This window comes from Bombina bombina, chromosome 6 (assembly GCF_027579735.1).
Source record: "Bombina bombina isolate aBomBom1 chromosome 6, aBomBom1.pri, whole genome shotgun sequence".
Taxonomy (NCBI): Eukaryota; Metazoa; Chordata; class Amphibia; order Anura; family Bombinatoridae; genus Bombina; species Bombina bombina.
In genome coordinates, this window is record NC_069504.1 from 596439236 (window position 1) to 596511324 (window position 72089).

The 72089-nt window shown below is 38.4% G+C and overlaps 1 protein-coding gene across 1 annotated transcript; it reads right to left on the reverse strand.

Moving 5' to 3' along the window:
• Window positions 1-4120: 4120 nt before the first annotated feature.
• Window positions 4121-52927, reverse strand: UBAP1L (ubiquitin associated protein 1 like). Its single transcript, XM_053719350.1, has 5 exons — window positions 52874-52927; window positions 35070-35819; window positions 34364-34546; window positions 17432-17533; window positions 4121-4314 (listed from the first exon to the last, which is right to left on the reverse strand). The coding sequence occupies exons 1-5, from the start codon at window positions 52925-52927 to the stop codon at window positions 4180-4182; spliced, it is 1224 nt and encodes a 407-aa protein (XP_053575325.1). The 3' UTR covers window positions 4121-4179.
• Between the last annotated feature and the right edge of the window lie 19162 nt (window positions 52928-72089).

Consider the following 72089-nt stretch of genomic DNA (forward strand, 5'->3'; position numbering starts at 1 on the left):
TTCATGTGTTTGACACAGGACATGTTTATTTCAGCTTATGATCGTATGTGTTCTGCAATATTCCTTTTCAGCCAGGCAATGTGTGCTGATGGGGCGAAAATGAGAAGAAGAGCATTTAAAGGGACCCTGAACCCAAATGTTTTATTTCGTGATTCAGATAGAGCATAAAATTTTAAGCAACTTTCTAATTTACTCCTATTATCAAATTTTCTTTATTGTCTTGGTATCTTTATTTGAAATGCAAGAATGTAAGTTTAGATGCCGGCCCATTTTTTGGTGAACAACGAGGGTTGTCCTTGCCGATTGGTGGATAAATTCATCCACCAATAAAAACATCCTGTTCAGAGTTCTGAACCAAAAAAAAAAAGCTTAGAAGCCTTCTTTTTCAAATAAAGATAACAAGAGAACAAAGAAAATTTGATAATATGAGTAAATTAGAATGCTGCTATAAAAATTGCATGCTCCATCTGAATCACGAAAGAAAAAATTTGGGTTCAGTGTCCCTTTAAGTTAGTCTTTCTGGTTCTGTACAATAACAGAAACACTGATATGTGCAAAACACAGAAATAACATACGTTACTAAAAATATCAAATGATCAAAGTACAAAGTTTTGATTAGTAGTTTGTCTAAAATTTGCTTAGCAACTCTTTTCAGTTGAGAAGTCAGGGAATTCCTCTTAAAGTATATGTGTGATCTAAGAAGCATTGTAGAAAGTAACAATGTATTACAGGATACTTTCAATTTCTGCTATGTGTTGCAAAATTACTCAGGGCTTACTGGCATTGAAATAGTTACATTTTACACAAGAGTATCCGTCTAGAAACAGCTATAATTCAACCTCTGCTTTTATCTTGTTTAAGGTTCACATGTCGAAGCTATAAAGAGGTGACCTAATCTTGGCAAGAAGGATGCTGAGACTGGACTGGCCATATAAGGACCCAAGTAATCCTGACGTCAAAGCTAGAAAAACATTCTTATTCAAGTGATGCAAAGGCAAGTGCCAGGGAAAGGTAGGGGGATAAGACAATTACAAAGAACTGTGCTTCTGCTCACAAACACAGAGCTTAGAAAGTCTAAATTAATAACTGTGATAAAGTTACACTTAAAGAATAGTCTAGTCAAAATTAAACGTTCATGATTCAGAAAAAGCAAGGAATTTTAAGCAACATTCTAATTTACTCCTATTATCAATTTTTATTTGTTCTCTTGCTATCTTTATTTGAAAAAGCTAGAATGTAAGCATAGGAGCTGGCCCATTTTTGGTTCATCACCTGGGTAGCACTTTCTGATTGGTGTCTAAATGTAGCCACCAATCAGCAAGCGCTACCCAGGTCTGAACCAAAAATGGGCCGGCTCTTAAGCTTACATTCATATAAAGATACCAAGAGAACAAAGAAAAATTGATAATAGGAGTAAATTAGAAAGTTGCTTATAATGACATGCTCTATCTGAATCATGAAAGTTACATTTTAACTAGACTATTCCTTTAAAGGGACACTAAAGTCAATGTTTCTTTCATGATTCAGATAAGGCATACGCTTTTAAACAACTATCCAATTTACTTCTATTATCAAAATTTGCAGTCTTTTTATAAGCATACTGAGCATGTGCAAGAGTTCACAGGGCATACTTATGAGTCTTTGATCTGTCACATGATACAGGAGCCAGCAAATGGATTACTATGCATTTATTGATTATGCAATTCCACTTTATTTAATGGTCCTTTAAAGTGCCTTTGTACAGCATGATGATTGATTAATAGATAGTTACTACTCCACATGGTTTAATGATAGAGTATGTAAGTAAGAGTCTTATTTCAGCGAAATGGTGGAATAATTACTAAAGAGTAAGAATGGTCTATAGAATAGGCTCCATGCTAGTTAATTTTTTGGGTGGGAATTTCAAAATGTATTGCAAAGCATTAGTCAAATTGAATATATAAGGCAGGCAATAATCCTATATCCTCAAAGGTTTTACAGCAAGTAGAAAACAGACACTAATTCACCACAGTCTATATGTTTAAATAAAATTATAAGTTAGGGGACATTGTACTCAAGAGTTTTCTATTTAAAAATATGAAGTAATACAACAGTATCATTTTGTGAATTCTCATTTGCCAATAAATATTTCCTACTAATACTTATAAAAGTAATAATATTTGTAACTATCAACCAATGAATATTAGTCGGTTCCTAATTATACAAATTCTCAGTAGGGAATACACCACTGATACTACAGTATTTGTTTCATTTAATCAACTTTTTTTTTCAGATTGATTTATTTTTTTATTTATTTCAGATTGATATTTAGAGCAAAAAAATCAATATGGTTACACGTTTTTTCTTATTAATGACAGAAAGCATCTAAATATATATAATATATGGTACAATGAGAAGTAATACATTATGTGTCAGTATTTCATATTCATTTATCACACAAATTATAACAAAATCATTTTCCATATTAATCAAAAAAGATGGATGCATTTTATTTTTGATGCATTAGGAGATAGTCCTAGATTGCTTAAATGGAAATTCTAGTTATATATATATATATATATATATATATATATATATATATATATATATAAAACATTTTTAAACGCTGCTTTTATATATGGTTTTAATTTTGATATTGCCACTTTTTACACGTTCACTCTGTGCATAAGCAGCAACCACTTGGTGTGTTTAGACAATCCTCAAGATTGAGTGAGACACAGGCATGCAGCCATCTTCCATTTAGCTTATCCACCAATTAGTATAACACTGAGCCAAGATCTGCTTTTAAATAAGACGGAAAATATTTTATGATGGAATAGTAGCTGATGAATATTATTAACAATCACCTAGATTACAAGTTTTGCGCTATAGAGAGTGCGAAATGAACGCAACAAAAGTTGCGTTATTTCACCCTTCATAGCGCTGCCATTACAAGTTTCATAAAAGCCGCCTTGTGCGTGCGATATGGTGGCGAGGAGTTCCATACCGCACAAAATCCAAGCGCTGCTTTGACGTGCTCGTGCACGCTTTCCCCATAGACATCAATTTTTTGTAATTTAGTATTTTTTTTATTTTTTGTAATTGTAGATTTAATTTATATTTAGTAGAGTTAGATTTTTTTAATGTGTAATTTAATTTATTTAATTGATAGTTATTTTAATTTTAGTATAATAGTAATGTTAGTTTAATTTATAGTTTAAACTTATTTTTTTTTTAATTTCCCAGGTAAATTTTTATTTATTTTAAGATAGGGATCTTGTAATTTTTATTTAAAGTTAGGGGGTTGTTAGGTTTAGGGGTTAATAGCTTAATTTAGTTTTTTGCGATGTGGGGGGCTGTCGGTTTAGGGTTTATAGGTTTATTTAGTGGCAGTGATGTGGGAGGCCTGAGGTTTAGGGGTTAATAACGTTATTTAGTGGCAGTGATGTCAGGGGTTAATATATTTATTATAGTGTGGGCGATGTTGGGGTGTGGGGGAATAGGGGTTAATAACTTTATTATAGTGGCAACAATGTTGGGAGCGGCAGATTAGGGGTTAATAACTGTAATTTAGCGTTTGCGATGCGGGAGGGCCTCGGTTTTGGAGTTAATAGGTAGTTAATGGGTGTTAGTGTACTTTGTAACAATTTAGTTATGAGTTTTGTGTAACAGTTTTGTTGCGCAAAACTCTTAACTACGTGTCTCAGATTGCGGAATGGATCGGGTCGGTATAGGCTGTAACGCAAGCTTTTTAGCCTTACCGCAAAACTTGTAATGGCAGCACTATGGAAATCCCACGCATTTTTTTTATGTGCGGGACTGACATTGTGTTACAGGCTAAAATTCTTGCGGTATAGCTATACCTACAAGACTCTTAATGGCGGCGGTCCGGTTTTAACGCTGAAATGGCCATTGTTTCAGCGTTAAAACCCAAATGCAAAACTTGTAATCTAGGTGATAATCAATGGCGTGTGTTTCTTTTTAAAGAAATGGATCAAATAAACTACACATTTTAGCAAAACTGATAAATAATTTAGCTTATGACAGATACAATTAATATATAAATATATATACACAGAAAAACACTACAGTGTAGCAATATATTTATATACAAAGGCTTGAAACAAAAGTCCACCATAAGTATGTTCAGCCATCTTAGAACACAATTTCCTGCCTCTGAGGAGCTTGAAGTTCTTGTCCTCATTGAGCTCTCATCATCAGTTCCTCTAGAGAGCGATCTCTGTGGTTATTATAGATAAGGAGAACTTCTTTAATGTCTTCTTGTTGGAAGCCCATGTCATTAAACTGTGACAAAAGACGAAGAAACTCTGCTGCCTATGGGAAGAAACCGGTTTTCTGTATTTAGCATTGACATATTTATAAGTATTTACCTTTAGTTTAAACAAACACTAATAGGCCAACTTTAAAAAAAAGAATAAAGCAGAATTGATACCTTTTTATAAATTGTAATCGTGTTGGAATGAAAATATAGCTGATGACCTAAAAACTAAGATGTCTTTGCATGACCCAAAGTCAGAACTACTAGCAGTGATTACAAATAGGTAAGGATTTAAGTAAAGATAAGTAACTGAAAAATATTTATATGTCTGCTCTGTTATAATAAAGTAGCCTCAGCATACAATACAAAAGGTTTCTTAAAGGGACATGAAACCCAACATTTTTATGTAATTATTGAGATACGTACTATTGTAAACAAATTCCAATTTACTTATATTATCTAATTTGGTTCATTCTCTTGGTATCCTTTTTTGTAGGAGCAGCAATGCCCTACAGGGAGCTACTTGAAAGCCAATAGCATGAGACATGTATGTGCAGCCACCAATCAGCAGCTTCTAGATATATCCTATATAATAAAAGGCCAGGTATGTTTGTCAGATGCAGTCATGCGCAGTAGAGACTGCGCGAGGACAAACATACCTGGCCTTTAGGATCAACTTCAGATCAGTTTGGCCGTTGCATGGGCATGGGCCTGGCCTGGTGGAGTTGGTGTGATGAGGGGGCGTGGTCGGTGGGAGTGCTGCAATGGGGGCGTGGTCGGACCGGGAGTGGGCGTGGCCAGCCAGGAGTGGGCGTGGCCAGCCAGGAGTGGGCGTGGCCTGAGAGCGACAAAGAGTGAGAAGAGATAGAGGGTGAAAAGAGAGGGGGAAGAGGGGGCAAAATAGATGGGGGAGAGAGAGCTAAAGAGAGGGGGGAGAGAGAAAGAGAGCAAAAGAGAGGGGGGAGAGAGAGTTAAAGAGAGGGGAGAGAGAGAGTTAAAGAGAGGGGAGAGAATGCAAAAGAAAGGGGAGAGAGAGCAAAAGAGAGGGGAGAGAGATGTAAATAGAGGGGGGAGAGAGAGTTAAAGAGAGGGGGAGAGAGAGTTAAAGAGAGGGGGGAGAAAGCAAAAGAAAGGGGAGAGAGAGCAAAAGAAAGGGGAGAGAGAGCAAAAGAGAGGGGAAGAGAGAGCAAAAGAGAGAGGGGAGAGAGAGCAAAGGAGAGGGACGAGAGAGAGCAAAGGAGAGAGGGGAGAGCAAAGGAGAGGGGGAGAGAGAGCAAAGGAGAGGGGGGGAGAGAGCAAAGCAGAAGGGGGAGAGAGAGCAAAGGAGAAGGGGGAGAGAGAGCAAAGGAGAGGGGGGAGGGAGAGCAAAAGAGAGGGGGGAGAGAGAGCAAAAGAGAGGGGGGAGAGAGAGCAAAGGAGAGGGGGGAGAGAGAGCAAAGGAGAGGGGGGAGAGAGAGTTAAAGAGAGGGGAGAGAGAGAGTTAAAGAGAGGGGAGAGAATGCAAAAGAAAGGGGAGAGAGAGCAAAAGAGAGGGGAGAGAGATGTAAATAGAGGGGGGAGAGAGAGTTAAAGAGAGGGGGAGAGAGAGTTAAAGAGAGGGGGGAGAAAGCAAAAGAAAGGGGAGAGAGAGCAAAAGAAAGGGGAGAGAGAGCAAAGGAGAGGGGGGGGGGAGAGAGCAAAGCAGAAGGGGGAGAGAGAGCAAAGGAGAAGGGGGAGAGAGAGCAAAGGAGAGGGGGGAGGGAGAGCAAAAGAGAGGGGGGAGAGAGAGCAAAAGAGAGGGGGGAGAGAGAGCAAAGGAGAGGGGGGAGAGAGAGCAAAGGAGAGGGGGGAGAGAGAGCAAAGGAGAGGGGGGAGAGAGAGAGCAAAATAAAGGGGGAGAGAGAAAGAGAGCAAAAGAGAGGGGGAGAGAGAGCAAAAGAGAGGGTGAGAGAGCAAAGGAGAGGGGGAGGGGGGAAAAGAGAGAGGGAGAGAGAGCAAAGCAGAGGGGAGAGAGAGCAAAGCAGAAGGGGGAGAGAGAGCAAAGCAGAAGGGGGAGAGAGAGCAAAGGAGAGGGGGAGAGAGAGCAAAGGAGAGGGGGAGAGAGAGTAAAGGAGAGGGGGAATAGAGAACTAAAGAGAGGGGGGAGAGAGAGCAAAAGAGAGGGGGGAGGAAGAGAAAAAGAGATGGGGGAGAGAGAGCAAAGGAGAGGGGGAGAGAGAGCAAAGGAGAGGGGGAGAGAGAGCAAAGGAGAGGGGGAGAGAGAGCAAAGGAGAGGGGGGAGAGAGAACAAAGGAGAGGGGGAGAGAGCAAAGGAGAGAGGGGAGAGCAAAAGAGAGGGGGGAGAAAGAGCAAAAGAGTGGGGGAGAGAGAACAAAAAGGAGAGGAGAGAGAGAGCAAAATATGTGGGGGAGAGAGAGCAAAAGAGGGGGGAAAGAGCAAAAGAGAGGGGAAGAGAGAGAGCAAAAGGAAGGGGGAGAGAGAAAGAGAGCAAAAGAGAGGGGAAGAGAGAGCAAATGAGAGGGGGGAGAGAGCAAATGAGAGGGGGGAGAGAGCAAAGGAGAGGGCGGAGAGAGAGCAAAGGAGAGGGGGAGAGAGAGCAAAGGAGAGGGGGAAAAAGAGCAAAATAGAGAGGAGAGAGAGCAAAGTAGAGGGGGGAGAGAGAGCAAAGTAGAGGGAGAGAGGGGGGAAGAGAGAGCAAAGGAGAGGGGGGAGAGAGAGCAAAGGAGAGGGGGGAGAGAGAGCAAAGGAGAGGGGGAGAGTAAAGGAGATGGGAGAGAGAGAGAGCAAAGGAGAGAGGGGGGAACAAAAGAGGGAGAGAGAGAGCAACAAAGAGAGGGGAGAGAGAGGAAAAGAGGTGGGAGAGAGAAAGCAAAAGAGGGGGAGAGAGAGCAAAAGAGAGGGGAGAGAGAAAAAGAGAGGGGGGAGAGAAAGAGCGAAAGAAAGGGGGATAGAGAAAGAGAGCAAAAGAGAGGGGGAGAGAGAGCAAAAGAGAGGGGAGAGAGAGAGAGCACAAAAGAGAGGGGGAAGAGAGAGAGCAAGGGATGGGACTGCTGTACTACAAAAAATGGGCCGTGTGCATGGGCTTTAGGACTAGTTTTTCAATAAAGGATACAAAAGGAACAACACAAATTAGATAATAGAAGTAAAATGGAAAGTTGTTTAAAATTGCATGCTTTACCTGAAAATAATTTTCTTTTTGGGTTTCATGTCCTTTTAAGGCGACTATGGGTATTTCGGGGCATTCTAGAAGCATGGTCTAGACTCTCTGTCCCGTGCAGTATCTCGTCTCACAATATTGTCTCTCTATTTTAAAGCTGGCAAGGTTTTCTCGGTTTTATGTTTCTTTAATTTATTTTTAAAAGGACACAAAGTCCTTTTTTTTCTCTTCGTTCATGATTCAGATAGAGCACATCATTTTAAACAACTTTCCAATTTACTTCTATTATCAAATTTGCTTCATTCTCTTGGTATCCTTTGTTGCAGGAACAGCAATACACTACTGAGAGCTAGCTGAACACATCAGGAGAGCCAATAGCAAGAGCCATATATGTGCAACCACCCGTCACTAGCTAGCTCCCAGTAGTGCATTGTTGCTTCTAAGCCTACCTAGATATGCTTTTTTAACAAAGGATACCAAGTAAATGCGATAATAGAGGTTGAATCGCAAAGTGTTTAAAATTGCATGCTCTGTCTGAATCATGAAGGTGTAATTTTGACTGACCTTTAAACTTTTTTTCAGTTAATGTGGACTGTTTTATAGAGGAATTTTTTTTTGCAAATGCATAACACTGTTAAAAGCATTATTGTAAAGCTGCTGCCATATAGTGTTTCAGATATGTGCACACTCCTGAGGCTATCTACCTTCTCAACAAAGGATACTGGAAGAACAAAGTAGATTTGATGATTGAACTCAACTGCTATTTATTTTTAGTTTTTTAAACGTTACACTCTCTGAATCATAAAGGAGAGACTGTTGGCTCTTATTGCCTTTTAATACAGTTCAAAACAAATACAAAGGTTTAATTAGTAGAAAAACTATTTAGGTTTTAAATGTCCTTGGATCATCCTATTCTTATAAATATTGAGCTATAGTTTAGAGGGGCACTAAATCCAAATGAAACTTGATTCAGATAGAGCATACATTTTTAAGAGACTTTCTAACTGACTCCATTATCAAATTGTGCACAGTCATTTTATATACACACATTCTGAGGCATCAGCAACTACTGAGCATGTGCAAAAGTTCACATTGTATATGCATATGAGTCTGTGATTGGTTGATGGATGTCACATGACACAGAGGGCTGGTAAATTGAAGTAAATTTTAAAGTTTGTCAGAAAAAAATTGATTGCTCATTTGAACGTGCTTTTGCATTATTTATTGTGTATTATACATTTGTTGATTAGGCAATTTTACTGTATTTAATGTATTTTTTTTTAATATAAGTAAAAAGCATGAGGGCTCAATCTGTATATTGTATTATAGTAAATGTCTTTTTGTGACATCACAACACGTGCCATGTATATTCGCATGTCTGGCCACACTCACAGGACCCATGTAGAAGTATAAACATTTATGATGTTTGGCACTAAAAATGACATGCGCTAATTTGTTAGTGGATGGATTATTAGCATTACAGACCAACAAAGGGGTTAATCACATAGGGACATAAAATCCCACATTTTTATTTCATGATTCAGAGAGAGCATGCAGTGTTAACAACATTCCAGTTTACTCTGTTATCATTTTGCTTCATTTTCTTGGTATCCTTTGTTGAAGGTGCAGCAATGCACTACTGGAAGCTAGCTGAAAACATTGGGTGAGCCAATGACAACAGGCATTTAAGTGCAGCCAAAAATCAGCATCTAGCTCTAAGTAGTGCATTGCTGCTCCTGAGCCTGCATTTGTATGATTTTATAAAAAGGATGGCAAGAGAACAAAGCAAATTAGATAACAGAAGTTCATTGGAAAGTTGTTTAAAGTTGCATTCTCTGTCTGAATCATGAAATACATTTTTTTGGTTTTAAAGTACTGATTGGGAAGTGCTGAGAAAGACTGGGCCAGAATGTACCCAGCTGGCGAGCCAATCAGCAGTGGCCATTATGCAGCTGGTTTGTGCAACTACCACTGCTGATTGGCTGGAATAGTAGTGCTAAAATTACATGCTCCAACGAATTAGAGCATTCCATTTTGCACTATAATGGCCCTTTAAAGGGATAGATTAAAAGTGGAGCGCAAAATATCACTTTCACAAAAGCGATATTTGCACTCCACTGAGTAATAGCAAATGTGCTCTGGTTTTACAAGTTAGCTGCAATGCGAACTCAACCTCGCGTTCATATTGCTGGGAAGCATTGCGCTCATGAGAGCGAGCTTCCATAGACTCCAATGGGAGAAACGGCATGAGAACTAGCGCAGTGAAGGGGGTAAGTCAAGCAGCGATGGCAGCAATTTTAAATATATATATGTACATGCTTATATACATATATATTTATGTGTTAATATGTGTATATAGACATACAAACACATAAATAAATATATATGTACATGCTTATATAGCAATAAGAAACAAATTGCAGAGACTTTTTGCAGATCCAAAACTTGATTTATTTCAGTTTAAAAATAATAATCCATGAATACATGATCAAAAAACGGCATGTCTCACAACTCCAACAAAACTTGTGAAAGGACTGCTGCTTATATACATATATATTTATGTGTTAATATGTGTATATAGCCATACAAACACATAAATAAATATACATGTACATGCTTATATACATATATATGTATGTGTTAATATGTGTATATAGACATACAAACACATAAATACATATATATGTACATGCTTATATACATATATATTTATGTGTTAATATGTGTATATAGACATACAAACACATAAATAAATATACATGTACATGCTTATATACATATATATTTATGTGTTAATATGTGTATATAGACATACAAACACATAAATAAATATACATGTACATGCTTATATACATATATATTTATGTGTTAATATGTGTATATAGACATACAACACATAAATAAATATACATGTACATGCTTATATACATATATATTTATGTGTTAATATGTGTATATAGACATACAACACATAAATAAATATACATGTACATGCTTATATACATATATATTTATGTGTTAATATGTGTATATAGACATACAAACACATAAATAAATATATATGTACATGCTTATATACATATATATTTATGTGTTAATATGTGTATATAGACATACAAACACATAAATAAATATATATGTACATGCTTATATACATATATATTTATGTGTTAATATGTGTATATAGACATACAAACACATAAATAAATATATATGTACATGCTTATATACATATATATTTATGTGTTAATATGTGTATATAGACATACAAACACATAAATAAATATATATGTACATGATTATATACATATATATTTATGTGTTAATATGTGTATATAGACATACAAACACATAAGTAAATATATATGTACATGCTTATATACATATATATTTATGTGTTAATATGTGTATATAGACATACAAACACATAAATAAATATATATGTACATGCTTATATACATATATATTTATGTGTTAATATGTGTATATAGACATACAAACACATAAATAAATATATATGTACAGGCTTATATACATATATATTTATGTGTTAATATGTGTATATAGACATACAAACACATACATAAATATACATGCACATGCTTATGTACATATATATTTATGTGTTAATATGTGTATATAGACATACAAACACATAAATAAATATACATGTACAGGCTTATATACATATATATTTATGTGTTAATATGTGTATATAGACATACAAACACATAAATAAATATATATGTACAGGCTTATATACATATATATTTATGTGTTAATATGTGTATATGGACATACAAACACATAAATAAATATATATGTACATGCTTATATACATATATATTTATGTGTTAATATGTGTATATAGACATACAAACACATAAATAAATATATATGTACATGCTTATATACATATATATTTATGTGTTAATATGTGTATATAGACATACAAACACATAAATAAATATATATGTACAGGCTTATATACATATATATTTATGTGTTAATATGTGTATATAGACATACAAACACATACATAAATATACATGCACATGCTTATGTACATATATATTTATGTGTTAATATGTGTATATAGACATACAAACACATAAATAAATATACATGTACAGGCTTATATACATATATATTTATGTGTTAATATGTGTATATAGACATACAAACACATAAATAAATATACATGTACATGCTTATATACATATATATTTATGTGTTAATATGTGTATATAGATATACAAACACATAAATAAATATATATGTACATGCTTATATACATATATATATATATATATATATATGTGTGTTAATATGTGTAAATAGACATACAAACACATACATACATATATATGTACAGGTTTATATACATATATATTTATGTGTTAATATGTGTATATAGACATACAAACACATAAATAAATATATATGTATATATATGTACATGCTTATATACATATATATTTATGTGTTAATATGTGTATATAGACATACAAACACATAAATAAATATATATGTACATGCTTATATACATATATATTTATGTGTTAATATGTGTATATAGACATACAAACACATAAATAAATATACATGTACATGCTTATATACATATATATGTATGTGTTAATATGTGTATATAGACATACAAACACATAAATAAATATATATGTACATGCTTATATACATATATATGTATGTGTTAATATGTGTATATAGCCATACAAACACATAAATATATATGTACAGGCTTATATACATATATATGTATGTGTTAATATGTGTATATAGACATACAAACACATAAATAAATATACATGTACATGCTTATATACATATATATGTATGTGTTAATATGTGTATATAGACATACAAACACATAAATAAATATATATGTACATGCTTTATATACATATATATTTATGTGTTAATATGTGTATATAGACATACAAACACATAAATAAATATACATGTACATGCTTATATACATATATATTTATGTGTTAATATGTGTATATAGACATACAAACACATAAATACATACAGGCTTATATACATATATATTTATGTGTTAATATGTGTATATAGACATACAAACACATAAATAAATATATATGTACATGCTTATATACATATATATTTATGTGTTAATATGTGTATATAGACATACAAACACATAAATAAATATATATGTACATGCTTATATACATATATATTTATGTGTTAATATGTGTATATAGACATACAAACACATAAATAAATATATATGTACATGCTTATATACATATATATTTATGTGTTAATATGTGTATATAGACATACAAACACATAAATAAATATATATGTACATGCTTATATACATATATATTTATGTGTTAATATGTGTATATAGACATACAAACACATAAATAAATATATATGTACATGATTATATACATATATATTTATGTGTTAATATGTGTATATAGACATACAAACACATAAATACATATATATGTACATGCTTATATACATATATATTTATGTGTTAATATGTGTATATAGACATACAAACACATTAATACATATATATGTACATGCTTATATACATATATATTTATGTGTTAATATGTGTATATAGACATACAAACACATAAATAAATATATATGTACATGCTTATATACATATATATTTATGTGTTAATATGTGTATATAGACATACAAACACATATATATGTACATGCTTATATACATATATATTTATGTGTTAATATGTGTATATAGACATACAAACACATAAATACATATATATGTACATGTTTATATACATATATATTTATGTGTTAATATGTGTATATAGACATACAAACACATAAATAAATATATATGTATATATATGTACATGCTTATATACATATATATTTATGTGTTAATATGTGTATATAGACATACAAACACATAAATACATATATATGTACATGCTTATATACATATATATTTATGTGTTAATATGTGTATATAGACATACAAACACATAAATACATATATATGTACATGCTTATATACATATATATTTATGTGTTAATATGTGTATATAGACATACAAACACATAAATACATATATATGTACATGCTTATATACATATATATTTATGTGTTAATATGTGTATATACACATACTAACAAATAAATATATATAAGCATAGACATATATATTTACAGGGAACACACAGTTCCCATAGACCGCAATGTAAAGGCACTTTTCAGTGCTGTGTTTTTTTCTTTTTATACCCCACAGACACCAACTTTAGTCTCCAAAAACTGCCTGGTGTAGTTATTTTATTAAAAAATAAAATGCTACAACTTTTATTTTTTAATAAAATACACAGCTCTGTATTTTGGGGGTATTTGGGGCCCATTTAAAAAAATAACCAGAGATCTGAACTCTGGTTAATTTTAATAAGCGCTAATTGCTACCGCAAGCTCATGGTAGCAATAACCAGCCACTTATGGCTGATTATTTATCGTGTGCACGCAAATGGGCAAATTAGTGCTCCACTTGTTTCTTAGGACTGCATTATTGGAATTATTTTAAATATGCGTTTTAATTATATATATATCTTACATAAAACTTACCCTATTCACGCACTTTATATTCTTTTTTGTAAAGGCTGCAGAAGTAGGATAAGTTGCATTTATAATATGCATGAACTAAACACACCAAAGTCCCTAGAACACAGGATCTGGAAGAAGTTTGGCAGAGCAAGGTAAAGTATTCTACAACCCAGTAAGTTACAGAAGTGGCTGATGCAGTGTAATATTTGCAGAGCATCTCTCTAGTGTTGTTGCACCCTGCTGGTCACATTGTATGGCTTTCTGCTTCTGTCTCCCTTTAGGGGCCTGCCCATCTATATAAAGTGCTATTGTTACTGAGTTATTATTAGCTGCTTTTTTCACTGGCTTTACATTACAATTATATTAAATTGCTATTATTGTATTGTATACTCTATTAGACAAATAGCAAAGATTTTTATAGCATCTTTTTTGTCTTTTAAGGCTTTTTGTAGTGTGTGAGAAAAAGCAAGCAACTATATTTTAATGGACTTGGCTTTGTTATGCTCTAGGTTTCTTGTTTTTTTTTTTCTTTTCTATTTTCTCTGAAAAGCTTAAGTTGTCCTCCGAGTTATTTATATCCTAGGAAAATTAAACGCTTTCTCAGAAAGATTCTTCTCATATTATTTGAAACAAAACCAACTCATCTCCCCCACCATTTTAAGGAACCCAAATAATAACCTAGTCTGGATGGATTTCACTTCAGAGAGATTATCCTGCTTATTGCGTCAGTTATTAAATCAAGATGATGGTACAGGGCTAAATATGTTAACCATTTCAGGATCGAAGGTAATACATATATATCTGTTATATGGGAGGCAAGTAACATCCCTGGCAGCTCAAGGGTTAACCATATATTGAGATTTAACACGTTATAGAGTTATGACGTGCATAAAGCTATAATAATAAGAAATCCCAGCTTTCCATCTGGATAGCCCCTGGCCCCATCTGCAAGATCTGCTCTTCCCACAGTGCCGTTGGTGAGATGAGAGTTGGTTTAGAACTGGCTGAAGTCCCTAGATTTTGGCTGTAATGATTTTCTTGATGGATGGACCCTTTTAAATAAACAAAGTTACCCTTTTAATAACAGCAGTGAGTAAAGAATACTTACTGTGTGAGTCATTAAGCTTCTCTATAATAATTAACCTTTTTACTGCTGGTGTAGGCAACATGCACTTCTTTGTTGTGAGCTATTAAGGTTCTATTCTGCCCTAGGTACATATAATTCTGCTGCTCCCTTTGCCAGTAACCTCTGCTAACTTTATATCATACTTCTCTAATGTATATTTCTCATAAAGACTTGCCACCCCAGGCACTGGCCTTCTGGGCCTTTTCAAAAATGCTCCTCTGCTGGAGCCTCAGTAAAAACGTATGTGCAGAGAGGGATTTCAGGGACAGCAACCAAACAAGATGGCACAAAAAGGTGGAGAATATGGTATGAATTAGACTAGAGCGTAGATGTCACAGAGGGGAAAAACATAGGAACTAAAGGAATGGAGGAAGACATAGGCCTACAGAGAATGACAGTGTAAAGAGAATAGCATAATGGAGAGAGAGGTGCTGGAGCAAATAGGGGGCGTAAAGGCACAATAAGAGGATGACTTAGGTTAAAGAAGAAAAGGGATGAGGGTGGCACAAAGGAAGGAATTAATGACATAAAGGGGGCAAGATGGCACAAGCACAAATGGGAGTGACTATGGCAAAATATGAAAGGGCATCATTTATGAGGAGGAGAACATGACAGAGAAGACTGCACAAAGGGGGATAAGATGGCATTAACTGTAGAGGAGGCGGAACATATAGTGTAGTGATTTCAGTAATGCAGGGTATTTGCTCTGGGGTATAACAGATTGTAAATCCAGCCTTCCCAACCAGATTATCACTTCCAGACCCCGTCATAAAGAGCATCTCACACAGTATCTGGTATTATTTTATTTACATCATGTTCTTTTGTATTAAAATGACTCCTTTGCATTCTCAAATTTAGGTGCCCAATGGTCAGTTTATGTTTTTAACAGGTATAATGCAGAGAAGAGAATGGTGAAGATGTAATATGTACTGGGATTACATTTAACAAGGATAAAAACATAGATGACAAATTGCTAGAGGGCAAAACTGTAATATATTCTGTGAACAAACTGATCCACATTTGCAGAGAATACTTGGCACAGTCTTTCAGTGGAAGTGGTAGAGAAGAAATCAACAATTCATAAGACTTTAAGCTTAAAATGTTCAGTTAGAATATGGTCATATTATAGGGACCTATATTCTCCTTACAATATTTGCTATTTAAAATTATTCTCCTATAAGAAATGCCATTGATGGATATAGAAACATCTTTTGTTCATCGGCGTATGCATCTGAAAAACAGCTTTCCAAGCAGCTATATGGAATTATGATGTATTTACAGAGAGAAGATATAATATCTGTTTGCTGAACAGTTGCTATTAATCACACGGGGGCGGCGTGCAGATTCTTGGCTTGTTTATATTCTCTGCATTTGCTGATCGAGAGACTCATGCGATGCAGTGACCCTGTGACTAGCAGGGTCCTGGAGAGCTGTGGTCCCAGGACCTCCTTGGGGCTTTTCTCACAGCCTTTGCACTTTCACTTTTCCGCATGATCTCTAGTTTGAGTTTCATGCAAACAGGAAAGAAGCATTTTTCCCATACTAGACAATGCAGAATAGTGATGAAGAACTGCTAGGTTATTCTGCTCCCACTAGGGACATACTAGAAAGGGATAAGAGTTTTATATAGTTAAAGGGAAACTCAATCAAAATTAAACTTTCATTATTCAGATAGAGCATGTAATTTTAAACAACTTTCCAATTTACTTCCATTAACAAAATGTGCACAGTCTTTTTATATTTAAACTTTTTGAGTCACCAGCTCCTACTATGCATGCGCAAGAATAAGCGTGTATGCATTTATAAATGGCTAATTGCTGTCACATGGTACTTGTATGCATTTGTGATTGGCTGATGGCTGTCAGAAAAAAAAATCTACTACTCATTTGAAGTTCAGACAAAGTGCTATTGCATTGTCTTGATATCTTGCATTTGTTGATTATGCAAATGTACTGTGTTGACTGGTCCTTTAACAAAAATCTCATTTGCCTACCATTTCATGCCAATTTTGACAAATGTTTTTTGTAGAGACAAACTTATTTCGCAATTGTCCTCAAATGCTTTTGAGTTATAAAAATTGTCTCTGCCCCACATCCCAGTATAAACACACTTATTATATTTTCTTTTTGATCTATCAATTATAGTTACAAAAAAAAAAAAAAAAGAGATTGATACTGTAAGAAAAGAACATTATGTTCATGAGAGTTTCTGGGTGTAGTGTGCCTATTATAGTGATTCTTCCAGACTTGGGTATCTAGAATTGGTTTAATGGGTTGTATTTCCCAGAAAGAGTTCCTTTCTTACCTTTATCTCAGAATTCTGGAACATTTCCATGGCTTCTTCCACAAGAGACTCTTCATATCCGACTTTACAGAGTCGATCTGTGGCTCCTAAGTATCCTAAGACCTACAAGGAAAATAATAAAATTGTAAGTGGGTATTTAGGCAGAAATGCAATAAAATGATGATGAAATCTAATATTTGTTTCATCTTTTTCTTTTTGTGAAGCTACTAATAGGCATAACAGGAAATTGTAATTTAGGTATTTATGCAAGTTACTAATTGCATGAATATGAGGCTGTGCATTTTGTGGACACACACTATATATCATTATGCAAGTAACACAGCTAGTAATGTAACTTATCAGGCAACAGTATGGCAGTGTCTCCCATAGGATATACTAGGGAGCGCTACGTCAGCTAAACATCTCCACTTGTGAGCACTTTCAGCGGGCGTGGGGGGGGGGGCATATTTGAAGTGTTCCTACACAGCACAGACAGTACATTTACTGAAACCAAACTCGATTTCTGTGTTGGAACACTTCAAATGATGCCTGTATGCAGGGGTCAAGTCCAACAAATAAAAGTGTGGGAACTTACCAAGACTTCAACCCTCCTCACAATAAATATTGTTTTATACACACACACACACACTGTATGTATATGTATATAATCTATACACTTTGGTTAATGAAAGCAAATTAAATCCAATGAAGGGTTGAATGGTTGCCTTTGGGCCTGAGACTCCTACTCTGTCACAGAGTCTCACCCACTTAAGGTGCAATAGTTCTATTTATGCTGAAGGGAACTAAATAACCCTAAGCAAGGCACACAGAAATCTAAACACCATATGTTCCACACAGTGTGGTGTGATCCCACAGTAGGACTGCTGACAGGCTTGCATTTAGTGTAGTGAAGGAAGTGTTACTGCCCATTACTAGAGGATCTCACTATCCCTCTAACCAGACTATGCTACAGCTCCTCCAACCAACAGCAGCAGTGTTTACTGAAGCTTTTTTGTTCTCTTTCCAGAGGGAACTTAGTTCCACCTGCAAAAATAGTGTAGGAACTCCGTTCCCATGCATTCCCGCCTGACTTGACCCCTGCCTGTATGACCTAACTCTAAATACACCTACACTACCTGCCTCACACTGTAAAGTCTCACCAATGAAAAGGTGGTGAAACAAACATGAGTGACACCCTACTTGCATTCTGTACTTCAGAGACTGGAATATATCGCACTGCTGGCAATGTATCCCAATCAAAGTACAGGCTACTCCCCGTCATTGGAACGCCTAGCTAACTCCCTCAAAACGCATACACCTACATCATACTCTAGCTATACTTCCCCTGGAACATCCAGCTAACTCCCTAATTCCTAATAATGACTCACCTGATGAAACGGTAAACCGAGAAACACGTTGTGAGCTAGGTGCTTTTATGCTAATTAAAGCATTTTTTATTATATCTTTTGCCGACCTGAGTTCTTTCTGAGAGAAGGAGGATATTGCACTTTGAGCAGTGTCTGTTTTGGGCTACCTTTTCCTTTCTGGATATCTGCTCTGGGCCCTGGGGATTGGTACCTGTATTCCTAAATTGGATCCAAGGTTTCTCAAGTCAACAGTATGGTTTTGGTCCTCTTTCCTAATACTGGCTGTGGGTCATTGTTCCTGTGGGTCATCATTCCTGCATGAGATCTGAGACCGCACACAAGTCAGCTGGGTGGCTTCCAACGGTCCAGTCTGCTTCAATTGCACTATTTGAGTGCATACTAATCTGCAAATACGTTTCTTTTGTCACTTATCACATCTTTGAAGACTGAAGATATCACACCATTGGGGTGCCTGTTTTTGTTTTTTGTTTTCTAACTCCCTAATTCTGCATACACCTACGTAATGTGTTAGATGCCCTCCCCTGAAACACCCAACTCACTCCCACACCTACGTCATGTCTTAGCTTCCCTCCCCTGGAACGCCCGCCTAACTTCCACAGAATGCCTACACCTATGTAATGTCTGCAATCTACCCGACTAATAAAGTATACAAAAAAAACTCCCTATGATAACTATAGGAGCTATGTCGCTATATTTATATACAATGTTTAAATGATGCATATTGTCATGTATAATGGATATTATTTTAAGTATTGTATATAATTTTATATGTAGTTATTCTGACTTGTTCATTTTATTATTGTAAACTTAAATATATCTTTGAAAATATATATTTATGTTTGACATAATAAAATGAACAAGACAAAATAACTACATATAAAATGTTAAAATAAACTATTAACCCCTTACCTGCCCTCACCCCAGGAGCAAACTACACTATTAACCCCTAATCTGACATAACCTAAAAACCTAACCACCCCCAACCTATTAACCCCTTCACTGCCACAACTCACCAATGCAATAAGACCCCTAAATTATTAACCCCTACCCCACCACAACCCACCAATGCAAACTACCCCTACAATACTTAAAGGTACAGTCTACACCTTAGTCATCTTAAACTCTTACTTTAGAGTAAGCTGCAAATATCCATCTCTATGTCATGCAGCAGTAACAGTAAAAAAAGTTATTTTAAAATTACTTTTGTTTCTGGTCACTTTGAAATGGCTGTCAAGCTCTGCCTACTGATGACAACACAATCTGGGCTGCATTAAAGGCATCACTAGATATAAAAGACTCACTAATTGGATTCAACAGACTGTCAGTGCTATTCAGCAGAGTGCATAGATGTAGCCCAGACCGTGTTGTCATCAGTAGGCGGAGCTTGAAAGCCATTTCAAAGTGACCAGAAACAATAGTCATTTTAAAATAACTTTTTTACTGTTACTACTGCATGATATAGAAAGGGGTGCAGGAGGATATTTGCAGCGTAACTGAACAGTCTAGTCCAAAGTAAAGTTTCATGATTCAGTTAGGGCATGTCCTTTTAAACAACGTTCCAATTTACTTTTCTCACCAATTTTGCTTTGATCTCTTGGTATTCTTAGTTGAAAGCTAAACCATAAGATGGTCATATGCTAATTTCTTAGACCTTGAAGGTCGCCTCTCATCTGAATGCATTTTGACAGTTTTTCACCACTAGAGGGTGTTAGTTCATGTGTGTCATATAGATAACACTGTGCTCACGCACATGGAGTTACCTAGGAGTGAGCACTGATTGGCTAAAATGTAAGTCTGTCAAAAGCACTGAAATAAGGGGGCAGTCTGCAGAGGCTTAGATACAAGATAATCACAGAGGTAAAAAGTGTATTAATATAACTGTGTTGGTTATGCAAAACTAGGGAATGGGTAATAAAGGCATTATCTATCTTTTAAAAGAATAAAAATTCTGGTGTAGACTGTCCCTTTAATCTAAAGTTAGACTTTAAGATGACTAATGTGTAGGCCGCCCCTTTACCTAACACCTATGCTAAGCATTTTCCCACCTGGGTGCTAAGATGTTTTTAATTTTTTAAACAATTTTTTTTTTAACTTTTTTTTAATTATTTTCAGACTTACACTGTTGGAAAGGTTAGGCGATTACCTTTCCAATGGTGGGTCTTCAGGGTCTGTAGCTGCTTAGATGCCTGAGATACAGGATTCTAAGCAGCATGCCCCCTGCTCCTATACTTAACATTGTTAAGTATAAATAAAGTTGTGCAGTGAATACATCACGTTATTGCGCGTGACGTCACCACGCAAAAAGGCAAAGCACTGGCGATACCTGCAACTCTACACGCACGATCGCCAGGGTAGGAGCGGGTGGGAGCCTCCAGATCTCCCTCAAGGTGGGAGAGTGCTAGTGACGGCTCTGAGCCGTCATTAGCACCAGAGTTGGAAACTCTGTGACGGCTCAGAGCCGTCATTAGCACTCAAAGGGTTTTTTAAAGGGACACTGAACCCACATTTTTTCTTTCATGATTCAGATAGAGCATGAAATTTTAAGCAACTTTCTAATTTACTCCTATTATCAAATGTTCTTCATTCTCTTGGTATCTTTATTTGAAATGCAAGAATGTAAGTTTAGATGCCGGCCCATTTTTGGTGAACAACCTGGGTTGTTCTTGCTGATTGGTGGATAAATGAATCCACCAATAAAAAAGCGTTTTCCAGAGTACTGAACCAAAAAGAAGCTTAGATGCCTTCTTTTTCAAATAAAGATAGCAAGTGAACGAAGAAAAATTTATAATAGGAGTAAATTAGAAAGTTGCTTAAAATTGCATGCTCTATCTGAATCACAAAAGAAAAAAATTGGGTTCAGTGTCCCTTTAAGTTACAAAAAATAACAAACACTAAATGTACTAAAAATAAAAATAAATGTAACATTACAGAAAATAAAAACACTACTAAAAATAACAAACGCACAGTTATGCCTATTCTAAAACTAAAGCCCCCCTTAAAAAAAAAACACCTCAAAATAAAAAAAAAACTTTACTAACACTAAACTAACATATAGCAATAGCCCTTAGAAGGGCTTTTTGTAGGGCATCGCCCTAAAGTGAATCAGCTTCTTTATCCTTTAAAAAAAAAAAAAAAACAACCTACAATCCATGTACCCCCCCCCCCCAAAAAAAAAAGGTTAGGTTAGGGGGCTTATTGCATTGGTGGGATGTGGCAGTGTAGGGGTTACTAGATTATGATGTTCATTGCGGTGGGCTATTGGTGGTATAGGGGTTAATAGATTAGAAAGTTTATTGTGGTGGGCTATTGGCGGTAGAGGGGTTAATACAGGGTTCTTTAAACCACTGTCGGGACTTTCCTCAGAAATTTGTGGTATCATTGCACTGGGTCATGGGGAAAAATGTTTGAAGAATCCTGGGTTAATAGGTTAAGAGGTTTATTGTGGTGGGCTATTGGGGGTTTAGGGGTTAATTAGTGCAGGGTTAGCTTGTGGTAGTGGGTTATGGCGTTTAGGGGTACATAGGTATAGTTATTAAGTTGTGTGCTATATATTGAAAATGGATCCTTTAATTTACATCGCCAATGTAGGCGGGCAATGCTGCTTTGAATATTTCACCAGCATCCCCACCCATTGCGATGTCTAGTAACACGCCCCTCAGTAATGCTGCCTTTAAAGAGTAAAGTCTGCACTTTTGAATATTTCACTTGCATTCTTGACATCACATCGGATCCCTTTTGAATATATAACCGCCTTGCAGCACTTTCGATCATTGGGGCCCTAGTGAGAAGGTTTTGTGATACTATTTGGCAGACAAAGGGTTAATGCAATAATCATTATCAAGAACAATGCTGTAATGAAGCCCATGCAAGTGGTACTGTAAAGCAGGCTGGCATTTTGATGAACAATAAAACCTGTGAGCATGTTGGTAACCCCATTTGTCAGAGCAATGCCTTGTGTCCCTATTAGACGGCCAAGTGTTTGTGCTACATTTAAGGATATGGTTTACCTCTTGGCTGCCATTGTGTTAGAAATTATTATGAAGAACTGAGCTGCAACCCACTAGCATCCTAAGGCCAAAAGTGTAATTTTAACGCCTTAACGACCATAACATACTCTGTACGTCATTGGTTGTTAAGGGTTTTCTTGGGTATAATAGCACGGATCCCACCGGCGTGACCATGCTATTATACCCTTACTCCAGACGCAGTGGATGCAGCAATAAGAGTTGTAGGAGCATATAGTGCAACATCATCTATTCTGATTTAGGCCGGGCCACCATCAGGGGGTGAATGGTGTGACTGTGGTCAGAGACCCGCACCCCTGGATGTGCTAACACGGTTTCTGTTTCAGCCCCCATTTTCTTTTCTTTGCTTGGAGTATGGGATGTATTTTTAATTTTTTTTATTTTTATTTTTCAGAGAGAGAAAAGAGTGCCATTAATTACAGGAGAGCGCGCTACAGCAAGGGGGGAGGGCGACCCAGTGGCTTCCCTGTGCCCTATAAGCAAGTACTTTGTTTTTCCCCCAGTGAGAGCGCGCATTAAACAGGGATTTATTTACAATTAAAACAAAAAGCTGGACAGGATACATACAACAGCACTCATCCCTTCAAGTGTGGAGAAGTATTGAGATGAATTGTTAAGAAATAAAAATAATCTTTATTGGTACATAAATTAAAATGGGTGAAAACACACAATTAAAAACTCAGTTACTACTATGTCACAGAGATCAATAATAAATGACCATTAGGCTCAGGGTGCTGACAGTCTCAATAAATGAGATTATATTTGCGGTGTAGTGTATACAGGTGTGCTGAGGATTACCAACAGACGGCTGTACCTATTGCACAGATAATATGCCACTATTAATACTAGTGTTAGGTTCTGTGACAATTGTCATTCATAAGTCCCTTATTTAGTGAGGACAGATATCTAAGCCACAGGTTATCTACATGGAAGCCTGTGATGTCTCGTTCACAAAATTGAATATAAACCTCTAATAGTTTATGTAGTGTAACCAGGAGTCAATGAATATAAGCGATAATAATCAGTTAGTGGAGTACCAACAATGTATCTAGATATAACGCAATTGGAATATCACATATAATTCTATATATTGGCCTATATGATTCTGAGTATATAAATAATTACTCTTAAATAGGTGAAGTATAGAATCCTCCAAAAAAATTGGTTTAGATATATCTCTATGTTAGGCTGATTTACATTGTGTGGTTCTCAAAAATGCACTGTATAAATAAATAACGGCACAAATGGGATGCAGCAATTCACAAGACTACCTATCTGTAGGTTAACTACTCAGTTCATTAATATGAGAGGTTATACGTATTGACTAGTTTCTAAAACCAACAGATTAACAGGTAAATACTTGTATATAATACAATTCTGTAGTGGCAATAGCGCACTTAATAAGAAGAAATCGCTGTAGAAATTAGCATCGTCTTTATGTACTGCCACAACAAACTAGTTTTTATAGATGTGCACTGTATGTCTGGGTGAGAGTGTGTGAGATTGTGTCTGTGTGAGTCTATGTGTGTGTATCTGTGTGAGTGTGTGGGTCTGTGAGAGTGTGTCTTTGTGTGTGTCTGTGTGAGATATTGTCTGTGTGGCTCTGGCTGTGTGTGGGTGTGTCTATGTGTGGGTGTCTGTGTGAGAGATTGTGTCTATGTGTGTGTGTGTGTGAGAGATTGTGTCTGTGTGAGAGTGTCTATGTGTGTGTGTCTGTGTGAGAGATTGTGTCTGTGTGAGAGTGCCTATGTGTGTGTGTCTGTGTGATAGTGTCTATGTGTGTGTGTCTGTAACAGAGTGTGTCTGTGTATCTATGTGTGAGAGTGTCTGTGTGAGAGTGTGTCTGTGTGAGATTGTGTGTGTGAGAAAGTGTATCTATGTGGGTGTGTCTGTGTGAGAGTGAGTCTATGTGGGTGTGTCTCTGTGAGAAAGTGTGAGTGTGTCTGTGTGTGTCTGTGTGTGTGAGTGAGTCTATGTGGGTGTGTCTCTGTGAGAAAGTGTGAGTGTGTCTATGTGTGTGAGAGTGTGTCTGTGTGAGTTTCTGTGTGTATTTCTGTGTTTGTGGAGGGGTGTTCTCAATCAATGGTTTAGTAAGTGGCCCGAAAATTTATAGTGGCAGCTCTGGATCTAGGTATTTTAACCACCCCTAGACTAGAGAACATATTATTTTCCAATACAAAGATTATGAGGTGGTAGATTATTCTAAGCATGCCTGGCTTGCGATATACAAAGATGGCATATTGGCCTTCTTAGATAAAGCATGCATGTAATATACCATAAAGATGAATGCGCATTCGATTTCTAGAGAGAGAGGACACATCATTAATATTATAATTAGATTATGCCTATTGCAGCGCAATTGGAGGAAGCCGTATTATGAACTGGTGGAAATGTCAGCCTTCCTTTCTGGGCAGTCGTTGGTGTGGTTTCTTGAAGAAATAAATATAAGAAATATATATATATTTAAAAGCATTGTTTTTACATCAAAGAAAGAGGATTTGTAAATTCATATATTGATGTTTCTAATACTTTTTACTCATGTCAGTTTAAAAAGATTTATAACTCTTTAAGCTTCCGTAGATAGGGTGGCATAGCAATCTGAGATATTAATCCCACTGGGGGGTTCCTTGATGTGTTAATGAATTTATATGAAGAAACTAGTATATTACAATAATTTATTTATAAAGTGGTAACATTTTCATCAGGGCTATAGTTACTGAGCAACATAAGCAACCTGGCAAGAACCATTAGAGGTAGCGGACGGAACCCTAACCCTGAGTTATGTAATAACTTACACACGCTGGACAGGTGTATTTGAAGAATGTATATGCTGAAAAGAACACAGGGAACCAATGAGAGCAAGAACCATTAGAGGTAGCGGACGGAACCCTAACCCTGAGTTATGTAATAACTTACACACGCTGGACAGGTGTATTTGAAGAATGTATATGCTGAAAAGAACACAGGGAACCAATGAGAGCAAGAACCATTAGAGGTAGCGGACGGAACCCTAACCCTGAGTTATGTAATAACTTACACACGCTGGACAGGTGTATTTGAAGAATGTATATGCTGAAAAGAACACAGGGAACCAATGAGAGCAAGAACCATTAGAGGTAGCGGACGGAACCCTAACCCTGAGTTATGTAATAACTTACACACGCTGGACAGGTGTATTTGAAGAATGTATATGCTGAAAAGAACACAGGGAACCAATGAGAGCAAACGTGAGGGATTTGTGGCAAGAAAAAGCAAATAATTTGGTTAATGTAACCTGAATGGGTGAGTATTTATTAAATGCTATGATAAAGATTAAATACACAATAATGAATGATTGTTTGAGCTCTTTGCAAATCATAAACACAGAGAAACTAAACATTTGCTGTGCTCTATCATCCCTCTTTCTCCTAATTCGGTATTAGTTCTATAACATACACAGACCATAACTGTCAAATTAACATTTTAAACAATTACAGTTTGGCAGACTCTGTACTTTTAAAATGTACTCTGCCTGCTCTAGGAACTCTGTAAAACATTAGCCTCTCTATATTTAGATTTCATGAAGAAAAAACAATTCTCAAAAGCCGAGCTACTTGTAACAGCATTAAACAAACTGAGCAGATGGGTATAGTAGGAAAAGCATTTGTGTCCCCAAATTTGGGATGATTGCGATCAGCAATGCTTCCCTCACACCATCATTGTGGTAGCATCCCCCTCTTAGGGGGGCATCAAAGGCAGAGAGGGGGAGAGTTATATTTAGAGGCAGCTGGTGTTCTTGGTGTGCTGACAGCTGAACTCCTGAGGTCATTTTTTTATTGACTGATAAGTATTAATTGCTTTAACCCCTTTGTTGTGAAATGCACATTGGAAAACAAGGCTATGGAAAACCTCTTGCAGCCAAAGAGTTAATAAGTAAGTTTCACATCTTGCAGCCTGTTAGAGCTGTTCACATGACCAGACATGGAGGGGGCAGCCAGGGAGAAGGAATTGGCGCCACAGAGAGAATTGAATTCAAAACACAAGTAACATAGCATAAAGCTCAAAATAAGCTTTTCATTGTATCACACTATATATATATATATATATATATATATATATATATATATATATACAAAACACGGAAGGGGACTGCACTCTCAGACTGGACTGAGTACACATCCTGTGACCCTGCAACATACACAGCCTTGGGTGCTCAATAGCACTCGCAGGTAGCTGTACCGTCGCCAGAGTCCCAAGGCAGTTAACCCCAGACAAGTCTTGGTGCAAGGCCCATGGGGAAAATTACAAAACAAATTAACACAACACACAGAGGAAGTCCAGCCCTCACTTAAAATAAGTAAGCTAATATTAAAAGCAAAACTGGAAGAGTTAGTTACCGCATCTGGCCAAATGGGACAAGTTCAGGTACCACATCAAGGTCCCAAACAATGCAAGCTCTCAATCAAACAAACTGGGAACAAGTCAAGGGTGCACAGGTTTATGTAATAACCCTACACTTCCTCTGTGTGTGTTGTGTTGTGTGTGTGTGTGTGTGTATATATATATATATATATATATATATATATACACACACACACATATATATATATATATATATATATATATATACACACATACACAGAGAGAGAAGTGCACTCACAGGAACGAGCAACTGGCTCAATACCATTGTTAGCCTGTTCTATGGCGATTTACAACCTGGGTGCAGCTTTTTAGCCGAGTAATGCTTTTCACAGAGTAGAACTTTCCTGTAAAATATCAGTCTGATCCCGCCTATTACGGTCAGTCCAGCGCCGAAATACCAGGCAATTCCTCTCTAAACAAGGAACACAGCAACCCCAGATGATCGTTTTGGCCTTTATTGGGCCTCGTCAGTGAGGTGTAGCAGTATTCCTCTAAGCACACTAAGCAAGGAGTCCACGTCTGGTTGCCCCTTTTTCTCATAGGGAGACTAAATACATACATAGAGAAGTGCACTCACAGGAACGAACAACTGGCTCAATACCATTGTTAGCCTGTTCTATGGCGATTTACCACCTGGGTGCAGCTTTAACTTTCCTGTAGTATATCAGTCTGATCCTGCCTATTATGGTCAGTCCAGTGCCAAAATACCAGGCAATTCCTCTCTGAACACTAACACAGCAACCCCAGACGATTGTTTCGGCCTTCATTGGGCCTCGTCAGTGAGGTGTAGCAGTATTCCTCTAAGCACACTGAGCAAGGAGTCCACGTCTGGTTGCCCCTTTTTCCCATAGGGACACTAAATACATACAGAGAGAAGTGCACACACAGGAACGAACAACTGGCTCAATACCATTTGCCTAGTTTACGAGTTTTGCGGTAAGGTGAAAAAGCAGCCTTAACAGGTCCTAACGCTGTTTTTTACGCCCGCTTGCAGGTATAGGTGTACCGCACACTTTTTTGGCCTTACCGCAAACTAACTTACCTAAATTTCGTAAAGGCTTTTTTGTATGGGACTTCCATAGCGCCGGGATTACGAGTTTTCCTGGGAGGCCAAAAAGTGAGCGGTACACCCTCTACCGCCAAGATTCCTAACGCATTTTAAACTCAGTAGTTTTGAGTTTTACGCTACAAAGCTGTAGCATAAAACTCATAACTAAAGTGCTAAAAAGTACACTAACACCCATAAACTACCTATTAACCCCTAAACCGATGCCCTCTTGCATCGCAAACACTAAAATAAAATTATTAACCTCTAATCTGCCGCTCCGGACATCGCAGCCACTAGAATAAACATATTAAACCCTAAACCGCCACACTCACACCTCGCAAACACTAGTTAAATATTATTAACCCCTAATCTGCTGTCCCTAACATCGCCACCACCTACATTATACTTATTAACCCCTAATCTGCCGTCCCCAACGTCGGCGCCACTATTCTAAATTTATTAAACCTTTAAACCTAAGTTTAACCCTAACCCTAACACCCCCTAACTTAAATATAATTAAAATTAATCTAAATAAAATTCCTATCATTACCTAAATTATTGCTATTTAAAACTAAATACTTACCTATAAAATAAACCCTAAGCTAGCTACAATATAACTAATAATTACATTGTAGCTAGCTTAGGGTTTATTTTTATTTTACAGGCAAGTTTGTATTTATTTTAACTAGGTAGAATAGTTACTAAATAGTTATTAACTATTTAATAACTACCTAGCAAAAATAAATACAAATTGACCTGTAAAATAAAACCTAACCTAAGTTACACTAACATGAAAACACTACACTACAATTAAATAACTTACATAAATTAAATACAATTGAATAAATTAAATACAACTAGCTAAATTACGGAAAAAGCACACTACATTACAGAAAATAAAAAACAAATTACAAGATATTTAAACTAATTACACCTAATCTTAGAGCCCTATCAAAATAAAAAAGCCCCCCCCCCCCCCAAAAAAAAAAAAAAAACCTAGCCTAAACTAAACTACCAATAGCCCTTAAAAGGGCCTTTTGTGGGGCATTGCCCCAAAGAAATTGTCTCTTTTACCTGAAAAAGAAATAAACAACCCCCCAAAAGTAAACCCCACCATCCACACAACCAACCCCCAAATAAAACCCTAACTAAAAAAACCTAAGCTCCCCATTGCCCTGAAAAGGGCATTTGGATGGGCATTGCCCTTAAAAGGGCATTTAGCTCTATTGCTGCCCAAAGCCCTAACCTAAAAATAAAACCCACCCAATACACCCTTAAAAAATCCTAACACTAACCCCCGAAGATTCACTTACCGGGAGAAGTCTTCATCCAAGCGGCAAGATGTCCTCAATGAAGCCGGCAGAAGTGGTCCTCCAGACGGGCAGACGTGGTCCTCCAGACGGGAAGAAGTCTTCACCCAGACGGCATCTTCTATCTTCCTCCTTCCGCCGCGGGAGAGGCTCCATCTTCAAGACATCTGGCGCGGAGCATCCTCTTCTTCCGACAGCTTCTTGCTGAATGAATATCTCTTTAAGGTTGAAAAAATCCTATTGGCTGATCCAATCAGCCAATAGGATTGAGCTTGCATTCTATTGGCTGATTGGAACAGCCAATAGAATGCAAGCTGAATCCTATTGGCTGATTGCATCAGCCAACAGGATTTTTTCAACCTTAATTCCGATTGGCTGATAGAATTCTATCAGCCAATCGGAATCTAAGGGATGCCATCTTCGATGACATCGCTTAAAGGTACCTTTATTCAGCAAGTAGCCGTCGGAAGAAGAGGATGCTCCACGCCGTGTGTCTTGAAGATAGAGCCACTCCGCGTTGGAAGGATAAAGATAGAAGATGCTGTCTGGGTGAAGACTTCTGCCCGTCTGAAGGACCACTTCTGCCGGCTTCATTGAGGACATCTTGCCGCTTGAATGAAGACTTCTCCCGGGAAGTGAATCTTCGGGGGTTAGAGTTAGGATTTTTTAAGGGTGTATTGGGTGGGTTTTATTTTTAGGTTATGGCTTTGGGCAGCAATAGAGCTAAATGCCCTTTTAAGGGCAATGCCCATCCAAATGCCCTTTTCAGGGCAATGGAGAGCTTAGGTTTTTTTAGTTAGAGTTTTATTTGTGGAGTTGGTTGTTTGGGTGGTGGGTTTTACTGTTGGGGGGTTGTTTGTATTTCTTTTTCAGGTAAAAGAGATGATATCTTTGTGGCATTGCCCCACAAAAGGCCCTTTTAAGGGCTATTGGTAGTTTAGTTTAGGCTAGGGTTTTTTTTATTTTGGGGGGGCTTTTTCTATTTTGATAGGGCTCTTAGATTAGGTGTAATTAGTTTAAATATCTTGTAATTTGCTTTTTATTTTCTGTAATTTAGTGGGGGTTTTTTGTAATTTAGCTAATTGTATTTAATTTATTTAATTGTATTTAATTTATTTAATTGTATTTAATTTCTGTAAGTTATTTAATTGTAGTGTAGTGTTAGGTGTTAGTGTAACTTAGGTTAGGTTTTATTTTACAGGTAAATTTGTGTTTATTTTAGCTAGGTAGTTAGTAAATAGTTAATGACTATTTAGTAACTATTCTACCTAGTTAAAATAAATACAAACTTGCCTGTAAAATAAAAATAAACCCTAGCCTAAACTAAACTACCAATAGCCCTTAAAAGGGCCTTTTGTGGGACATTGCCCCAAAGAAATCATCTCTTTTACCTGAAAAAGAAATACAAACAACCCCCCAACAGTGAAACCAACCATCCACACAACCAACCCCCCAAATAAAACCCTAACTAAAAAAACCTAAACTTGCCTGTAAAATAAAAATAAACCCTTACCTAAACTAAACTACCAATAGCCCTTAAAAGGGCCTTTTGTGGGGCATTGCCCCAAAGAAATCATCTCTTTTACCTGAAAAAGAAATACAAACAACCCCCCAACAGTGAAACCAACCATCCACACAACCAACCCCCCAAATAAAACCCTAACTAAAAAAACCTAAGCTCCCCATTGCCCTGAAAAGGGCATTTGGATGGGCATTGCCCTTAAAAGGGCATTTAGCTCTATTGCTGCCCAAAGCCCTAACCTAAAAATAAAACCCACCCAATACACCCTTAAAAAATCCTAACACTAACCCCCGAAGATTCACTTACCGGGAGAAGTCTTCATCCAAGCGGCAAGATGTCCTCAATGAAGCCGGCAGAAGTGGTCCTGCAGACGGGCAGAAGTGGTCCTCCAGACGGGCAGAAGTGTTCACCCAGACAGCATCTTCTATCTTCATCCTTCCGACGCAGGAGAGGCTCCATCTTCAAGACATCTGGCGTGGATCATCCTCTTCTTCCGACAGCTTCTTGCTGAATGAATATCTCTTTAAGTGACGTCATCCAAGATGACGTCCCTTAGATTCCGATTGGCTGATAGAATTCTATCAGCCAATCGGAATTAAGGTTGAAAAAATCCTATTGGCTGATCCAATCAGCCAATAGGATTGAGCTTGCATGCTATTGGCTGATTGGAACAGCCAATAGAATGCAAGCTGAATCCTATTGGCTGATTGCATCAGCCAACAGGATTTTTTCAACCTTAATTCCGATTGGCTGATAGAATTCTATCAGCCAATCGGAATCTAAGGGATGCCATCTTTGATGACGTCACTTAAAGGTATCTTCATTCAGCAAGTAGCCGTCGGAAGAAGAGGATGCTCCACGCCGTATGTCTTGAAGATAGAGCCACTCCAAATTGGAAGGATGAAGATAGAAGATGCCGTCTGGGTGAAGACTTCTGCCCGTCTGAAGGACCACTTCTGCCGGCTTCATTGAGGACATCTTGCCGCTTGAATGAAGACTTCTCCCGGGAAGTGAATCTTCGGGGGTTAGTGTTAGGATTTTTTAAGGGTGTATTGGGTGGGTTTTATTTTTAGGTTAGGGCTTTGGCCAGCAATAGAGCTAAATGCCCTTTTAAGGGCAATGCCCATCCAAATGCCCTTTTCAGGGCAATGGGGAGCTTAGGTTTTCTTAGTTAGGATTTTATTTGAGGAGTTCGTTGTTTGGGTGGTGGGTTTTACTGTTGGGTGGTTGTTTGTATTTCTTTTTCAGGTAAAAGAGATGATTTCTTTGGGGCATTGCCCCACAAAAGGCCCTTTTAAGGGCTATTGGTAGTTTAGTTTAGGCTAGGCTTTTTTTATTTTGATAGGGCTCTTAGATTAGGTGTAATTAGTTTAAATATCTTGTAATTTGTTTTTTATTTTCTGTAATTTAGGTTAGTAACTTAGGTTAGGTTTTATTTTACAGGTAAATTTGTGTTTATTTTAGCTAGGTAGTTAGTAAATAGTTAATAACTATTTAGTAACTATTCTACCTAGTTAAAATAAATACAAACTTGCCTGTAAAATAAAAATAAACCCTAAGCTAGATACAATGTAACTATTAGTTATATTGTAGCTAGTTTAAGGTTTATTTTATAGGTATATATTTAGTTTTAAATAGGAATAATTGAGGTAATGATAGAAATTTTATATATATTTATTTTAATTATATTTAAGTTAGGGGGTGTTAGGGTTAGGGTTAGACTTAGGTTTAGGGGTTAATAAATTTAGAATAGTGGCAGCAACGTTGGGGACAGCAGATTAGGGGTTAATAAATATAATGTAGGTGTCAGCGATGTTGGGGGCAGCAGATTAGGGGTTAATAAGTATAATGTAGGGGGCGGCGATGTCCGGAGTGGCAGATTAGGGGTTAATAAACATAATGTAGGTGTCGGCAATGTCGGGGGCGGCAGATTAGGGGTGTTTAGACTCGGGGTTCATGTTAGGGTGATAGGTGTAAACATAAAATGTGTTTCCCCATATGAATCAATTTGCTGCATTACTGAGTTTTACGCTGCTTTTTTGCAGGTGTTAGACTTTTTCTCAGCCGGCTCTCCCCATTGATGTCTATGGGGAAATCGTGCACGAGCACGTACAACCAGCTCACCGCTCCCTTAAGCAGCGCTGGTATTGGAGTGCAGTGTGGAGCTCAATTTTGCTCTACGCTCACTTCTTGCCTGTTAACGCCAGGTTTGTAAAAACCCGTAATACCAGCGCTGCAGAGAAGTGAGCGGTGAGAATAAACTACAAGTTAGCACCACACCCCTCATAACGCTAGACTCGTAATCTACCCGATTGTTAGCCTGTTCTATTACCACCTGGGTGCAGCTTTTTAGCCCAGTAATGCTTTTCACAGAGTTGAACTTTCCTGTAGTATATCAGTCTGATCCCGCCTATTACGGTCATTCCAGCGCTGAAATACCAGGCAATTCCTCTCTGAACAAGGAACACAGCAACCCCAGACGATCATTTCGGCCTTCATTGGGCCCTGTCAGTGAGGTGTAGCAGTATTCCTCTAAGCACACTGAGCAAGGAGTCCATGTCTGGTTGCCCCTTTTTACCATAGGGAGACTAAATACATAGAGAGAGAAGTGCACTCACAGGAACGAACAACTGGCTCAATCACAGCTATTGGAAGTCCATCCCATTAATCAACCACACTTTATAAAAAGAGGTACTTCTACAAATTACTCCTGAACCTACTACTGCATTCTTTATCTTGAGACCATAACCCCTTGATGTGGCATAGCACTTCAGTTTTCTTAAATCAATTAAAATGAAGTTTTCTATCATAACTTATCTTTCCCTTCTCTTCCCTAAGCTATACTATAAAGGTCATGAAGGAAGTTACATTTTTATAAAAAGTACCATTCTGAGCAGTCTAAAATATACTGAAATATTTCCAAAATACTGTTTAACCTTGTATTTTATTTTTTTGCATCATAAATGCATTATTTTGTTCTTTGTGGTGTTTTTTTTTCCAATACTTTATTTTTTCTAATATCATTATTCATTTTTCATCTTCCTGGGATGTCAATTTTATTACAAATCCCCCAAAAAACATACTTGCCCTTGAAGTCCACTACCAATATCCCCAGTAAATGTTTCACAAACCATGTCAAAGAACAGACCCTTGAGACTAACCACTGGTGACTTTCTCATCCTTTGAGTGCACTCCTCTAACTTCATCACATTGCTATATATCTGTAAATGTGAAGAAGGCAACTATATGTATCATTAACCTGTTCCAGACTCTGTCCTCCCATTTTCTGAAGTGCAATCATAGCTCTGCGCAGTGGGTATCCCAGTGATGTCACAGCCTCAATAACTTCACGCTCCTCTTGACTGAGAGCCAGAAGAACATCTCCAGAAGAGTCTGGGCGTCTTAGTCTTGTAGGCGGCAGACAAGAGTATGGACTCAGAGACTAAAGAAAAAGAGCTGGGTATTACCTTCCAATGTAGCAAGACACAGTATGACACAAAAAAGAGAAGGGATTATGTGCCATTTGTTCTGCTGGCATAAGTACATTCAGGGATATACTGTAAAATGATTAGCGCTTCAGCTTGTTTTTGTTTACACTATGCATAATCTAAACATTTATGGGAGGTTGATTTTAAATGTAATGCTTCTTTAACAAGCTGATTTAGTGAAAATAAGCATTCTTTTTCAAACATATATGCGTAATTAAAAATTCCTCTTTTACTATTCCATAGGTTTTTATTTGACTTGAAAAGATATATATCACAATAATGTACTTCCTATAGTGTTTAAAAATCAGCATTTTTAATGATGAGCTGTTGTTATTGTTCTATTTCACATAAAAAGTGTTTTTGCAAGTTTCATAAAACAGAAGTTTATCATATTTTGAGCACGTGACTGTTTAAAAACAAAACACATTTATGCTATATATCGCCATACTAAAATGTCTATCAGACTGTGGCCCTTACCGAGGTTGTAGGTTTGTGGCAGCGTATTGGTGGAATAGAACCTGCACTATATGGTCTATTGGAGCAACAGCAGCAACTTGATGCAGGAGGAGATGGTGTTGGGCTGAGGGGCTGCCCATATCGCATGTTCCTTGGGTGTTGAGTTTGTGGGTGCCCCCTTACATCAAAACCCCCTTTATGTGGGTGCACAATGGCTGCAATCCTCCTGTTAGCAGCATCCAACTCATTTCTAGAGCTGTTTAGAGGGTTTAGTGTTTTTCTCTTTTTAACATTGCATGTGGGTGGTGGGGAGTTAAGTTGGGGGCATCGACATCTGGAAGGAGGGCTTGGCATGAAAGGAGAGGTGCGAGGTCGGACATTTCGTTGGATCTGGGGGCTTGACCTACAGGATCTTGCTCTGGTCTCTCTTTGCCGAACATCTAACTCACTCTCTTCTGATGAAGAATACTCATCATCCTCAGAGTAGCCATCTTCCTCAAAGATGTCTTCCTTCTCCATGCTATCTGGTATACCCCAGCTGCTACGTGGACGACAGGGATGGACGTCTGTGACACTCAGGCTTCTACATTTACGCATCTGTAACAAATGCTTTGACTGCAGGGGGCTACTGTGCAAGGTTGGGGAAGCTCCACCACCATCTTGAATCATCCAGTAGGGGGGTGCAGAGGGTATATTGTCTGTAGTAGGAATGTTTCTACCATACATTCCTTCAACCCACTCCAAAACCTTCCTCTCTGTGGAAAAGTTGTGCTGTAGATATAACAAAAGGAGAAGAGGTATTACATTGCTTGATAAAATACTAAATTCCAGTCAAATTTATTCAGGAATTTTCAGGGGTGGACTGAGCAGTTAGACAAATAGGACCTGGACTGAGGGCTCAACACACAGGGGAACCCACAAGTGGCATTGTGGATGTGACTGTGCGTGAATAGTTGGCAGCAGGTAGGCAACGTTTAGTACTGGAAATGGTATCGCACACACAATGAGTGCCTACAGCCTTCTGCCTCCCCCCCCAATTTAAAGAATATCTTGTAGTCCTGATATCTTTGCCACTTGTTGTGAGCTCAGGCGAGCTACTGCAGGGCCAAAAGCTGTGCTAGCATTAGCTAAGCAGTTAATGGGGAGTGGAGTGAGTGCATTGGCCCTGAAGTGGGGCCTTGTGCCTGGTCCTAGAGTGGGGACCCTGTGCCTGTATAGGGGATCTCTTTATATTGGGGACCTGATGTCATCTGGCCCTAATTCAAAGGGACCTGGGGTGTCAGCATGGCATAGGGGGCTCTTCCCAAATTTTTGTCTAAGGGCGCTGGTTGGTCTCAGTCCACCCCTAAACATTTGAAAATTAGAAGATTGTAAATACGGCTTTTAATATGGAATATTGATTATTTTACATTTGACTGCACTTTTATATTGACAAAATGCTTATTTAATCAACTATTAGCTCCACAGAAGTAATTGCTAATATCTCAAACTCTGATTTTGCTCATGAATACAGCGTTAAACCTGTACAGATCAAGATTTGTATGGCAAATGTAAACATCATATATCCTTTTAAAACAAGAACATATATCAAGCTGTAGTTATGCAGTGTTGATCTGTTTGCTTTAAATGGATATGAAACTCAATATTTTTATTATGTGAAGAAAAGTTACTTATTCTGGTTTAGTGCACGTTTCTCCTAGAACATATACTTTAAAATAAGATGGTAATAGTATGAGGTGAAAATTAGTAGTTTTAGAACCATTTAACCAATAACGCAATAAGGGGGCTTAGATAGGTTTTAAATCTGTAAAGATGCCCCAACATAATTACAGTTGGGTTGGCTGTGTTTGATATACAGCGTAACAATTACAATTCCCTCTACACTTGCTCAATTTTTTCTTTTTGAGAGATAATTTAAAGGGACAGTCAAGTATAAATAAAACTTTAATGATTCAAGTAGAGCACCCAATTTTAAACAACTTTCTAATTCACTTCCATTATCTAAATGTGCACTGTCTTTTATATGCACACTTTCTGAGGCACTAGCTCCTACTGAGCATGTGAAAGATTCACAGGATATACATATATGCATTTTGTGATTGGCTGATGGCTGTCACATGAGGCATTAGGAAGGAAACTGTAACTAACTGACATTTATCATAAAACAATTATACTACTCATTTGAAATTCAAACTAAGAGCTTTTGAATTGTCTTTTTATTATGCATTTATTGATTATGCAGTTCTACTGTGTTAAGTGGTCCTTTAAAAGGACAGTCTAGTAAAAATAAAACTTTTATGATTCAGATAGGGCATGCAATTAATTATAAACAACTTTTCATTTTACGTTTATCATCAAATTTGCTTTGTTCGCTTGATATCCTTAGTTGAAAATCATATCTAAATAGACTCAGTAGCTGCTGATTGGTGGATACACAAAGATGCCTTGTATGATTGGCTCACCTATCTGCATTGCTATTTCTTCAACAAAGGATATCTAAAGAATGAAGCAAATTAGATTGAATGTTGTTTAAAATTGTATTCGCTATCTGAATCATGAAAGAAAAATGTTGGGTTTCATATCCCTTTGAAATGAACATTAAACATTTTTAAAAGCCCCTTTTTGTTTTTTGAGTGGTGTGATGATTTTTTATGCTTGTAGAACATGTCACTATTTACTGTCTATTAATCCATTTAAGCCAGTTAGGAACCTATCCACTGGGATCATTTATGTGTAAAAAGAACTAGTGTCCCTTTAAGATATGAAAATATCCTACTGCCGCTAAATGGCCCCATATCCTCCAACATATTACCCACATGAGACAAAGAAAATATATATATATATTTTTAAATCTGGATACTGATCACCACATTTTACAAAACAAAGCAAGAGACATATAAGCTTCACATGCAAATCCTAGATAACACACAGCAGCACTGAATAACCTGCACACAAAAAATGAGTTTTAAGGGAATTTAGAGCACCAAACTCGGTGTGCAAAACTGAGGACCTACGTGCGCTAACTAGACGTTCATATTCTAATTGAAACGCGAAAAAAATTATCACTACAGAGCGCAGTGGCGTGTGTAATCCCAGTATGCAGAAAACTGAAGTGCGCTATCCAGACACGCAAAAACCCAAAGGCTGATGCGCAGAATTGAAACTAATTGCGCCAAAAACCCTGATGTGCAGAAAAAAAACAAAGGGAAAAAATGTATAGATTCTGTCCCAGGGCCATATATATATATATATATATATATATATATATATATGACTAAATTAAAGCTATAGAGTGTCTAAATGAAAAATATAATAATACTTACCAATAGACACTCATCTACCAGTAAACAACCGGTAGATAGCCAAACCAGTACTGAAACATATCAGTAAAGGATATGGAATAGGATTATATTGTAGATGCATAGAAGGAGGCAAAAGTCCCTGCAACCAATTATGGAGGGTCTGTGAAAGATTTCCCATAAGGCGAAAAAGGAGCCACAAACCATACCCCATATACGTCCCTCTGACAAGCACTGTACTCTGAGGGGAAACCGGGTCTAACTATAGACTGAAAACACCTTTTTCTTCAACCACCTCTAGTGGAGGCAAAGTAAAGACAGGTACATGTGAGATAGGAGGGGTTTTATAGAGCTCTTAGGGTTTGGAAAGCTTTGCCTCCTCCTAGTGATAAGGAAGAGTAATTCCCAGGAGTAATGGATTGTGGACTCTTACCACCTGTATGACAGAAATATATATATATATATATTTTTTTTTTTTTTTAATCTGGATACTGATCACCACATTTTATTAAAATACTTGTTTATTTTAATTATTAACGGCCAGATGATCCTTGATTAAAGGGATAAGAAAGTCAAAATTAAATCTGCATGATTCAAATAGAACAAATAATTTTAAGACACTTTTAATATCAAATGTGCTTTGTTCACTTGGTATCCCTTGTTGAAAATTAATTTGCACATATTGTACACTATTGGAAGCTAGCTGCTGATTGGTGCTTGCACACATTTGTCTCTTGTGATTGGCTATGTGTGTTCAGCTAGCTGCCAGTAGTGAAATGCTATTGCTTCAGCAAAGTATAACACGATAATAAAGCAAATATGAAAGTTGTTTAAAAATGTATGTTCTATCCAAATCATGAAAAAAAGGTGTTTCCTGCCCCCTTAAATACTATTATTCCATTCTTGGAAGGCTTCTCGTGATTCCTCTCCAGGTTGCCTAACAGCTTGTATATGAGTATAATATAGATTGACAAAGCAAAATGCATGAATTATGTTTTAACATAACTCCTTTTTTATTTTTATCCTTGCTCAAACTCTTTCTTTTTCTGTTATTTTAATACATACAGCTTATGTTCACTATGGTAATAAAATCATTTAAAACTATCATGAACATATTGGTGCTATATTATTGTCTACTCTAAAACTTAAAGTGTCAGTAAACAGACAGAGCAGGAGCGAGCTGCACTTAGTGTTATGGCGCGGTCGGGCCGGGCTGTGACTATACAGCTGGCCCGATGCGCTGTGTAAAAAAAACAGACCCGCTCAGCAGAGAGCGGGTCTGAAAACCTGTCATATTTTTAAAAAATTCAAAGGGCAAATAAGGTTTTATAACGATAAGGCTAATATAATGTTATATAATTCTGCACTATGTGCAGAATTATATAACATTATTTTTTACATTTACTGTCCCTTTAATATATATATATATATATATATATATATATATATACTGTATGTATATATATATATATATATATATATATATACACACACATACATACATACACAGTATATATATTTATATACCAGGCAAGATTTGCTTAACAAATGTCACACAATACAAAATATTTTAAAGGATTTGTGTGTTTATCACAAAATGTCAACTACTTTTATATTCTCAATCCCCAGGAGACCTGAAAAAAAAGCAATACAACAAGTGATGGTAAATCCAAGTGTTTAAAAAAAAAAAAGCCAGGATTTACCATCACTAAAAATAAACTGGCACAGTGCTCTTTTCTCAATGAGGTGACATTTCCACCTTTAAACCAATAGCCGTGCTAGTTATCTGGCAGTGTTTTGTCTTCTATCACAGCTATTGCAATTCCTGTCTATCAAATATTTTATTACATATTTATACAACACAGGAAAACCAATTTGAAAGAGGTCTCTTCTTATCTTGCTCCTACCTCACAATGCATACAGAGATATGAGACTCATAATTTAAGAGTTCATTCATTCCTGAGATTATGCACCATATTTTTTGGACCAGTAATAGATGTTACCATAAAAAATGACTTTTTAACTATTGTATATGGTTATTAAGGAAACCTGAGCATGGTAGGACACATGGGTCCTTATAAAGGGTCAGTCAATGAGTTATTTTATGTGCCATTTCAGTGCATAATATGAGGCTATACTGTATAAGATGCACTTTTCATGCAGTAGCAGAGCAGACTTAAGGAAGGTAAGTCATGCATATCCAATCCAACGAACAGATCTACAATTTCTTCTGCAATAGTCACAAATAAAATACAACCAATGGTTCTCAAAACAAATTAAAAAAAAATCTGTTGGACAGATTGTCCTGCAAATCGTAGGACTAAAATAACCATATCAGCATGGATAGATATTAGGATGCAGTCCACATAACAAGTCACTGAGATCGCCTTAGATTTAAAGGGACATGAAACCTAAACATTTTATGTTTCCAGTAGAACATACATTTTTAAACAACTTTGCAATTTACTTTTATTAATTTTGCCTCATTCTCCTGGTATCCTTATTTCAAGAAGTAGCATGCACTTCTGGGAGCTAGCTGAACACATCAGTAAACCAATGACAAGAGGCATATATGTGCAGCCACCAATCAGAAGCTAGCTCTTTGCTCCTGAGCCTACTGAGGTATCCTTTTCAGCAAAGGATACAAAGAGAACTAAGCAAATTAGATAATAAAAGTAAATTGGAAAGTTGTTTAAAATTGCATTCTCTATCTGGATCATGAAATATTTTTTTTGGGTTCCAAGTCCCTTTAAGTGGTTCAATCTGTGGCCATATCAAAAGGAAGTGCAACCAGCAGAAAACGGTTCCAAAACAAACCTTATGAACTTTCAATGGTCTAGATGCATAATAATATGAAGAAAATAAGCATCCTATTGTACACTCAAACCTAATAAACTAACAAACAGACATCTTCAAATGGAGATCAGTAACACTTGTTTTTTAAAGGTCTGTCTTTCTTAAACTGGGAAAAGGTCACAATAAGACCCAGGGGAACCTGAGAAAGGAAAAACTCTGGCAAGGTATGTCCTGTAACACTGGTTTATCCAAGGAGTAAAAAACTTGTCAATGTTCCCTTAAAAGAGACTCAACCAATTGATCATAATGGCTTGAACATAAATAAAACACACATGGTACAAACGCTTTGTAGATGGCCTGATCTTTATTTAGAATGATAAGCTAGATTTATTTAAAGGGATATGAAACCCATTTTTTTTTTCTTTTATGATTCAGATAGAGAATGTCATTTTAAGCAACTTTCTAATTTACTCCTATTGTCAATTTTTTTTGTTTTTTTGGTATCTTAATTTGAAAAGGAGCCGGCCTATTTTTGGTTCAGCACCTGGGTAATGCTTGCTGATTGGTGGTTAAATGTAGCCACCAATCAGCAAGCACTACCCAGGGTGCTGAAACAAAAATGGGCTTACATTCCTGCTTTTTCACATAAAGATACCAAGAGAACAAAGAAAAAACATAATTTATGTAAGAACTTACCTGATAAATTCATTTCTTTCATATTAGCAAGAGTCCATGAGCTAGTGACGTATGGGATATACATTCCTACCAGGAGGGGCAAAGTTTCCCAAACCTCAAAATGCCTATAAATACACCCCTCACCACACCCACAATTCAGTTTAACGAATAGCCAAGAAGTGGGGTGATAAAAAAGTGCGAAAGCATATAAAATAAGGAATTGGAATAATTGTGCTTTATACAAAATCATAACCACCACAAAAAAAGGGCGGGCCTCATGGACTCTTGCTAATATGAAAGAAATGAATTTATCAGGTAAGTTCTTACATAAATTATGTTTTCTTTCATGTAATTAGCAAGAGTCCATGAGCTAGTGACGTATGGGATAATGACTACCCAAGATGTGGATCTTTCCACACAAGAGTCACTAGAGAGGGAGGGATAAAATAAAGACAGCCAATTCCTGCTGAAAATAATCCACACCCAAAATAAAGTTTAACGAAAAACATAAGCAGAAGATTCAAACTGAAACCGCTGCCTGAAGTACTTTTCTACCAAAAACTGCTTCAGAAGAAGAAAATACATCAAAATGGTAGAATTTAGTAAAAGTATGCAAAGAGGACCAAGTTGCTGCTTTGCAGATCTGGTCAACCGAAGCTTCATTCCTAAACGCCCAGGAAGTAGATACTGACCTAGTAGAATGAGCTGTAATTCTCTGAGGCGGAATTTTACCCGACTCAACACAGGCAAGATGAATTAAAGATTTCAACCAAGATGCCAAAGAAATGGCAGAAGCTTTCTGGCCTTTCCTAGAACCGGAAAAGATAACAAATAGACTAGAAGTCTTACGGAAAGATTTCGTAGCTTCAACATAATATTTCAAAGCTCTAACAACATCCAAAGAATGCAACGATTTCTCCTTAGAATTCTTAGGATTAGGACATAATGAAGGAACCACAATTTCTCTACTAATGTTGTTGGAATTCACAACTTTAGGTAAAAATTCAAAAGAAGTTCGCAACACCGCCTTATCCTGATGAAAAATCAGAAAAGGAGACTCACAAGAAAGAGCAGATAATTCAGAAACTCTTCTAGCAGAAGAGATGGCCAAAAGGAACAAAACTTTCCAAGAAAGTAATTTAATGTCCAATGAATGCATAGGTTCAAACGGAGGAGCTTGAAGAGCTCCCAGAACCAAATTCAAACTCCAAGGAGGAGAAATTGACTTAATGACAGGTTTTATAAGAACCAAAGCTTGTACAAAACAATGAATATCAGGAAGAATAGCAATCTTTCTGTGAAAAAGAACAGAAAGAGCAGAGATTTGTCCTTTCAAAGAACTTGCGGACAAACCCTTATCTAAACCATCCTGAAGAAACTGTAAAATTCTCGGTATTCTAAAAGAATGCCAAGAAAAATGATGAGAAAGACACCAAGAAATATAAGTCTTCCAGACTCTATAATATATCTCTCGAGATACAGATTTACGAGCCTGTAACATAGTATTAATCACGGAGTCAGAGAAACCTCTTTGACCAAGAATCAAGCGTTCAATCTCCATACCTTTAAATTTAAGGATTTCAGATCCTGATGGAAAAAAGGACCTTGTGATAGAAGGTCTGGTCTTAACGGAAGAGTCCACGGTTGGCAAGAGGCCATCCGGACAAGATCCGCATACCAAAACCTGAGAGGCCATGCTGGAGCTACCAGCAGAACAAACGAGCATTCCTTCAGAATCTTGGAGATCACTCTTGGAAGAAGAACTAGAGGCGGAAAGATATAGGCAGGATGATACTTCCAAGGAAGTGATAATGCATCCACTGCCTCCGCCTGAGGATCCCGGGATCTGGACAGATACCTGGGAAGTTTCTTGTTTAGATGGGACGCCATCAGATCTATTTCTGGAAGTTCCCACATTTGAACAATCTGAAGAAATACCTCTGGGTGAAGAGACCATTCGCCCGGATGCAACATTTGGCGACTTAGATAATCCGCTTCCCAATTGTCTACACCTGGGATATGAACCGCAGAGATTAGACAGGAGCTGGATTCCGCCCAAACCAAAATTCGAGATACTTCTTTCATAGCCAGAGGACTGTGAGTCCCTCCTTGATGATTGATGTATGCCACAGTTGTGACATTGTCTGTCTGAAAACAAATGAACGATTCTCTCTTCAGAAGAGGCCAAAACTGAAGAGCTCTGAAAATTGCACGGAGTTCCAAGATATTGATAGGTAATCTCACCTCCTGAGATTCCCAAACTCCCTGTGCCGTCAGAGATCCCCACACAGCTCCCCAACCCGTGAGACTTGCATCTGTTGAAATTACAGTCCAGGTCGGAAGCACAAAAGAAGCCCCCCTGAATTAAACGATGGTGATCTGTCCACCATGTTAGAGAGTGCCGAACAATCCGTTTTAAAGATATTGTTTGAGATATCTTCGTGTAATCCTTGCACCATTGCTTCAGCATACAGAGCTGAAGAGGTCGCATGTGAAAACGAGCAAAGGGGATCGCGTCCGATGCAGCAGTCATAAGACCTAGAATTTCCATGCATAAGGCTACCGAAGGGAATGATTGTGACTGAAGGTTTCGACAAGCTGCAATCAATTTTAGACGTCTCTTGTCTGTTAAAGACAGAGTCATGGACACTGAATCCATCTGGAAACCCAGAAAGATTACCCTTGTCTGAGGAATCAAAGAACTTTTTGGTAAATTGATCCTCCAACCATGATCTTGAAGAAACAACACAAGTCGATTCGTATGAGATTCTGCTAAATGTAAAGACTGAGCAAGTACCAAGATATCGTCCAAATAAGGAAATACCACAATACCCTGTTCTCTGATTACAGACAGAAGGGCACCGAGAACCTTTGTAAAAATTCTTGGAGCTGTAGCTAGGCCAAACGGCAGAGCCACAAACTGGTAATGCTTGTCCAGAAAAGAGAATCTCAGGAACTGAAAATGATCTGGATGAATCGGAATATGCAGATATGCATCCTGTAAATCTATTGTGGACATATAATTCCCTTGCAGAACAAAAGGCAAGATAGTCCTTATAGTTACCATTTTGAACGTTGGTATCCTTACATAACGATTCAATATTTTTAGATCCAGAACTGGTCTGAAGGAATTCTCCTTCTTTGGTACAATGAAGAGATTTGAATAAAACCCCATCCCCTGTTCCTGAACTGGAACTGGCATAATTACTCCAGTCAACTCTAGATCTGAAACACATTTCAGAAATGCTTGAGCTTTTACTGGATTTACTGGAACACGGGAAAGAAAAAATCTCTTTGCAGGAGGTCTTATCTTGAAACCAATTCTGTACCCTTCTGAAACAATGTTCTGAATCCAAAGATTGTGAACAGAATTGATCCAAATTTCCTTGAAAAAACGTAACCTGCCCCCTACCAGCTGAGCTGGAATGAGGGCCGCACCTTCATGTGGACTTAGAAGCAGGCTTTGCCTTTCTAGCTGGCTTGGATTTATTCCAGACTGGAGATGGTTTCCAAACTGAAACTGCTCCTGAGGATGAAGGATCAGGCTTTTGTTCTTTGTTGAAACGAAAGGAACGAAAACGATTATTAGCTCTACTTTTACCTTTAGATTTTTTATCCTGTGGTAAAAAAGTTCCTTTCCCACCAGTAACAGTTGAAATGATGGAATCCAACTGAGAACCAAATAATTTGTTACCCTGGAAAGAAATAGAAAGTAAAGTTGATTTAGAAGCCATATCAGCATTCCAAGTTTTAAGCCATAAAGCTCTTCTAGCTAAAATAGCTAGAGACATAAACCTGACATCAACTCTGATAATATCAAAAATGGCATCACAGATAAAATTATTAGCATGCTGAAGAAGAATAATAATGTCATGAGCATCACGATGTGTTACTTGTTGCGCTAAAGTTTCCAACCAAAAAGTTGAAGCTGCAGCAACATCAGCCAAAGATATAGCAGGTCTAAGAAGATTACCTGAACACAGATAAGCTTTTCTTAGAAAGGACTCAATTTTCCTATCTAGAGGATCCTTAAACGAAGTACCATCTGACGTAGGAATAGTAGTACGTTTAGCAAGGGTAGAAATAGCCCCATCAACTTTAGGGATTTTGTCCCAAAATTCTAATCTGTCAGACGGCACAGGATATAAATGCTTAAAACGTTTAGAAGGAGTAAATGAATTACCCAATTTATCCCATTCTTTGGAAATTACTGCAGAGATAGCATTAGGAACAGGAAAAACTTCTGGAATAACCACAGGAGCTTTAAATACCTTATCTAAACGTTTAGAATTAGTATCAAGAGGACTAGAATCCTCTATTTCTAAAGCAATTAGAACTTCTTTAAGTAAAGAACGAATAAATTCCATTTTAAATAAATATGAAGATTTATCAGCATCAACCTCAGAGACAGAATCCTCTGAACCAGAGGAGTCATCAGAATCAGAATGATGATGTTCATTTAAAAATTCATCTGTAGGGAGAGAAGTTTTAAAAGATTTTTTACGTTTACTAGAAGGAGAAATAACAGACATAGCCTTCTTTATGGATTCAGAAACAAAATCTCTTATATTATCAGGAACATTCTGCACCTTAGATGTTGAGGGAACTGCAACAGGCAATGGTACTTTACTAAAGGAAATATTATCTGCTTTAACAAGTTTGTCATGACAATCAATACAAACAACAGCTGGAGAAATAGCTACCAAAAGTTTACAGCAGATACACTTAGCTTTGGTAGATTCAGCACTTGACAGCGATTTTCCTGTAGTATCTTCTGGCTCAGATGCAACGTGAGACATCTTGCAATATGTAAGAGAAAAAACAACATATAAAGCAAAATTGATCAAATTCCTTAAATGACAGTTTCAGGAATGGGAAAGAATGCCAAAGAACAAGCTTCTAGCAACCAGAAGCAATAAAAAATGAGACTTAAATAATGTGGAGACAAAAGCGACGCCCATATTTTTTCGCGCCAAATAAGACACCCACATTATTTGGCGCCTAAATGCTTCTTGGCGCCAAAAATGACGCCACATCCGGAACGCCGACATTTTTGGCGCGAAATAACGTCAAAGAATGACGCAACTTCCGGCGACACGTATGACGCCGGAAACGGAAATAGAATTTTTGCGCCAAAAAAGTCCGCGCCAAGAATGACGCAATAAAATGAAGCATTTTCAGCCCCCGCGAGCCTAACAGCCCACAGGGAAAAAGTCAAATTTTAAGGTAAGAAAAAATGGTCAAATCAAAATGCATTATCCCAAATATGAAACTGACTGTCTGAAAATAAGGAAAGTTGAACATTCTGAGTCAAGGCAAATAAATGTTTGAATACATATATTTAGAACTTTATAAACAAAGTGCCCAACCATAGCTTGGAGTGTCACAGAAAATAAGACTTACTTACCCCAGGACACTCATCTACATATAGCAGATAGCCAAACCAGTACTGAAAAGAGAATCAGCAGAGGTAATGGTATATATAAGAGTATATCGTCGATCTGAAAAGGGAGGTAAGAGATGAATCTCTACGACCGATAACAGAGAACCTATGAAATAGACCCCTTAGAAGGAGATCACTGCATTCAAATAGGCAATACTCTCCTCACATCCCTCTGACATTCACTGCACGCTGAGAGGAAAACCGGGCTCCAACTTGCTGCGGAGCGCATATCAACGTAGAATCTAGCACAAACTTACTTCACCACCTCCATCGGAGGCAAAGTTTGTAAAACTGAATTGTGGGTGTGGTGAGGGGTGTATTTATAGGCATTTTGAGGTTTGGGAAACTTTGCCCCTCCTGGTAGGAATGTATATCCCATACGTCACTAGCTCATGGACTCTTGCTAATTACATGAAAGAAAATGTAAATTAGAGAGTTGCCTAAAATTGCATGCTCTATCGGAATCATGAAAGAAAAACAAAATTTATTGCAATATTTGTAGCTCCTTGTGGATCACAGATAATCTGCCAATTATCAGTGAATTGACTGACCACCCAGCTATTCCACCTTGATATTTTTCATCTATAGACCAAGACGATTGGAAAGATATACATAGAGAAATCCACCTCTGCAAACCAATCTGGAGCGTTGAGGCCTAAGGCAGGGGCAGGCTCTTCACTGAGAGGTTCTCAACCCCCCCCCCGGTAAAACTATAGGCCTATACAGGGAGTGCAGAATTATTAGGCAAATGAGTATTTTGACCACATCATCCTCTTTATGCATGTTGTCTTACTCCAAGCTGTATAGGCTCGAAAGCCTACTACCAATTAAGCATATTAGGTGATGTGCATCTCTGTAATGAGAAGGGGTGTGGTCTAATGACATCAACACCCTATATCAGGTGTGCATAATTATTAGGCAACTTCCTTTCCTTTGGCAAAATGGGTCAAAAGAAGGACTTGACAGGCTCAGAAAAGTCAAAAATAGTGAGATATCTTGCAGAGGGATGCAGCACTCTTAAAATTGCAAAGCTTCTGAAGCGTGATCATCGAACAATCAAGCGTTTCATTCAAAATAGTCAACAAGGTCGCAAGAAGCGTGTGGAAAAACCAAGGCGCAAAATAACTGCCCATGAACTGAGAAAAGTCAAGCGTGCAGCTGCCAAGATGCCACTTGCCACCAGTTTGGCCATATTTCAGAGCTGCAACATCACTGGAGTGCCCAAAAGCACAAGGTGTGCAATACTCAGAGACATGGCCAAGGTAAGAAAGGCTGAAAGACGACCACCACTGAACAAGACACACCAGCTGAAACGTCAAGAATGGGCCAAGAAATATCTCAAGACTGATTTTTCTAAGGTTTTATGGACTGATGAAATGAGAGTGAGTCTTGATGGGCCAGATGGATGGGCCCGTGGCTGGATTGGTAAAGGGCAGAGAGCTCCAGTCCGACTCAGACGCCAGTAAGGTGGAGGTGGAGTACTGGTTTGGGCTGGTATCATCAAAGATGAGCTTGTGGGGCCTTTTCGGCTTGAGGATGGAGTCAAGCTCAACTCCCAGTCCTACTGCCAGTTTCTGGAAGACACCTTCTTCAAGCAGTGGTACAGGAAGAAGTCTGCATCCTTCAAGAAAAACATGATTTTCATGCAGGACAATGCTCCATCACACGCGTCCAAGTACTCCACAGCGTGGCTGGCAAGAAAGGGTATAAAAGAAGAAAATCTAATGACATGAAATGGGCCAAGAAATATCTCAAGACTGATTTTTCTAAGGTTTTATGGACTGATGAAATGAGAGTGAGTCTTGATGGGCCAGATGGATGGGCCCGTGGCTGGATTGGTAAAGGGCAGAGAGCTCCAGTCCGACTCAGACGCCAGTAAGGTGGAGGTGGAGTACTGGTTTGGGCTGGTATCATCAAAGATGAGCTTGTGGGGCCTTTTCGGCTTGAGGATGGAGTCAAGCTCAACTCCCAGTCCTACTGCCAGTTTCTGGAAGACACCTTCTTCAAGCAGTGGTACAGGAAGAAGTCTGCATCCTTCAAGAAAAACATGATTTTCATGCAGGACAATGCTCCATCACACGTGTCCAAGTACTCCACAGCGTGGCTGGCAAGAAAGGGTATAAAAGAAGAAAATCTAATGACATGGCCTCCTTGTTCACCTGATCTGAACCCCATTGAGAACCTGTGGTCCATCATCAAATGTGAGATTTACAAGGAGGGAAAACAGTACACCTCTCTGAACAGTGTCTGGGAGGCTGTGGTTGCTGCTGCACGCAATGTTGATGGTGAACAGATTAAAACACTGACAGAATCCATGGATGGCAGGCTTTTGAGTGTCCTTGCAAAGAAAGGTGGCTATATTGGTCACTTATTTGTTTTTGTTTTGTTTTTGAATGTCAGAAATGTATATTTGTGAATGTTGAGATGTTATATTGGTTTCACTGGTAAAAATAAATAATTGAAATGGGTATATATTTGTTTTTTGTTAAGTTGCCTAATAATTATGCACAGTAATAGTCACCTGCACACACAGATATCCCCCTAAAATAGCTATAACTAAAAACAAACTAAAAACTACTTCCAAAACTATTCAGCTTTAATATTAATGAGTTTTTTGGGTTCATTGAGAACATGGTTGTTGTTCAATAATAAAATTAATACTCAAAAATACAACTTGCCTAATAATTCTGCACTCCCTGTAGGCCGGGTAAACAGTGCACAGTCACTGAGAAAACACAAACTCTCAAAACTATGATACTACTAGCTGAATGGGAATCGGAGATTATCCATCTCTTACAGGAGCATTTTAGAGAGCTTGAGCTAAGCATACACAGAGCCTTTCAGAAAGTAATGGAAATTGCGAGCAAGCCAAGTCGTGCTAATACGGAACGAGGAGGCACACAGCCTAATACAGTAAAAGGAGCGTTCTCACTCCAAAGAAGGATCAGTTATGCACAATGTGGCAATTCGGGACAAAAAAAAAAAGAGTACCACAGAGGAAGATACAGTTTCACATGATACTGTTGTTGCTCCACTGCCTGCAACTGGGGAAGGGGATGGCTCCCCTGATCAGTACAAACAGATCCAGAAGGTTACTGGAGTGACCAGCGGCTCAGCAATGTCTGCACCGGTGCTCAGGGGAAGCAACTACTCCCTGAAGACGCCACATCTTATATGTACCCCGTGGAGGCCCCAAAACCTGACAGGTGCAATGTTACTTACAAGCAGCTGCATAGGTGTTTGCAAGGAAGCTGGCCCTGTACAGCCGGATGCGAAGAGGTCGCTCCCCACACTCTTGCTCCATAATCCCATTATGGAGGAAACGGAACCGTACGGCAGGGCTTTAGACAAGACTGAGGTCATTTTGTGCCTGCTTTTTGACCCTGGCGGCTCATGTGGGTGAGCACGCATCGGGACTGAGTTTTGCAAACCCTTCCTTGTTGTCCCCACACGGCTTGCTGTACAGGAAGAAAAAGACATAGACAATGGACAGCAGCAGGGTATTGTTTCTATATAGCATATCCATGAACGCTTGATACTCTCACTAATTGTTTTTAATTAAAGGGCCACTGTAAGTAAATATTTTCTATGCCTGTTACTAACTACCCACCCCAAAAACGCTTTTTATCAATAGCATTTCATTAACATATCTCTACCGTATATCAGAAATATTGTCTGCAAATTTAATTGTTTTCCAAGCCCACTCCATGGGTATCCTTTGCTCTGTACCAATCCGCTTACAAAACCTAGGTTTCAAAATGGCGCTTTAAACACAAAGTTATTGGTTTAAGTATTTTGAACATGCAGTGCTGAAAATAGTGGGCAGGATAACGTGACATCATCGGCGAATAAAAGATATAACTTTTAGAACGTCATGAAACTTCATTTTGGAGAAAATATAGGTCAGTAGGTTTTAATTAATGTTTATTAACTTTAATATGTTAGTTGTTTAGCTTAAAAATTATAACAGAAAGTAATCCTTTAAGTGAACCCTGTATATTATCCATCCGTTGACGTTTAAATGTTAAAGGGTACTATATGCCCCATTTCATATCTGTTCACATTAATTACAATGGCCATAGATAGCAGTCAATGTGGAACTGACACTCCTATTATATAGATCCTTAAGTAGCGACCTTAAAGGGACATTATACACTCATTTTTTCTTTGCATAAATGTTTTGTAGATGATCTATTTATATAGCCCATAAAGTTTTGTTTTTTTTAAAAATGTATAGTTTTGCTTATTTTTAAATAACATTGCTTTGATTTTCAGACTCCTAACCAAGCCCCAAAGTTTTATGTGAATACCGTCAGCTACCTTCTCCAGCTTGCTCCTGTTTATGTAAAGGGTCTTTTCATATGCAAAAGAAGGGGGAGGAGGGGAGTGCCTTATTTCTCACTTGCAGTGGGCTTTCCAACTACCTTTTCAACAGAGCCAAACTGACAGCTTCTAAGTAAGTTTTTAAACAGTTTTATACTGGATTTTTATATCAGTATCTGTGCATCTTATTCTTTATAGTAGAGTCTATTACATGCAGTTATATAAAAATGAGTCTATACTGTCCCTTTAACCACCAAAACCTGTGGATATTAAGTTCTGATACTATTATAATAAATGTTCCGCAGTGCAAGCATGTAATAATATATTAGACTACTATGGACGTACAATATGGATTGCACTTTTATAATGTTTAGAGTACTTTGTGTTTTCCACTTCAAAGGCATCATTCTTATTCCTATAGTTTATTTCCAAGTGTGCCTACAATTAACCAAGTGCGGATAACCCTACTGGACATGGCTTATGGAAATGTACTCTGTATTGGTATGATGTTACTGGGGCTCCCCTATCTGTTCTATTTAGCTGTATTGTCAGCAGCCGAGGGGGTACAGTCTCTTTGTATTTACCATAGGGAGGCTTCTTAACACAGTTGTTAGCTAACTTTATCTATTGTAAATAAGTATTTACTTGGAGTAGGAGTGCACCCCTTTTTACCATAAGAACATAGCAGAACACTCATTTGCAGCAGGCTAAGACGTTATAATGGCAAGCTTCCTCACATACTCCTACTTATTGAACCACACATCATATGTATCAAGAGAATTTTGTATGCTACTCAACCATACAGTCTATGCACGCTCCCAATGACCTGATCATCCAAAAGTTTGGAACCCACAGAACCGTATTTATTTTTCTTTTAATAATTACTATAGATTCCCATTCACATTTCCCACAAGCTTCATATATATTGTGCAGATTTATACGATAAAATATTTGTTCATAAGCTAACATAGGTCCAAAAGAGACCACCTAACTCATTTTGTACCCTCTAGATACCATCCTAGACCATACGGGTCCAAGAGTGACTCATAGCAGTATGAGTGGGATCTTAAAAATACTGTTGAGGCTTAGATTGGCTTATCATATTTATATTACTGTTTATGTATGTATGTATATATATATATATATATATATATATATATACATATACATAGTTGTTATATGCCAATAGTTTTTATGATGTTGTTTTCAATATACTTAAACTACAGTAAAAATGGAAAACAAGGTTATTCAGTGGAGATCCAAAAGTGGTCTCCTCAGTTGGTACTTACCTCCAATAACTCCTTCACCTGGAAAGGGGGTCCAAAAGTGGCCTCATCTATCATTTTAAATGTTTATAGCAGATTTGGTATTCTATGTACATATTGTGCCCTTTTATTAGTACCTTCCTATGGCATGCATGTAACCAACCTACATTATTGTATATTATGTTGTCTTTATTCCAACTTTACTATGATGTCACTTCATTGTAAACTCTATGTATACCTTGTTAAACCTCAAATAAAAATTAAAAATAAAATAAAAAAATGTATACTTAACTGATAAATGTCTTTCTTTCCGGATATGGTAAGTCCACGGCGTCCTCAATTACTGTTGGGAATATCACTCCTGGCCAGCAGGAGGAGGCAAAGAGCACCACAGCAAGAGCTGTTAAGTATCCCTCCCCTTCCCACAATCCCCAGTCATTTGACCGAAGGAAAATGTAGAAAAGGAGAAACACAAGGTGTAGAGGTGCCTGAGGTTTAGTAAAAAAAATGCTGTCTTAAAAATACAGGGTGGGGCCGTGGACTCACCATATTCGGAAAGAAAGAAATTTATCAGGTAAGCATACATTTTGTTTTCTTTCCTAAGATATGGTGAGTCCACAGGGTCCTCAATTACTGTTTGGAACCAATACCCAAGCTAAAAGACACTGAGTGAGGACTAGGGAGGGACAAGGCAGATAGACCTAAACAGAAGGCACCACTGATTGAAGAACCTTTCTTCCAAAAGAAGCCTCACCCGAGGCAAAAGTATCGAATTTATAAAATTTTGAAAAAGCATGCAAAGAGGACCAAGTTGCAGCCTTGCAAATCTGTTCCACAGAAGCTTAATTTTTGAAAGCCCAAGAAGAAGAAACAGCCCTAGTGGAATGAGTTGTAATTCTCTAAGGAGGCTGCTGTCCAGCAGACTCATACGCCAAACGAATAATACTTCTCAACCAAAGAGAGAGAGAAGTAGCAGAAGCTTTCTGACCTTTACGTTTCCCTGAAAAACAAACAAACAAAGCAGAAGAATTGCGAAAATCCTTAGTCGCCTGCAAACAGAGCAAGCACAACATCTAAATTATGCAACAAACGTTCCTTTTAAGAGGAAGGATTTTTTGTGTCATATGTACTACAAGTCTCTCTTTGGTATGTAAATTTATCCCTGGATTCAAATCCTGACAAATTTCCCTGTTTTTTGTGTCATATGCACTACAAGTCTCTTTTTGGTATGCAAATTGATCCCTGCATTCAAATCCTGCCAAATCTCTCTGTTTTTTGTGTCATATGTACTACAAGTCTCTCTTTGGTATGTGAATTGATCCCTGCATTCAAATCCTGCCAAATTTCCCTGTTTTTTTGTGTCATATGTATTGCAAGCCTCTCTTTTTGCATTTGTCTGTATAATTAATTATGTATTCACCCTGCTGATATCTTGCCTTTATCTATGTGAGATTCAGACCTTGCAAATACTGGTTTTAATTCCTAAATTTATAATTTCACTAATGGTTTAACCACAGCCTCCCCCAAATTCTATTGTCTGTTATTTTTAACTAATCTCACCCTCAATCAAATTTTCCCAATTGGCCTTTGACTGTCTTTGATCAGGTCATTACCTAATTTATATCATTCAGCTGAATGCTGTGGCCTATACATTTAACACTGCTAAAGGGAAGCAATGCAGGCTTAGATAGCAGTATTGTAAGATCATCTGTTCACATCTCTTAAGTGAACATTTATAAGTGAGGCACAAAGCATTATTCAAGAATTGAACAAGGAGTGGACAAGGGATAAGACAAGTGCTGTTTTTATTCTAAGTTGTATACACTGTTTGAATATTTTGTAAAAATGCTAAATATCTTCATATTCCTTTTTACCACCTTTTGTCTGTTTAACAAACTATTTTACTCAATTACTCCTTACCCCTCACCACCAGCACTGCTCATTAGCCCATCTCTCTTAACCTCACCTTACTTTTGTATTCATGAACTTCACACGTTCTTAAAGACTCTCTCTCCCCCTTGCAACTCATCACAAAAACAGTCTCACTACTGCAAAACCGCATCTCATCTTATGTCACTCTCCCTCTTGCTCATACTAGCTGCTGGCGACATCTCCCCCAATCCTGGTCCCCCACAACTTCCTTGCCCTGCACACCCATGTGTGCCTTTAAATAGACTTCAAAAACAAAACTCTGGTAACCTTAATCTTATTCCTTTTGCATCTAGAGCCACCACCTCCTTCACTTGTGCACTTTGGAACTCTTGCTCTGTTTGCAACAAACTCACTTCTATCCCACTCTCTCAATCTTTTGGCTCTCACAGAAACCTGACTCTCTCCTTCAGACACTGCTTGCTCTGCTGCACTGTCATGTGGGGGTCTCCACTTCAGCCACACTCCTAGATCTGACAATAGACAAGGAGGTGGTGTTGGTATTTTACTTTCCTCTAGTTGCACCTTTCAACAAATACAGCCCTTCTCTTCCCTCATTGTCTTAATTTGAAACACACATGATTCGCTTATTCTCTTCCCTCTCTATACGCGTTGCAGTCATATACCGCCCCCCTGGCTCCGCAACTCTATTTCTAGATCACATTTGTCACCTGGCTACCTTACTTCCTTTCCTCGGATACCCCTGCCCTCATTCTCTGTGACTTCAACCTCCCTGTTGATAATCCCACTGCCTCTGCAAAACAACTTCTGCAACTCACTTCCTCTTTCGGCCTGTCACAAATAGACTGACTCTCTCACTCACAAAGATAGTCACTCCCTTGATCTGATTTTCATTTATTGATGCACTATCTCAAACTTCACAAACTCACCTTTTCCTCTTTCTGACCAACACCTCCTCACTTGTTCCATCACCTCCCTCCCTACAACTCTCCCTCCTTCTACCACTCACACTAAACTTCACAGAAGAATCAAGTCATTAGATCAGCAACAGCTCGCTAGCTCTCTTGATCCTCTCCTCTCTTCCATCCCCTCCTTTTCCTGTCCTGATTAATTCATCTGCCACTATAACTCCACCCTTACATCAGTCCTTGATAACCTGGCCCCACCTACCATAACTCGGAAAACAAACACTCATCCTCAGCCCTGGCATACTCCTCTGACACGGTACCTACGCAGATGTTCCCGTACTGCTGAGCGACACTGGAGGAAATCTTGGAGTTCTGCTGACTTTCTTCACTATAAGTTCATCTTGAACTTTTACTATTCTGCCCTTAATCTATATAAGCAACACTACTTCTCCACTTTTATCTCTACTCTTTCTTCAAACCTAAAACGTCTGTTCTCCACCCCACCCCCACCTCAACTTTTATCTCAGCCCATGATTTTGTCAGCTACTTCAACAACAAAATCGACTCCATCAGAAATTAAATCATCTCTCAACATACTATTGGTCTCCCTCCCCCTCAAAAGCTCACAATCATCCAAAACCCCCATAAATTTAGCTCTTTTGCCCCTGTTACAGAGGATGAAGTTTCTGCCCTTATACTATCCTCTCACCTCACTACCTGTCCCCTCGACCCCATCCCCTCACAACTACTCCCCTCTCTCTCTTCTACCCTTACCCCAATACCCACACACATCTTCAACCTCTCCCTCAGCACTGGCATAGTTCCCACATCTCTTAAGCATGCATTAGTCACAACTATCCTCAAAAAACCTCTCGATCCAACCTCCCCATCCAACTACCACCCTATTTCCCTACTACCTCTTGCCTCAAAGCTTCTTGAAAAGCTAGTATATGCACGTCTATCCCATTTCCTTACACTAAACTCCCTCCTTGACCCACTGCAATCTGGATTTTGCCCCTTCACTCAACAGAGACCGCAATTGTTAAGGTTACCAATGACCTACTTACAGCAAAATCAAAAGGCCACTTCTCTCTACTTATCCTCCTTGATCTGTCTGCAGCCTTTGATACTGTCGACCACCCTCTTTTGCTCCACACCCTCCAATCCTTCGGCATCTGTGACACAGCTCTCTCTTGATTCTCTTCCTATCTGTCTAACCGTACCTTTAGTGTAGCCTTCTCTGGGGCAGCCTTTACCCTGTTACCTCTTTCTGTTGGGGTACCACAAGGCTCTGTCCTCGGTCCCCTTCTCTTCTCAATCTACACATCCTCACTAGGTTCCTTAATAAAGTCCCACAGGTTTTATTATCATTTGTATGCCGATGATACCCAAATCTACCTCTCTGCACCAGAACTATCTCCTTCCTTTCGAACCCGTGTCACTGTCTCTCTCATATCTAATCTTGGATGTCCTCTCACTAAGCTAAATCTCTCCAAAACTGAGCTCCTTATGTTCCCCCTTCTTCCAAAATCTCCACCCCCATGTCTCTATAACGGTTGATAACTCCATCATTACCCCAACCTCACATGCCTGATGTATTGGGGTCACACTGGACTCAGATCTTTCTTTCACTCCTCACATTCAGTCCTTGGCTAAAGCCTGCCTCTTCCACCTTAAAAACATTGCTAAAATTAGACATTTCCTTACACCGGACACAACAAAGATTTGAATCCACTGTCTCATCCTTTCCTGCCTTGACTACTGCAACTCTATCCTCTCTGGTCTCCCTAGCTACCGCCTAGCTCCTTTACAATCCATATGCCAGGCTCATCTACCTTGCACGTCGCTCTTCATCTGCCGCACCTCTCTGCCAATCCCTTCACTGGCTTCCTCTTGCCTCCAGGATTAAACACAAAATTCTCACTCTGACACACAAAGCCCTCAATTGCACTGCTCCCCCCTACATCTCAGACCTTGTCTCCAGATACTCTCCCTCCCATCCCCTTCGTTCTGCTCATGATCTCCTACTCTCCTTCTCTCGTTACCTCCTCACATTCCCGTCTTCAAGATTTCTCCAGATTGGCTCCCATCTTATGGAACTTTCTGCCTCGCTCCACAAGAATCTCCCCTAGTTTTAAAAGCTTCAAGTGCTCCCTGAAGACTCTACTTTTCAGGGACGCTTACAACCTACACTAACCTTCCTATCTCCACTGCTATCCCCTAAAACCCCATAGCATGTAAGCCTATGAGCCCAGCTGTTTGTAGTTCATCTTCATAAGCGCCGACTACAACAGTGCAACTCTCGGCAAGACCCTCTCTCCTCAATTGATACCTGTAATCATTTTTATATACCACCTATGTTCATAGCGCTGCGAAACCTGTTGGCGCTCTACAAATACCTGATAATAATAACAGAGAGAAGGAACAACAATTTACTGATTAATATTTCCATCCAAGACAACATTAGGAAGAAGACAAAACTTGGTATGAAGAACTGCCTTAGTCGCATGAAATATGAGATAAGGCGAATCGCACTGCAAAGCTGAGAGTTCTGAAACTCTCTGAGCAGAGGAGATAGCAAAAAGAAACAGAACCTTCCAAGATAACAACTTAATATCTATGGAATGCATTGTCTCAAACGGAGCTTGTTGCAAAACTTTAAGATGAAGATTAAGACTCCAAGGTGGAGCAACAGATTAAAACACAGGCCTAATTCTGACTAAGGCCTGACAAAAAGATTGCACATCCGACATGTCCGCCAGACACTTGTGCAGCAAAATAGATAAAGCAGAAATCTGACCTTTCAGAGTACTGACAGACAAACCCTTCTCCAGACCTTCCTGGAAAAAAGACAAAATTCTTGGAATCCTGACCCTACTCCAAGAGTAGCCCTTGGATTCACACCAGTAAAGATATTTACGCCATATCTTATGGTAAATCTTTCTAGTAACAGGCTTACGAGCCTGAATCATGGTCTCAATGACCGACTCCGAAAACCCACACTTAGACAGAATTAAGCTTTCAATCTAAGCAGTCAGCTTCAGAGAAACGAGATTTGGATGAAGGAAGGAACCCTGAATCAGGAGGTCCTTCCTCAGGGGTAGTCTCCACGGTGGCAGATACGACATTTCCACTAGGTCTGCATACCAGATCCTACGAGGCCATGCCAGAGCGATTAGAATCACTGACGCTCTCTCTTGCTTGATAAGAGCAATAACTGGTGGAAGAAGAGCGAACGGAGGAAATAGGTATGCCATCCTCAAGTTCCAAGGAACTGCCAAAGCATCTATCAGAAAGGCCTGAGGATCCCTCAACCTTGAACCATACTTTGGTAGCTTGGCGTTCTGTCAAGACGCCATCAGATCCAACTCTGGTACCCCCCATTTGATGGTTAACCTGGAGAACACCTCCGGATGGAGTCCCCCCCCCCCCCCGCCGGGATAAAAAGACAACAAGATCTCTGTGTGAGATTTTGCAAGTTGAAAAGATGGCACCTGAACCAGAATGTCGTATAGATAAGGCGCCACTGCAATACCCCAAGACCGAATCACTGCCAAAAGAGCCCCCAGGACCTTTGAGTAAATTCTGGGAGCTGTGGCAAAGCCAAATGGGAGAGACACACACTGATGTTTGTCCAGAAAGGCAAATCTCAGAAATTTGTGATGATTCCTGTAAATGGGAACATGGAGGTACACATCCTTCAGGTCTATGGCTGTCATGAACTGACCCTCTTGCACTAGAGGAAGAACGGAGCAGATAGTCTTGAAGGACGGCACTCTGAGAAACTTGTTGAGATACTTTAGATCTAGAATGGGTCTGAAAGTTCCCTCTTTTTTGGGAACCACGAACAGATTGGTATAAAACCCCAGTCCCTGTTCCTATACTGGGACTGGAACTATCGCTCCCATAAGGGAATGATCCTGAACACATTTCAAAAAAACCTCTCTCTTTATTTGGTCTACAGATAATCTTGAGAGGTGAAACCTGCCGCTGGGTGGAACTGTTTTGAATTCTAATTGGTATCCCTGAGATACAATGTCCACGAGCCCACGGATCTGAAACATCTCGTATCCATGCTTGATTAAACAGAGAGAGTCTGCCCCTCACTTGATCCGGTCCCAGATTGGGGGCAAACCCTTCATGCTGACTTAAACTCAGCTGTGGGCTTTTTAGATTGCTTCCCCTTGTTCCAAGACTGACTGGGTTTCCAAGAAGGCTTGGACTGTTCCTGCTTGGTAGAAGAGGGGGAAGACTTACCTCTGAAGTTATGAAAGGAATGAAAAATACTCTGACGTCCTTTCAGCCTATTCTTCTTATCTTGTGGTAGAAAATATCCTTTACCACCCGTGATATCAGAGATCATTTCTGCCAAATGGATACAAAAAGACAGCGCCTCATAGTGCAGCAAGCTCCAAGAAATGGAGTGACAAGTGAACGACAAACGTATGGAAATATACTCACAAGTATACTGGCACTCTTATTAAAAGAAGTGCGAATATGCAGGCTGACGTTTTTCAGCAGTCAGTACGCTGGATTATGGATGATGCGATGTATCGTGAGTGTGGCTGTGGGCACTCCTCTGTCGGCAGCCGGGAATCTCCTATGGAGACACAGTGGGGGTATGCAGCTTCTGCTTGACAACGGGAGTTTCGTAAATGTTGGCAAAAGGTAGCCGTATGCAAGTAACAACTTGTGAGTTCAATACCTCCCAAGGAATAAAAGACACAGGTAGTGCTAATGAAAGTCTTTGGATAAATTCAAATGGTTATTTATTGGTGAGCTTAAAACACGTTTCTCGGCCGTAAGCTCCTGGCCGTTTCATCAAGTTAATTACACACAATGGTTCAAGACAGGTTTAAAAAAGGTAACAACAGGTTTGATTGGTCAACGCATAAGCGAATGGTAACATTTAAGACAAAATACCAACATAATAGTAAACGTATATCACTGTTGGCCAGGTTAGCCGTAATTTGTAGACTGCATAAGACAGCTTGTACTATATCAATTATGAACACAATGCAAATGAAACTGATCACTATATATATACATTTAAAACCTATATAAAACATTTGGAAAATTCTATTATATACTGACATGGTGTCTGTATGAGAATATTTCGGAATAGAGTGTAAAAAAATCTATATTTGACCATAGATTAAAATGGAAAGCTGGCATGTTGAGTAATAGGAAAAACAAAATTTAAAAAATATATATATGTTTGTATATAGATAACTCCAAAAAACACAGGACGGAGTACAGTAATTGAGGGTGCATCATTTCTGCCAATCCCGGCCCAAACAAGGTCTTACCCTTGTAAGGAATCACCAAAAGTTAAGACTTAGAGGAAACATCTGCTGACCAAGATTTCAGCCATAATGCTCTACGTGGCAAAATCGCAAAACCAGATATTTTGACTCCCAACTTGATGACCTGCAAAGAGGGGTCAGTAATAAAGGAATTGGCTAGCTTAAGAGCCTTAAAGGGACATGCCACCCACATTTTTTCTTTTAGGATTTAGAAAGAGAATGCAATTTTAAACATCTTTCTAATTTACTTATATTATCTAATTTGTTTTATTCTCTTGATATTCTTTGATGAAAAGCATATCTAGATATGCTCACTAGCTGCTGATTGGTTGCTGCACATAAAAGCATTGTGTGATTGGCTCACCATGTGCCTTGTTTTTTCTTTAACTAAGGATATTTAAAAAATGAAGCAAAATAAATAATGGAAGTAAATTGTAATGTTGTTTAAATTTCTATTCTCTATCTGAATCATGAAAGAAAGATTTTGGGTTTAGTGGCCCTTTAATGCTATCTTGTATCTCCTTGAAATGAGTCTTTGCTTGAAGAGACTCAGACAAAGCGTCAAACCAATAGGCTGCCTCACTTGTCACGGTAGCAATACACACCGCTGGTTGCCTTTGGAGACCCTGATGAATATACATCTTTTTCAAGTAAGCCTCTAACTACTTGTCCATAGGATCCTTGAAAGAGCAACTATCCTCAATAGGAATAGTAGTCCATTTAGCCAGGGTAGAAATCACCCCTTCTACCTTGGGTACCGTCTGCCATGATTTCTTAATGGAGTCATCTATCGGGAACATCTTTCAAAAAAACAAAGACGTGAAAAAGGAATTCCAGGTATCTCCCATTCCCGGGCAATAATCTCCGTAGCCCGGTCTGGCACTGGAAACACCTCCAGAGAGAAGGGGACATCAAAGTATCTATTCAATTTACTAGATTTCTTAGGGTTGACAACGACAGGGCTATCGGAGTCATCCAAGGTAGCCAGAATTCAAGCTTAAATCTGAAGGAAACAACTTCAGCATCAGAAGAAGGAATTACACTATCCAAATCTGAGATCTCACCCTCAGAGGCTACCAAAGTATCTTCCTCATCAGACTTAGAGAAAGCAACTTGGTTAGCCTGGACTGGATCAGAAACTTTACTATCTGATGCTCTAATTTTCCTCTTGTGTCTTCCCTGAAGCATGGGAATGGCAGCTAACGCCTCAGATACCGCAGAGGATAGCAATTTCTGCATGCAAATATACTCCTCCAGGAGATTGTGAGGAACCACAGGGCACTGCATGTGATAAGGTTTAGGATGTTTGAGAAGAAAGCTGCTGCATTGCCTGAGCAGCATCAACCTGAGAGAGTGTTCTCTAAATACAATCAGAACAAAAGGGCAAAGGAGGTTCAAATTGGTTGTCCAAACAAGGCTTGCATTCAACAGGAGGCATAGAACCCTGGTCCATCTTGTAATTAAAATTGAAACACAAGCAACAAACCAAAAAAATATATATATATATTTTAAAGCTGTCCCTTTAAGAGCTTTCGTTCCTAAAGTAAATGTGATTGATAAATAGGATATAATATAATCTCCTCCTTAATTTGACAAATAAATTATGAGGCAAATCAATGCCCAAAACTCTATATGTAATTCAGTCTAAAAAACATAATTTATGTAAGAACTTACCTGATAAATTCATTTCTTTCATATTAGCAAGAGTCCATGAGCTAGTGACGTATGGGATATACATTCCTACCAGGAGGGGCAAAGTTTCCCAAACCTCAAAATGCCTATAAATACACCCCTCACCACACCCACAATTCAGTTTAACGAATAGCCAAGAAGTGGGGTGATAAAAAAGTGCGAAAGCATATAAAATAAGGAATTGGAATAATTGTGCTTTATACAAAATCATAACCACCACAAAAAAAGGGCAGGCCTCATGGACTCTTGCTAATATGAAAGAAATGAATTTATCAGGTAAGTTCTTACATAAATTATGTTTTCTTTCATGTAATTAGCAAGAGTCCATGAGCTAGTGACGTATGGGATAATGACTACCCAAGAAGTGGATCTTTCCACACAAGAGTCACTAGAGAGGGAGGGATAAAATAAAGACAGCCAATTCCTGCTGAAAATAATCCACACCCAAAATAAAGTTTAACGAAAAACATAAGCAGAAGATTCAAACTGAAACCGCTGCCTGAAGTACTTTTCTACCAAAAACTGCTTCAGAAGAAGAAAATACATCAAAATGGTAGAATTTAGTAAAAGTATGCAAAGAGGACCAAGTCGCTGCTTTGCAGATCTGGTCAACCGAAGCTTCATTCCTAAACGCCCAGGAAGTAGAAACTGACCTAGTAGAATGAGCTGTAATCCTCTGAGGCGGAGTTTTACCCGACTCAACATAGGCAAGATGAATTAAGGATTTCAACCAAGATGCCAAAGAAATGGCAGAAGCTTTCTGGCCTTTCTAGAACCGGAAAAGATAACAAATAGACTAGAAGTCTTACGAAAAGATTTCGTAGCTTCAACATAATATTTCAAAGCTCTAACAACATCCAAAGAATGCAACGATTTCTCCTTAGAATTCTTAGGATTAGGACATAATGAAGGAACCACAATTTCTCTACTAATGTTGTTGGAATTCACAACTTTAGGTAAAAATTCAAAAGAAGTTCGCAACACCGCCTTATCCTGATGAAAAATCAGAAAAGGAGACTCACAAGAAAGAGCAGATAATTCAGAAACTCTTCTGGCAGAAGAGATGGCCAAAAGGAACAAAACTTTCCAAGAAAGTAATTTAATGTCCAATGAATGCATAGGTTCAAACGGAGGAGCTTGAAGAGCTCCCAGAACCAAATTCAAACTCCAAGGAGGAGAAATCGACTTAATGACAGGTTTTATACGAACCAAAGCTTGTACACAACAATGAATATCAGGAAGAATAGCAATCTTTCTGTGAAAAAGAACAGAAAGAGCAGAGATTTGTCCTTTCAAAGAACTTGCGGACAGGGGGGCGGAGCCAACTGACAAGAAGAGCAGACGTGTGTCCATAGAGCTCCCATACTATAATTAAAATTAAAGACGAATATGAATATAATTCTAAAGTAACTTAACCCTACACACGCTCTGGAAGTAAAGGACAGTTGTGCCTGCTTACTGACCTGCACACAAAGCTCTACCAGGGGACATACCACATTATTTCAGCTGCATCGGGTCTTGGGGCCTAGTATATCTGCCGGAGCAGTCAGAGTACAATCCCTACCAAAGATCCAGATGAACTCTTACCTTGATACAGACAAGATGGACCTGGAGACCGCACTGCGCAAGTTTGAGGACCGCTGCTGCGAGATATTGGAGGATCACTTTTTGGAAATGAGAGATCTGCTTGTGCAGCTCCGTGACCTGTTCGTTGTCCCACATGAGAGGCAAGATGGCGGCAACATACTCCGACCTTTTAGCACGGTCTGCTTCCAGTCCTTCAGCGATCCGGAACTAGCTGCTCTCCCGAGAACCACAGCTAATATGGCCGATGTCTGCGAGCAGCAATGCAGTACAAGCTGCGAGAAGCTACGGGATCACCTGAGAGAGCTGAGGCCAAGGGAACACTTACCAACTGAGATGCTATCGGCTCCCTGCGATCTCCCAGCTCGGCCCCAAGTTGATGCTCCACCGGGCGAGACCAGCTCGAGAGGAAAGTATTGTGTACCGGACTTGGCATTGTTTGTCGCTACGGGTGTGGGCTAAGATGACATATTGCTAAGCTGCTGAGAGGTCATCCTGGTGCTCTTTTTCGTTGAGACTTCTCACGGCTTGACTTTGTCCCCTGTCACTCAGGCCGCATGGTTGTCCGTGTGGTGCCCCGTTTTCCTGACACTTTGGAGTTGTAGCTTTTGGAACCCTGATTCACCTTTAAAAAAAGGGAAAGGAAGGGATCATTGGGACTCAGTCGTACATGAGGGCTTTCCAGTTTGACAACAGACTGAGTTTGAACATTTGGGCATTTATGAAGATTATCTGTCCAATGCGCATTCCTAATGTATTACCTAGTGCACATATGAACCACTATATTCTCTCTAGTGTAGGAAAACCTTGCAGCTCATGTTTTTATTGTTATGCTGTGCTATATACTGTTAAACTCTTCATTTGCTTTTGTTAAGACGGTTTTATGATTACACAAATCTGCCCCCTAAGGTGAAACTTTCAGCTTTTGCTTCTTACATATATAATGAGAGACATTTGTAAATTTATTCTATGTACCACCTCACTACTAACATAAGCATATCCATTAGAGGTTATCTTTACCTAGCATTATCCTCTGGTACTATACCTGAATATGCTATCAGTTGTTAGTAGCAATATAGAAGCAAACCATTGTCCCATCTTTTTACAAACTATGTGCAAGCCTGCATGCTGCTACTGCTTATGTTTTTACCTACCTAAACTGATTCCTAAAGGGGCTGCATAGGTTTTATAGCTTTGCTATGAGGACACTCCTAACAACCTATATTATCTTTGGATGTATACACTATATTCCAGTTAGAGTTTTGAGGTTTATATTGTTGCATATTTATTCTATATTCACATATGTTTCATAGAAGTACATGGAGCTCATGCTTATAGCTTGTTATGCATATGTTTTATCTCAATGTTTGTTCATGTTTGCCTTTACAAATGGCAGCCCTTAGAGATTCCTGCCTATATACTAATTGGGTATACCTAATATCTTATCACTAGCTCCCTGCTTACAAAGTTACTCATACACATCTGACTTTTTAATATATCTATTGTTATACATAGGCACTCTCACTTAGTACTATCTAGTACTGTCAATCATACTGTTGATACTGCATATTTCACCTTGGTGACCTGTTTCAAAGTGTTAATCTAGTAGGAGGCATCATATTCATATATTGGTCAGACACTATTAGCTATGCCCCCTGATTTAGCTATTAAGAACGACATTATGCTTATTATTGCTGTTAATGTATTACACAGGCTTTACTTAACATTATTCCATAGCCCTAGAGACCCGAAAGTGGCCCTTTATGCTTAATATTTATCAAATATTCTTTACCTTGCTCTTTTATTAGCTGCTAACCAATTTATAACCCTCTTCTGTTAAATAGATACGCGGCGATTGCGATATTTATGGAAGTATAAGCTATATTTACCCCACAGCTATTCCTTTTTATGATTGTTACTTAAGTGTTGGGATTATTTTCCTTCCATTTGGTATCTACTATCATTATTGGCGACTGTGAGACTGTCATCCCTAATTTCCCTATAATTTGGTCCACATCATCAGTATATATTACTTGCCCCAGTTAAGCCCCTCTCCCTCCTTTCCTGTCGGCGCTTTTGGCCTACGGGTCATATCCCTACTCCTTTTTCCCACATCGCCTACAGGTGGCACTCCCCCAGCAGAGGGGCTCATCCAGAAACCCAGATATTCCCTATCCTCCAAACATACTAATGTTCCCTTTTCCACATAATACTACAGACAAACTACCGAGACCCACTACTCCCCATATTCTTAGATCCTGCTTAGTTGCTTATTTTATACATCCACATTTTATGACCTTATTTGTGGGCGCATAAATATGTTTACCCATATTCTAGGTATCCCTAATGGGTTAACAAATCTGTACCTACAGGACCCTTATATAAGACTTTTATTGAGCCTATGAGATGTATAGCTACACAATATAATAATCTCCTAACATGCGCGTCGCACTACAGTATATACTTTTACTCTACATAGGCAGAGAGAAGTTCAGCTGAATTATTCGAAACAGGAACCTAATAATCCTAATATTATTTTCAGTATCTATTTGACAGGTGAAGAAACCAATCCACACTTAATTGCATTATAAGCTCCACCGCATTGTTTGGAAGGCTCCGCCCCTCCATCTCCCCCCCTTATATTCAAGCGGCTCTCGCCCGCTGATAATCCCTCCCCCCCTATATAATTTGGCCCAAGAGTGGCCGACTCATATGCTAACCCTCCACAGGCAGATACCTTGATTCAGATATGTCAAGAAGTGTTTTCTACTAGGCTGTGGAGATCATTCGCTAGTAATATAATATAAAACGAAGTTCTAATTCATTTCACCTAAACTTTTGCCTAGCACCATGTTAACTTCTGATATGTATTTCTCTTATTACATGTGCATTTTGTTTCGTAACTAATATTTGCTTATAGGCATTGTAATATTCTCTTGGATGTATTATTGTCCTAAAGGTGAATTTTGTTTGTCAATTTTTACTTCAACTTCAATAAAAATTTATTTACAAAAAAAAAAAAAAAGAACTTGCGGACAAACCCTTATCTAAACCATCCTGAAGGAACTGTAAAATTCTCGGTATTCTAAAAGAATGCCAGGAAAAATGATGAGAAAGACACCAAGAAATATAAGTCTTCCAGACTCTATAATATATCTCTCGAGATACAGATTTACGAACCTGTAACATAGTATTAATCACAGAGTCAGAGAAACCTCTTTGACCAAGAATCAAGCGTTCAATCTCCATACCTTTAAATTTAAGGATTTCAGATCCTGATGGAAAAAAGGACCTTGTGACAGAAGGTCTGGTCTTAACGGAAGAGTCCACGGTTGGCAAGAGGCCATCCGGACAAGATCCGCATACCAAAACCTGTGAGGCCATGCCGGAGCTACCAGCAGAACAAACGAGCATTCCTTCAGAATCTTGGAGATTACTCTTGGAAGAAGAACTAGAGGCGGAAAGATATAGGCAGGATGATACTTCCAAGGAAGTGATAATGCATCCACTGCCTCCGCCTGAGGATCCCGGGATCTGGACAGATACCTGGGAAGTTTCTTGTTTAGATGGGACGCCATCAGATCTATTTCTGGAAGTTCCCACATTTGAACAATCTGAAGAAATACCTCTGGGTGAAGAGACCATTCGCCCGGATGCAACGTTTGGCGACTGAGATAATCCGCTTCCCAATTGTCTACACCTGGGATATGAACCGCAGAGATTAGACAGGAGCTGGATTCCGCCCAAACCAAAATTCGAGATACTTCTTTCATAGCCAGAGGACTGTGAGTCCCTCCTTGATGATTGATGTATGCCACAGTTGTGACATTGTCTGTCTGAAAACAAATGAACGATTCTCTCTTCAGAAGAGGCCAAAACTGAAGAGCTCTGAAAATTGCACGGAGTTCCAAAATATTGATCGGTAATCTCACCTCCTGAGATTCCCAAACTCCTTGTGCCGTCAGAGATCCCCACACAGCTCCCCAACCTGTGAGACTTGCATCTGTTGAAATTACAGTCCAGGTCGGAAGCACAAAAGAAGCCCCCTGAATTAAACGATGGTGATCTGTCCACCATGTTAGAGAGTGTCGAACAATCGGTTTTAAAGATATTAATTGAGATATCTTCGTGTAATCCTTGCACCATTGCTTCAGCATACAGAGCTGAAGAGGTCGCATGTGAAAACGAGCAAAGGGGATCGCGTCCGATGCAGCAGTCATAAGACCTAGAATTTCCATGCATAAGGCTACCGAAGGGAATGATTGTGACTGAAGGTTTCGACAAGCTGTAATCAACTTTAGACGTCTCTTGTCTGTTAAAGACAGAGTCATGGACACTGAATCCATCTGGAAACCCAGAAAGGTTACCCTTGTCTGAGGAATCAAAGAACTTTTTGGTAAATTGATCCTCCAACCATGATCTTGAAGAAACAACACAAGTCGATTCGTATGAGATTCTGCTAAATGAAAAGACTGAGCAAGTACCAAGATATCGTCCAAATAAGGAAATACCACAATACCCTGTTCTCTGATTACAGACAGCAGGGCACCGAGAACCTTTGTAAAAATTCTTGGAGCTGTAGCTAGGCCAAACGGCAGAGCCACAAACTGGTAATGCTTGTCCAGAAACGAGAATCTCAGGAACTGATAATGATCTGGATGAATCGGAATATGCAGATATGCATCCTGTAAATCTATTGTGGACATATAATTCCCTTGCTGAACAAAAGGTAAGATAGTCCTTACAGTTACCATCTTGAATGTTGGTATCCTTACATAACGATTCAATATTTTTAGATCCAGAACTGGTCTGAAGGAATTCTCCTTCTTTGGTACAATGAAGAGATTTGAATAAAACCCCATCCCCTGTTCCGGAACTGGAACTGGCATAATTACTCCAGTCAACTCTAGATCTGAAACACATTTCAGAAATGCTTGAGCTTTTACTGGATTTACTGGGACACGGGAAAGAAAAAATCTCTTTGCAGGAGGTCTCAACTTGAAACCAATTCTGTACCCTTCTGAAACAATGCTCTGAATCCAAAGATTGTGAACAGAATTGATCCAAATTTCCTTGAAAAAACGTAACCTGCCCCCTACCAGCTGAGCTGGAATGAGGGCCGCACCTTCATGTGGACTTAGAAGCAGGCTTTGCCTTTCTAGCTGGTTTGGATTTATTCCAAACTGGAGATGGTCTCCAAACTGAAACTGCTCCTGAGGATGAAGGATCAGGCTTTTGTTCTTTGTTGAAACGAAAGGAACGAAAACGATTATTAGCCCTGTTTTTACCTTTAGATTTTTTATCCTGTGGTAAAAAAGTTCCTTTCCCACCAGTAACAGTTGAAATAATGGAATCCAACTGAGAACCAAATAATTTGTTACCCTGGAAAGAAATGGAAAGTAAAGTTGATTTAGAAGCCATATCAGCATTCCAAGTTTTAAGCCATAAAGCTCTTCTAGCTAAAATAGCTAGAGACATAAACCTGACATCAACTCTGATAATATCAAAAATGGCATCACAGATAAAATTATTAGCATGTTGAAGAAGAATAATAATATCATGAGAATCACGATGTGTTACTTGTTGCGCTAAACTTTCCAACCAAAAAGTTGAAGCCGCAGCAACATCAGCCAAAGATATAGCAGGTCTAAGAAGATTACCTGAACACAGATAAGCTTTTCTTAGAAAGGACTCAATTTTCCTATCTAGAGGATCCTTAAATGAAGTACCATCTGACGTAGGAATAGTAGTACGTTTAGCAAGGGTAGAAATAGCCCCATCAACTTTAGGGATCTTGTCCCAAAATTCTAATCTGTCAGACGGCACAGGATATAATTGCTTAAAACGTTTAGAAGGAGTAAATGAATTACCCAAATTATCCCATTCTTTGGAAATTACTGCAGAAATAGCATCAGGAACAGGAAAAACTTCTGGAATAACTACAGGAGATTTAAAAACCTTATTTAAACGTTTAGATTTAGTATCAAGAGGACCAGAATCCTCTATTTCTAAAGCAATTAGGACTTCTTTAAGTAAAGAACGAATAAATTCCATTTTAAATAAATATGAAGATTTATCAGCATCAACCTCTGAGACAGAATCCTCTGAACCAGAGGAATCATCAGAATCAGAATGATGATGTTCAGTTAAAAATTCATCTGTAGGGAGAGAAGTTTTAAAAGATTTTTTACGTTTACTAGAAGGAGAAATAACAGACATAGCCTTCTTTATGGATTCTGAAACAAAATCTCTTATATTATCAGGAACATTCTGCACCTTAGATGTTGAAGGAACTGCAACAGGCAATGGTACTTTACTAAAGGAAATATTATCTGCTTTAACAAGTTTGTCATGACAATCAATACAAACAACAGCTGGAGGAATAGCTACCAAAAGTTTACAGCAGATACACTTAGCTTTGGTAGATTCAGCACTTGACAGCGATTTTCCTGTAGTATCTTCTGACTCAGATGCAACGTGAGACATCTTGCAATATGTAAGAGAAAAAACAACATATATATAAAGCAAAATTGATCAAATTCCTTAAATGACAGTTTCAGGAATGGGAAAAAATGCCAAAGAACAAGCTTCTAGCAACCAGAAGCAATAAAAAATGAGACTTAAATAATGTGGAGACAAAAGTGACGCCCATATTTTTTCGCGCCAAATAAGACGCCCACATTATTTGGCGCCTAAATGCTTTTTGGCCAAAAATGACGCCACATCCGGAACGCCGACATTTTTGGCGCAAAATAACGTCAAAAAATGATGCAACTTCCGGCGACACGTATGACGCCGGAAACGGAAATAGAATTTTTGCGCCAAAAAAGTCCGCGCCAAGAATGACGCAATAAAATGAAGCATTTTCAGCCCCCGCAAGCCTAACAGCCCACAGGGAAAAAAGTCAAATTTTAAGGTAAGAAAAATGTTAAAATGCATTATCCCAAATATGAAACTGACTGTCTGAAAATAAGGAAAGTTGAACATTCTGAGTCAAGGCAAATAAATGTTTGAATACATATATTTAGAACTTTATAAACAAAGTGCCCAACCATAGCTAGGAGTGTCACAGAAAATAAGACTTACTTACCCCAGGACACTCATCTACATATAGTAGATAGCCAAACCAGTACTGAAACGAGAATCAGCAGAGGTAATGGTATATATAAGAGTATATCGTCGATCTGAAAAGGGAGGTAAGAGATGAATCTCTACGACCGATAACAGAGAACCTATGAAATAGACCCCTTAGAAGGAGATCACTGCATTCAAATAGGCAATACTCTCCTCACATCCCTCTGACATTCACTGCACGCTGAGAGGAAAACCGGGCTCCAACTTGCTGCGGAGCGCATATCAACGTAGAATCTAGCACAAACTTAGTTCACCACCTCCATCGGAGGCAAAGTTTGTAAAACTGAATTGTGGGTGTGGTGAGGGGTGTATTTATAGGCATTTTGAGGTTTGGGAAACTTTGCCCCTCCTGGTAGGAATGTATATCCCATACGTCACTAGCTCATGGACTCTTGCTAATTACATGAAAGAAACAGGGTACTTCTACACCTCAGCGCTCTACTGAGGTGCCTACCTGCCCCCTCTGGGATCGAAATCTGACCGAAAACTGAAAAACGGAGCCTGTAGTCTCTTTCTAACAGCTCCGTGTCTGCAGAGGCTTGGTATCACATGTAGTGTAGCTGCTAACAAGTGGTATCACATGTAGTGTAGCTGCTAACTGTAAGTGGTATCACATGTAGTGAAGCTACTAACTAAGTAGTATCACATGCAGTAGAGCTGCTAACTGTAAGTGGTATCACATGCAGTAGAGCTGCTAACTGTAAGTGGTATCACATTTAGTGTAGC

What these genes read in the sequence shown, in the direction of transcription:
- UBAP1L (XM_053719350.1), bottom strand. Translation starts at nt 52,927, where the DNA reads ATGATAGATGAGGCCACTTTTGGACCCCCTTTCCAGGTGAAGGAGTTA. An exon ending in AGGTGAAGGAGTTATTGGAG is followed by an intron (nt 35,820 to 52,873) that starts GTAAGTACCAAC and finishes TTATATCTACAG; the next exon opens with CACAACTTTTCCACAGAGAG. An exon ending in TCCAGAATTCTGAGATAAAG is followed by an intron (nt 4,315 to 17,431) that starts GTAAGAAAGGAA and finishes TTCTTCCCATAG; the next exon opens with GCAGCAGAGTTTCTTCGTCT.